At 48.4% G+C, this 64,811-nt stretch overlaps 3 protein-coding genes across 8 annotated transcripts; 1 reads left to right on the top strand and 2 right to left on the bottom strand.

The window, feature by feature from the left end:
- Positions 1 to 2,901: 2,901 nt before the first annotated feature.
- C8g (complement C8 gamma chain) lies at positions 2,902 to 4,817 on the bottom strand. The gene is made up of 7 exons (XM_045136719.1): positions 4,310 to 4,817; positions 4,082 to 4,218; positions 3,833 to 3,903; positions 3,640 to 3,747; positions 3,291 to 3,392; positions 3,167 to 3,205; positions 2,902 to 3,086 (listed from the first exon to the last, which is right to left on the bottom strand). The coding sequence occupies exons 1-7, from the start codon at positions 4,592 to 4,594 to the stop codon at positions 3,073 to 3,075; spliced, it is 756 nt and encodes a 251-aa protein (XP_044992654.1). The 5' UTR covers positions 4,595 to 4,817; the 3' UTR covers positions 2,902 to 3,072.
- Positions 4,818 to 5,020: 203 nt separating this feature from the next.
- Fbxw5 (F-box and WD repeat domain containing 5) lies at positions 5,021 to 9,466 on the top strand. 3 transcript variants are annotated; one of them, XM_045141547.1, is made up of 9 exons: positions 5,021 to 5,059; positions 6,055 to 6,270; positions 6,514 to 6,671; positions 6,924 to 7,098; positions 7,176 to 7,324; positions 7,498 to 7,921; positions 8,246 to 8,393; positions 8,481 to 8,693; positions 8,778 to 9,466. In XM_045141547.1, the coding sequence occupies exons 2-9, from the start codon at positions 6,078 to 6,080 to the stop codon at positions 9,019 to 9,021; spliced, it is 1,704 nt and encodes a 567-aa protein (XP_044997482.1). In that variant the 5' UTR covers positions 5,021 to 5,059; positions 6,055 to 6,077; the 3' UTR covers positions 9,022 to 9,466. The 3 variants fall into 3 exon arrangements, with proteins under 3 accessions (XP_044997482.1, XP_044997483.1, XP_004654160.2); XM_045141548.1 differs by lacking the exon at positions 5,021 to 5,059 and adding an exon at positions 5,066 to 5,590 and having other exon boundaries at positions 8,676 to 8,693; XM_004654103.3 differs by lacking the exon at positions 5,021 to 5,059 and adding an exon at positions 5,067 to 5,590.
- A 14,429-nt stretch (positions 9,467 to 23,895) lies between these two features.
- Positions 23,896 to 60,900, bottom strand: Traf2 (TNF receptor associated factor 2). 4 transcript variants are annotated; one of them, XM_045142253.1, is made up of 11 exons: positions 60,829 to 60,900; positions 47,446 to 47,672; positions 46,222 to 46,300; positions 45,812 to 45,910; positions 39,511 to 39,672; positions 37,747 to 37,821; positions 33,678 to 33,752; positions 30,377 to 30,658; positions 29,807 to 29,984; positions 25,435 to 25,583; positions 23,896 to 24,656 (listed from the first exon to the last, which is right to left on the bottom strand). In XM_045142253.1, the coding sequence occupies exons 2-11, from the start codon at positions 47,640 to 47,642 to the stop codon at positions 24,438 to 24,440; spliced, it is 1,515 nt and encodes a 504-aa protein (XP_044998188.1). In that variant the 5' UTR covers positions 47,643 to 47,672; positions 60,829 to 60,900; the 3' UTR covers positions 23,896 to 24,437. The 4 variants fall into 4 exon arrangements, with proteins under 4 accessions (XP_044998188.1, XP_004654159.1, XP_044998189.1 ...); XM_004654102.3 differs by having other exon boundaries at positions 47,455 to 47,672; XM_045142254.1 differs by lacking the exon at positions 39,511 to 39,672.
- Positions 60,901 to 64,811: the final 3,911 nt, after the last annotated feature.

The raw sequence follows: 64,811 nt of genomic DNA, 5'->3' as shown, positions 1-64,811 counted from the left end.
TGATGTGTACACACATCTGCAGACATGCAAGCCCCCATGTATTTGCGTGTGGGGTCGGAAGGAACGTTGTGTCTTCTAACTGCTCATCTAAGTATTTCTTTCTTTGAGACAGGTTCTCTCCCTCAGCTCAGAGGCAGCTTCCATCAGCAAGCCCCAGGAGTTCCCTGGTCTCCATCCGCCTCCCCCCAACTCCTGCTCTGTGGGCTAGGATTGTCGATGTGTGTGGCCATGCCCAGCTTTTTCACATGGGGTCTGGGGAATGAAGCCTGGTGGTCTCCCACCCAGCCCTGAGAAGCCCTCAAGCTTCGGCAGGTACCTTAACTGCTGAGCCATCTCCCCAGCTACCTAACCAAAGCTTGGTAAGCACTTCCGGAAAACTAACATATGTGTCAATTCTTGAGCTCTGTCTTTGGATCCACGTGGGAACCGAGTGGCTGTGTGGCCCTATGCTCAGCTCACCCAGACCCACAAGGTGACAAAGCAGAGACTCTGAGGGTTAGGTTAGGGTTAGCTGTGAGGGCACTGACACTCAGTGGAGTGACACCCTCACTTTCTGTTTTGGGGGATGTGGGGCAGGCCAAGAGGAGGGTGTCCTGAGACCAGGGCTGTGAGGACAAGGCCAGGCTCTGTGAGACCTGCGTCCCATGGTCTCTAGTTTTCAGGCATAGGGCAGTATCTTAAAACCCTTTCCCTCCAGCTCCTAGCCTTTCACTTTCCCTATTTACTTGACTTCTCAGAATCCAGCTATCGGGCTGGAGAGATGGCTTAGCGGTTTAGGTGCTTGCCTGTGAAGCCTAAGGACCCTGGTTCTAGGCTTGATTCCCCAGGATCCACGTTAGCCAGATGCACAAGGGGGTGCACACCTATGGAGTTCAGTTGCAGTGGCTGGAGGCCCTGGCATGCCCATTCTCTCACCCTCTCTCCATCTGCCTCTTTCTCCCTCTGTCTGTTGTTCTCAAATAAATAAATAAAATAAAGAATCCAGCTGTGCAGAGACGCTGGGAGGTCATAGTAGGACCCCTCACCGTAAGCCACAGAACACTCTCCAGGGAACCTGCGGCCTGCCCCAGCAGCCACTACCCCACCCCTGTGGCCCTCTGTCCTCCAGGCTGGATCAAGAGAAGGCTTCTCCTAACTCTGCACCAGGACTAGACAGCAGTTCCTCCTGTGCTGTGGCTTACAGCTCATTTGGGGTGTCCTGGACTGCTGGAGGGAAGGACACTGAAGGCTGAGGTAGGGGGACCAGCTTCAAGGTACCAGGTCACCCTGCTTCCTTGTGATCAGTTGGTGACTGAGCCTGAACTTTGAGCTCCCAAGAGTAGGGAACCTGCCTATTCCACATCCCCAGGACTTGGGACACAGTTAGGACCTTAAATGTTATGAGAGGGCTAGAGAGATGGCTTAGCAGTTAAGGTGCATGCCTGTGAAGCCTAAGGACTTCAGGTCCCACATAAGCCAGATGCATATGGTGGCACATACATCTGGAGTTCGTTTGCAATGGCTAGAGGCCCTGATGTGCCCATTCTCCCCCACCCTCTGTTTCAAATAAATAAATCTTTTTTTAAAAAAACATGAAATATTGTAAGTGCTGGAATCAGCAGGCCAGAGGCAGCTCTGCAGTGTCTGGTTCAGGAGTAGCTTCAGGTCCAGCCGTGGCTGGACTAATGCTCCATTCCCCAAACCCCAACTCTGGTCTTCGGGACTGGACAGAGCATCCAGGGTCTGGGCGGGCCACCCCTGCTTGGAGAAGAGAACATGTTTTTCTTCCCACCCTTTCCCCTCTTATCTCTTAAGGGGAAAGACACCTTCCTTCCCAGTCCGTGGCTTGTAACCTTGTTAGAACCTTGGTTACGGACTCCCAGGGATTGATCAAGTCTGTCACAGGTCTCTTCCCTGTGTCCAGAGTCCCATGCTCATGCCTAACTGACCCATAAATTAGGCTTCCTGCCCACCCCCAACCAAGCAAAGGAAAGCTCTCCCCAACTTTGAGAGAACAGTTTTCTCTCAAGCTCACCCCTGTATTTCCATGGCTGGGGACCCAGGATCTCAGGCTCTTTAGCTCTCAGGATCAGGGTCAGGAGGGGCCTAGAGGATCTGCCAGCAGGCCTGTGGCCCTCTTTAGAGAAGGCGACCCTGTGGGCACCAAGGCAGCCCAGTGGACGAGCAGGCAACAATGGAAAGCAGGTGTCACAGACTGGGACTCCACTGCAGAAGGGAAACAGGCTCAGGGAGAGTGGGGATCCACTGCTTCTAGGTAGAAGAGCCATTTCCAACCCCACCTCCCTGGAGAAGGGTCCTCAAATGGAAAAGGAGCAAAGGGGGCTGGAGAGATGGCTTAGCGGTTAAGCGCTTGCCTGTGAAGCCTAAGGGCCCCGGTTCGAGGCTCGATTCCCCAGGACCCACGTTAGCCAGATGCAAAAGGGGGCGCACGCATCTGGAATTCGTCTGCAGTGGCTGGAAGCCCTGGTGCACCCATTCTCTCTCTCTCTCTGTCTCTTTCTCGGTCTGTTGCTCTCAAATAAATAAATAAAAATAAACCAAAAAGAAATTTAAAAAATAAAACCAAGAATGGGCTGGAGAGATGGCTTAGCGGTTAAGCGCTTGCCTGTGAAGCCTAAGGACCCCGGTTCGAGGCTCGGTTCCCCAGGTCCCACGTTAGCCAGATGCACAAGGGGGCGCACGCGTCTGGAGTTCGTTTGCAGAGGCTGGAAGCCCTGGCGCGCCCATTCTCTCTCTCTCCCTCTATCTGTCTTTCTCCCTGTGTCTGTCGCTCTCAAATAAATAAATAAAAATTGAACAACAACAACAAAAAAAAAAAACCAAAGAAAAGGAGCAAGGTACCTTCCCTTCCCACCCCAGTAGTCATGTCACCCCATCCTTGTGGACAGAGAGGACCCAGAGCCAAGTCCAATGTTTACTGAGGAGCCCTAGACCATGAGAGCTGGTGGAGAGGCTCTTCTGGGATCATACAGGAGAGAGAGAGAGCAGGTGGATGGTGTGTGCTCAAGGCACTCTGGGCTCACTGAAGAGGGTGGTGTGCATCCACTGTCAGCAGCTGCTTGCCTGCCGGACTCATCTCTGCACCTCTGTAGCAGACATCAGACTCAGAAGAGGCCAAAGGGACCCTCACCTCAGCTGCCACTCCCCTACCCTGTTGCCCACTCACCATCCAGGATGTGAAACTGGTCCACGGTCTCGCAGAAACCTAGGGGCCCAGACGGTGGTCAAGGAGGGCAGGATATTAGCCGGGGATGGGGGAGGGTCCAGGGTACAAGGCTGAAGACACTCACCATACTTGGGGAAAAAGAAAACTTGGTCTTCAGTCAGGTTGGCCTCCCTGACCCGCTGCTCAAACACACTCAGGACAGAGTCACTCACAGGCAGTGAGCGGGCTGTGGGATAAACAGGGTTCCTGGGGTCCCAGAAGAAGTAGAGGTGGGGTACCCAGAGAACAGGGCTCTATCCCCATACTAGCCCACATGCAGCAGCTCCTCCCAAAGTACCCAGTGTATGGAGTATTGGAACAGGAAGGGCATGGGGAGGGTCTGTGTGTCCATCTGGGGTCACCTAGCTCTAGCAGGATGGCCCTTCCAGGATGCAGAGCGTGAGATCCTGTGTGGACGTAAGGCTTCCACATACCATACAGCTTCACAGACAGCCGCTGTGCGCGCTCCAGGAACAGGATGGCGAAGTCCTGGTAGTCAGTCTCCGCAACCACCACATGCACGGGCCACCGGGCCCCGTGGGCTGAGACAGAGCCATGGTGACGGTAAGTCAGCCCCTCACCCTGGCCCTCCAACCCTACCCCTCTTACTCACCGCCCTTGCCTCACCTTGAAGCAGGAAGCGGCCAGGGATCCCAGTGTCTCTGAAGAGCTGGCGCACCTGCCAGCAAATTCCATCCCTGGAGATGTGTGTGGGGAGTGAGTGGTGGGAGGAGGGACTCAGGCTCTGGAGACCCCGGGCCAGATATGTGGAATACACATCCAGGCCGCAGAAGGGACAGAGGACAAGGGACTGGGATTAAGAGGCCAGGGTAAAGTGGGGTCAGGGGTGAGGGTAGAGTCTGCCCTAGGACTCACAGTTTGGTGAAGGTGCTGACATCCAAGGCTGCACCCTGGGGAGCCACCTGCAATTTGGTGGCCTTAGCCTGGTGACTCTGTTCCTGCAGGAAGCGGCAGGCAGAGCCCACAGCCACCAGGAGCCATGTGCCTGCAAACTGAGAGCAGGCCAGGGAGGACTCAGGATTGGGGACAGGACAGCCTAGGAACCTTGCTTCTCTACCACCCTCTACATGCCCCAGTATCTACCCGATGAGTATCAAAATTGGCCTGGGGCCTGATGGTGCTGATGGGAGACGGGGGCTCAGTGGGCTTCCGAGCCCTATGGCTCAGTGAGCCGGCTACCAGGAGCAGCGTGAAGACCAGCACAGCCCCAGGGGACAGCATGGCCAGAAGTGCCAGGGGCTGAGGGCAGCACTGTCCCAGGTCGGAGTCCACTGTCCAGTGCCACCGGAAGCGTGGCCTAGGAAGTCCATGTCTGTCCAACCCCCATCCTGGGTCAGGAACCTGGCCTTGACCGCGACTTGGCATCATGTCATGAGCACAAAGTCCGTGTTGACCATTGCGCCCAGATTTCTAACAGAGTTCAGTGCTCTACTCTCTGCACACCAGCAGCCGATTTATTCCAGAGCCAACAACACTGGGCTCGTAAAATCACTTGCTCAAGGCCCAGCGGCAGTGAGAACCTGTATGGGATCTCGAACCGGCCACGCCGGGCTCAGAGCTCACTACGGCCGCCCTTCCACGTCGCCGGGGATGTTGTTCCACGCGCTAGCCCGAGCGCGCGCAGGCGCATAGGGAAGCACTGGCGGGGAGCCCGGGCCCGAGGCCCAGGCGCAGGCGCAAGAGCGGAGACTGCAGGCTGCCCGCGCGGGGCGGCTATCGATGCCTCGGGGCTCGTGGCATCGAGCCTAGCTCCACCATAGAGACGCGTGGGTGGCGGCTGGAGCGGCTCGGCGGAAGCGGGTCCCGCGCAGCTCAGCCGGCGGAGGCGCCGCGGTGAGTCCGGGTCTCCGTCCCACTGCGCTCGCCGGCGTCACCAGTCCCGCGCCCCGTCACCGGTTTTGTGCCCTGTTTCGGGCCTCGTCCCGCCTTTTGGTGGCCTTTTCCCGGTCACTGGTCCTTTCCTACCTTCACCGGCCTTGTCCCTCATCACGGGCCTTGCCCTGCCTTGTCTCCACCGTCACTGGCCCTTTCCCCCACGGTCACTTGTCTTTCCCCACTTTCTCCGGCCTTGTCACTCACTTTGTCTTGCCTTGTCCACACCTCACCAGCCGTCACTGGCTTGATCTGGCAATCACTGGCCTTGGCTGGCTTTTGCCAAACTTGTCTGCCTGATGGTGCCCCAGTGGGTGAATGAATGAGCTGCTGCCCAGTTTACCCTGCAACAGACTCTAGTCCCTGCTGTCTCCTCTGACACAACCCCCTTCATACTCCTGGCAGTCTCCCCTAAGGCCACAAGACAGGCCACTGGCCAGCAGGAATCTCAGAAGGAAGTCTGTCCTCCCTTGATAGTCCCGGGAGAGCAAGGTCAGAGACGGGAGCTCTGAGTGCTACTGGGTTTTCACGGCTAGGTCAGGCAGCCTAGACTTGCTTGCCTTCCTTGGTACCCAGATGCCTCCCTGGGCCTGTGGCATTGGGAGGTCAAAGGGCGTCATTGGAAGGTGTGAAGAAGTGGGGGACACTTCCTCCTCAGGTTGTACCAGTCCCAGCAGCACTGGCGTGCCTGCTACCTGTTCTAACAAGTCCATGGTGCCCATGGGTTTTGTGGGGTGGTGGAACATGACTTTATGAAGTGTTGGCTCTATGGTGGGGCAGTGTTAGTGGTGCCTTCCCGCACATGCTCAGTGCAGTGGAATTCTCAGCAGGGCAGTTAGTTGTTGGGGCTGGAGGAACAGCCAGGATTGCCATGGCTGGGACCCCAGATCATGGGTTTCTCCTGGGGGGTGCTGAAGGGGAGGTGTGGGTTCAGGGCAGCCACTACTGGATTTCAGGGCCACCTGGGCAGAATGTCACGATGGACGAGGGGAGCACATCCCTGCTCCCCGACAGCCTTGTCTACCAGATCTTCCTGAGCCTGGGTCCTGCAGACGTGCTGGCTGCTGGGCTGGTGTGCCGCCAGTGGCAGGCTGTGTCCCGCGACGAGTTTCTATGGAAGGAGCAGTTCTATCGCTACTACCAAGTGGCCCGAGATGTGCCCCGCCACCCAGGTCAGCTCCTGCACATGTCTGGAAACCCACTAGCTTCACAGGGCTCTGCCTCATGGCCCCGAGCATCTACCTCACATATGGGCCATGCCAGGTGTGGAGGTGCATAAATGGTGCACCCCTGGTTGAGGCCTGATCACTAACTTGTGGGTTCCAAAGCCACCATGGCACGGCTCTAGGTGGCCATGGTTGGCCCGGATTGCTGAGGGAGACTTGAACCCAGGGATGACATTATCTTGCCCACAGCGGCCACATCCTGGTACGAGGAGTTCCAGCGACTCTATGACATGGTACCCTGCGTGGAGGTGCAAACGCTGAAGGAGCACACTGACCAGGTCCTACACCTTAGCTTCTCCCACTCAGGGTACCAGTTTGCCTCTTGCTCCAAGGACTGCACAGTGAAGGTAAGGGTGCCCCTTCTGTGCAGCCCAACTCAGTGGGAAGAGAGGCCAGAAGGGAGAGCAGAGGGCTAGGTAGGATCTGGTGTGGAGGCCTGGCCCAGCCCACATGGGGCACACCAGATCTAAGGACAGACCAGACCTCTTGCTCCATGGATTACCTACATTGGTGGGAGTGGGTGTGTGAAGGGCCAGGACTTCCTGTACCGCCAGCACAACCTGGCCAGGCAGTCACCCTGCAGCCCCTTTGGCATACAGATCTGGAACAATGACCTGACGATCTCGCTGCTGCACAGCGCGGATATGCGGCCCTATAACTGGAGCTACACCCAGTTCTCACAGTTCAATCAGGACGACTCACTGCTGCTGGCTTCAGGGGTGTTCCTGGGGCCACACAACTCTTCGTCGGGTGAGATTGCTGTCATCAGCCTGGGTGAGTATCAGCCTGGGGTCGGGCTGCCCCACTGTGCCTGCTGGCAGCCTGTCCTTACTCCCCCGACACACACCCAGATTCCTTCGCCCTGCTGTCGCGTGTGCGCAATAAGCCCTACGATGTGTTTGGCTGCTGGCTTACGGAAACCAGCCTCATTTCGGGGAACCTGCACCGCATTGGAGACATTACATCCTGTTCGGTGCTCTGGCTCAACAATGCTTTCCAGGTGAGGGTGGGGGCAGGGACAGAGTAGGCAGGGAAAGGTGAAGTGAGGGTAGGGGAGGTGTGGATGGGGATGGACCAGAACAAGGCAGATGGGATATGCAGGTGGGTTGCTCCCCGGGCTTGGCCCACTGGCCATTGCCCACTTGTTTGAGGCCCTGTTTTGTACCCACCCAGGATGTGGAGTCAGAGAACGTTAATGTGGTGAAGCGGCTCTTCAAGATTCAGAACCTCAATGCCAGCACCATCCGCACAGTGATGGTGGCTGATTGCAGCCGCTTTGATAGCCCTGACCTTTTGCTGGATGCTGGTGACCAGGCCACGCTCCCCTGCCGAGTCTTTGACTTGGGTGGGGACAGTGAAGACGAGGAGGCCGAACCAAGTTTGCATGCTCCTGGCCGAGTCAAGGAGGGCTTGCGGCACATGATGGATGGCATATTGGATGGGCATGCACAGCTGTCAGATTGTGCCCTGGAGACCAGGGTGGCTGAGCTGCTGGCCCAAGGCCGCACCAAGCCCCCGGAGCCCAACACTGCTGATGCCAGGAACAAGTACCTCATCTTCACCACTGGCTGCCTCACCTACTCACCACACCAGATAGGTAATTGTAAGCTGGACCAAGCCAGGCCCAGCCTGGGAGGATCTGCCACACCACTCGGGTGTTCACCAAGTCCTCCTCAGTCCCCAGAGCTCTTGGTGGGGCCAGGAAGTTCACAAAGTTAGGGTCATCCATTTGCTCCTGGGATACGGCTTTGGTTTAGTAGCAGTGCTGGAAACAGGCAGGGTCCACAAGTGACCGGGTGGGATCTGTACTGGAGATCTGGAGCCCCAGTGTAGGCATAAACTCCCAAGGATGTTTCTGGAGCAGGGGTACCTTGGTGGTGATGCCTACAGCTCTGAATGGTCCCTCCCCATCTCCTTGCAGGCATCAAGCAGATCCTGCCACACCAGATGACGACGGCAGGGCCCGTGCTGGGTGAGGGCCGGGGCTCAGACGCCTTCTTTGACGCACTGGACCATGTCATTGACGTACATGGACACATCATCGGCATGGGCCTGTCCCCCGACAACAGGTGGGCCCCAGTATTCTGGGTGGGGCACCTGCAGATGGTCCTGCCCCGTAACAGCACGCCCGTACCGAGCGCATGCCCCTTGCTCAGGTACCTGTACGTGAACAGCCGTGCCTGGCCCCCTGGCTCAGTGGTAGCCGACCCCATGCAGCCACCACCCATCGCAGAGGAGATCGATCTGCTGGTATTTGACCTCAAGACCATGCGGGAGGTGAAGCGGGCCCTGCGAGCGCACCGCGCCTACACCCCCAATGACGAGTGCTTCTTCATTTTCTTGGACGTCAGCAGGGACTTCGTGGCTAGGTATGGCTCAGGAGGGCCCCGGAGCTCAGGCAGGGGGAGGGGTGTGGCGAGTGGGCACAGCTCATCCAGATACTGTCCTGGCAGCGGGGCTGAGGACCGGCACGGCTACATCTGGGACCGCCATTACAACATCTGCCTGGCTAAGCTGCGGCATGAGGACGTGGTCAACTCGGTGGTTTTCAGCCCCCAGGAGCAAGAGCTGTTGCTTACGGCCAGCGATGACGCCACCATCAAAGCCTGGCGTTCACCACGCACTGTGCGTGTCCTTCAGGCTCCCCGCCCACGCCCGCGCCCCTTTTTCTCCTGGTTTGCAAGCCATAGACGCTGAGGACACTGGTGACTTGAGCCACTGGGACCCACTGGGGACATTGATGCCCCATGGTTCTTTTCTGCACGGAGACAGAGAAGCTCATAGCAGTAATGCCTTAGGAGGGGGACAGCCTGACCCCCACACACTCACGCACGCAACCTGCTCACTCAGCCGCCAGGCTCAGCTCTAGTGTAGCTGCCGTGAGCAGCATGTGGGCCCCACATCAGCCTCTTGGCCAGCTTGAGGTGCACAGGACACTGAAGGCTCTGCTCCTCACCCACCCCTTCCTCTGGGATGGCGGCTCATATTGCCCTGAGCTGGCTTTTCCTTGGGTACCCACACTGTCGGGGGCCGTGCTGGTGGCCCACGGTGACTTGGTGTACACAGCGGTGCTAGGAGTAGCCAGGGTGCTGCGTGTGCACTCACCACCCGCTCAGGCCTAATAAACACTGGCAGCAGCACAGCCTTCCGTGTGTCTGCAGAGAGGGGCCAGCGTAGCTGGCTGTCATCCTGGCGGTGTCTGCCTCCATTCCCCCAGGAGGCTGAAGGGGACATGCTGGTACAGATGTGCATCCTGCCGACCTTTGGAGTGCTTACAGCCACAGGAAGAAGGGACACAGCCCAGCCTGGTACAACAGGCTGAGCTTGCAAAGGGGGCAGGTGCAGGAAGGGCTTCAGAAGATAGTCCCAGTCCTCAGGAGAGCTCCCCTGAGCTGGCCATAGTGACAAAGCTTTCTAATTCTAGTTCCTTGAAGACTGATGCAGAAGGATGGGGAGTTCAAGGGTCACCAAGCCTACAGAATAAGTTTGGGGTTAGCCTGAGCAACTTAGTGAGACTTTGTCTCAAAAATAAAGATGGAGAGAGAGCTCGGTTGGTAGAGTGCTTCTCATGTAAGCATGGGGACATGAGGTTGACCCCTGGTATACACAAAAAGGAAGAGGGCCACGTACCTATAAGCCCAACACTGGGGAAGTGGAGCCGGAGGCTTCCTGGCCAGTCTAGCCTAATCAGTGAGCCCCAGGCCAGCTCGAGATCCTGCCTTGGGAGAAGGTGGGCAGGGCTGCTGAGCTGCTGTCTGGCTGACACGTGTACACCAGCATGTACATAAGCACACAACCAAGAAATGAGCCAGCTGTGGTGACACATCTTTAATCCCAGCGCTTGGGAGGATGAGGTAGGAGGAACACTGAGAGTTCAAGACCACCCTGAGGCTACATAGTAAATTCTAGGTCAGCCTGGTCTAGAGCAAGACCCTACCTCAAAACAACAAAATGTGGGCTGGGTATATAGCTCAGTGGCAGATTGCTTGCCTGGTGTGCCCTGGGTTCAAGTCTCAGTACCACCAAAACCCTGCCTATGCCCTGGGTGGGAGAAGGGAGGCAAGCAGAGCTCTGAGGACCTAGGCAGGTAGGACCCAGGGTGCAGAAGGGCAGCTCGAGCTGGATCCTTGGACTTTGCCTGGGCTGCGGGATCACCTCATTTTCCTTGTCGCAACTCGGGGTTTACTGTGACTGGCAGCAGGGAAAATGAGAGAGTTCAAGCTTTAGCAGGGTCAGCTTCCAGGGTGAGCAGTGTGCAGAGTGGGCTTGGTGAACAGTCTTGCTGCTCTGGGAGCTCGTGTTCAGCTGACCTTCCAGAAAGAACAGAGAAAAATGACATGTAGGAGATGGGGTGAACAAGGCAAGTCTTTTCCCAGGTCAGAGCTGTCGAAGTAGAGGCTACCAGGTCCTGCTGGTGTGGGAACCACATAGCCAATGATATGGGGCCCGGGAAGCCAGGTCTTGCCTGGGAGCTGCTGCCACCAGAGGGGAAAGACGCAGTGAGCATCCACCAGTCCAGGCTACAGTGCTGCGAAAGTCCCAGGGGCACTTGCAAAACCACGAGACTCGGAGTGGAGTGAGGAAAGGATGACCACACAGCAGCCAGAAACCTCAGTTGCCCCATGGGACTTAGTGGCAGAGCACCTGCCTGACATCCTCAGGGCCTTGGGCTCCAACCCCACATGTCTAAAACATCACCGCAAATTCAACATGTGCAAATAGGCTCCAGAGAAGCTGCAGAACTTGAGCAACTTTTTGGGAAGGACCTAGAATTTGATTTAAAGTTGGACAGGAAACTACCATCAATCCATAAGTCAAAACTGTAGCAACCAGACACACTTTGAGTCCCAGCACTCGGGAGATAGGCAGGATCACTGTGAGTTGGAGGACAGCCTGGAACTACAGAGTGAGAGGTCAGCCTGGGATAGAGTGAGACCCTACCTTAAAAAGAAAAAAAGTGCCTAAATTAAATCAAAATGAGATTAATCACTTAAATAGACCTATAACAAATATGGAGATCCGAACAGTTATCAATAATCTCCCAACTAAAAAAAGCCCAGGCCCAGATGGATTCACTGCTGAATTTTACCAGACCTTTAAGGAAGAGCTAACACCATTGCTTCTTAAGCTTTTCCAGGAAATAGAAAAGGAAGGAATTCTACCAAACTCCTCCTATGAGGCCAGCATCACCCTGATAGCAAAACCAGGCAAAGATAGAACAAAAAAAGAAAATTATAGACCAATCTCCCTCATGAACATAGATGCAAAAATTCTCAACAAAATATTGGCAAACAGAATACAAGAGTATATCGAGAAGATCATTCACCCTGACCAAGTAGGCTTTATCCCAGAGATGCAGGGATGGTTCAATATACACAAATCTATAAATGTAATACACTATGTAAACGGGTTGAAGGACAAAAATCACATGATCATCTCATTAGACGCAGAGAAAGCATTTGACAAAATCCAACAACCCTTCATGATAAAAGTCCTACAGAGACTGGGAATAGAAGGAACATATCTCAATATAATAAAAGCTATTTATGACAAGCCTACAGCCAACATATTACTAAATGGAGAAAAACTGGAAGCTTTTCCACTAAAATCAGGAACAAGACAAGGGTGTCCACTGTCCCCACTTTTATTTAATGTAGTTTTGGAAGTCTTAGCCATAGCAATAAGGCAAGAGACACACATAAAAGGGATACAAATTGGAAAGGAAGAGATCAAATTATCATTATTTGCAGATGACATGCTACTATACATAAAGGACCCTAAAAACTCTACTAGCAAACTGTTAGAGCTGATCAAAACCTACAGCTGTGTAGCAGGATACAAAATAAATACACAGAAATCAGTAGCCTTCATATATGCTAACAACAAAAACACAGAGGATGAAATCAGAGAATCACTCCCATTCACAATTGCATCAAAATAAATAAATAAATAAATAAATAAAGTACCTTGGAATACACCTAACCAAGGAAGTAAAGAATCTCTACAATGAGAACTTTAAAACACTCAAGTGAGAAATTGCAGAAGACACTAGAAAGTGGAGAAACATCCCTTATTCCTGGATTGGAAGAATCAATATTGTGAAAATGGCAATCTTACCTAAAGCAATCTACACATTTAATGCAATCCCTATCAAAATTCCAGAGGCATTCTTCATGGAAATAGAAAAAAAAAATCCAAAAATTCATTTGGAATCACAAAAAACCTCAAATATCTAAAATAATACTGAGCAACAAAAATAAGGCTGGTGGTATCAGCATACCTGATTTTAACCTATACTACAGAGCCATAGTAACAAAAACAGCATGGTACTGGCACAAAAACAGACGTGTAGATCAGTGGAACAGAATAGAGGACCCAGATGTAAGTCCAGGTAGCTATAGCCACCTGATATTTGATAAAAATGCCAAAAATACTCATTGGAGAAAAGATAGCCTCTTCAGCAAATGGTGTTGGGAAAACTGGATATATATCTGCAGGATGAAAATGGATTCTTCTCTCTTGCCATGTACAAGAATTAAGTCCAAATGGGTTAAAGACCTTAACATCAGACCTGAAACTCTGAAACTGCTAGAGGAAAAAGTAGGGAAAACTCTTCAACATATTGGTCTTGGCAAAGACTTTCTGAATACAACCCCAATTGCTCAGGCAATAAAACCACAGATTAATCACTGGGACCTCATGAAATTACAAAGATTTTACACTGCAAAGGGCACAGTGAAAAAAGCAAAGAGGCAATCTACAGAATGGGAAAAAAAATCTTTGCCAGCTATATATCTGATAGAGGATTAATATCTAGGATATACAAAGAACTCAAAAAGTTAAATAATAAGGAATCAAACAAGCCAATCAAAAAATGGGCTATGGAGCTAAATAGAGCATTCTCAAAGGAAGAAATACAAATGGCATATAAGCATCTAAAAAAATGTTCTACGTCACTAGTCATCAGGGAAATGCAGATTAAAACTACATTGAGATTCCATCTCACTCCTGTCAGATTGGCCACCATCATGAAAACAAGTGATCATAAATATTGGCGGGGATGTGGAAGAAGAGGAACCCTTCTACACTGCTGGTGGGAATACAATATGTTCCAGCCATTGTGGAAATCAGTGTGGAGGTTCCTAAAACAGCTAAAGATTGATCTACCATATGACCCAGCTATAGCACTCCTAGGCATATATCTGAAGGAATCATCTCATTTCCTTAGAAGTACATGCTCAACCATGTTTATTGCTGCTCAATTTATAATACCTGGGAAATGGAACCAGCCTAGATGTCCCTCAACTGATGAATGGATAACGAAGATGTGGCACATTTATACAATGGAATTCTACTCAGCGGTAAAGAAAAATAAAGTTATGAAATTTGCAGAAAAATGGATGGACCTGGAAAGGATTATACTAAGTGAGGTAACCCAGGCCCAGAAAGCCAAGCGCCACATGTTCTCTCTCATATGTGGATCCTAGCTACAGATGACTGGGCTTCTGTGTGAGAATGAAAATACTTAGTAGCAGAGGCCAGTAAGTTGAAAAGGAGACATAAAGGGAAGAGAAAGGAAGGAAGGAGGGTTGTTGATATTGTATATATGTAAGTACAATGATTGTGATGGGGAGGTTATATGATGGAGAATGGAATTTCAAAGGGGAAAGTGTGGGGGAGGGAATTAACATGGGATATTTTTTATAAACATGGAAAATGCTAATAAAAATTTTAAAAACAAGTGCAGGGCTGGAGAGATGGCTTAGTGGTTAAGGCATATGCCTGCCTAAGGACCCAGGTTTGATTCTCCAAGTCCCACATAAGCCAGATGCACATGGTGGTGCATGCATCTGGAGTTTGTTTGCAGTGGCTGGAGGCCCTGGCATGCCCATTCTCTCTCAATTGCCCCTCTGTGTCTAATAACTAAAATCTTTTTTTTTTAAAGGAATATCTGAGATGAAGTTATCTGTAATGGACAAATCTGGCTCTCAGTGGAAGAAGCTGGGAGGGAAGTAAAGATCAAGGAAGCCTTTACTGATCATCACTTGGTGGAAGAAACAGAGACACATTTTCTTTGTTTTTTCTAGGTAGGGTTTCACTCTAGCCCAGGCTAATCTGGAATTCACTATGTAGTCTCAGGGTGGCCTTGAACTCACAACAATCTTTTTACCTCTGCCTCTCAAGTGGGATTAAAGCTGTGAGCCAGACAGTTAAAATATTTTTTTAACTTTTAATTTTGTTTGTTCGGTGGGGGGGAGGCAGACAGAGAGAATGGACATGCCAGAGCTGCTGCAAATGAATTCCAGACACATACTCTACTTTGTGCATCTGGCTTACATGAGTCCTGGGGAATCAAACCTGGATCCTTTGGCTTCTCAGGCAAGCACCTTAACAGCTAAGCCATCTCTCCAGTCCAAAAGACACTCTTATAATGGCACCAATCCTACCCTAATCACTCACATCTTAAAACTTACAATGATCATTAAAGAAGTAGGAGGATCACTGTAAGTTTGAGGCCACTCTGAGACTACACAGTGAATTCCAGGTCAGCTTGAGCTAGAGACCCTACCTTGAAAAAAACAAAACAACACCTTGGCAAACTGCAAGGCAAACGGACCTGCTAAACTTGAAAGAGCACCAGTAAAACATCCTACAAGTGACATCACATTCAACAGTGAGAAGGCCAGAACATGGCAAGGATGTCCATCTCACCATCCCTGCTAAATCTCACACTTAAGTTGGAACGATAAGGTGAGCAAAAGAAAGTCAGGCAGGGGAGATGGCTTAGCAGTTACGGAGCTTGCCGGCAAAGCCTAAGGATCCAGGTTTGATTCCCTAGTACCCATGTAAGCCAGATGCACAAGGTAGCACATGCGTCTGGAGTTTGTTTGCAGTGGCTGGAGACCTTGAGGCAGCCATTGTCTCTCTGTCCCTCCTCTCAAATAAATAAATAAAGTAGAACAACTTGAAAGAAAAAGTAAGTGTTCCTTGTCATAGGTGATGAAATTATGTAAATGTAAAATTCTTCAAAATCTACATAAACACATAACCTAACTAGAACCACTAGCTGAGCATATCAGGGAATGGGAAGGAAGGACAGCACACATCTACTAAAGATTCTACAGAAATGTCAATTCTCCACACCTACCAACAAATAAATTGTAGTAAAATGCCTCCCGATCTGGTGTGAGGAAAAGCAAATTCTGGGCCATGACATGGAAAGCAAAATCCACAACCAATCAAATTCTAGCAAGAGTTTTTATAGCTATAGACAAACTAATTCTAAAATTTATATGTAATGGCAAAAGAACAAAAATAGTTCCAACAACTTGGAAAAACAAGAATAAAGTTGGAGAAACGTCCCCCTCCGAGTTAGCATTTCCTATAAACGTGACACTCAAGACAGAGAAGAGGCACACAGCAGGTCACAGGGACACTTACTACAGTACAAAACCAGTCCTCTTGGGGAAGGATAATCTTTCCCTGAAAGGGCAAAAGCCAATCTAGGGCAAGGGAGGCTGCATCTCACATATACCGTGCGGCATGCACCATCCCAACACAGCGCTGGGCAAGCAGCCCATGCAAGTGGCCCAAACTTGCACCCTCTGCACAAAAACCAACCCCGGGGCAGCATGCACCTGACTGAAACATGGAACAATCCAAAATAAACCACAGTAGGGCTGGAGAGAGGCTTTGTGGTTAAGGCATCTGCCTGCTAAGCCTAAGAACTCAGGTTCGATTCCCCAGCACCCATGTAAGCCAGCTACACAAGGTGGTGCATGCATCTGGAATTCACTTACAGTGGCTGGAGGCCCTGGAACACCCATTCTTTTCTCTCTCTTTCTCTCTCTCTCTTAAATAAATACAATGATAAAGTAGCAGATGTTTTATCCAGGTGACAAGAGTTGTAATTTCAAAGTGCTGAGAAAACTTTTTTTAAAAAAGAGAAAAGCTGGGTATGGTGGCACATGCCTAGCACTCAGGAGGCAGAAGTAGGAGGCCATCCTAGACCTCAGTGAATTCTAGGTCAGCCTGGGCGAGAGCAAAACCCTACCTTGACAAACAACAAAACAAAACAAAAAACCATGTGTGTGTGAGAGAAGCAGTTATAAAGAAGTAAAGAGCTGGAGATATGGCTTAGGGGTTAAGGAGCTTGTCTGTCTTGTGAAGTCTAAGGATCAAGATTTGACTCTCCAGAGCCCACATAAGCCAGATGCATAGGTGACTCATGTGCACAAGGTGATGTACACGTCTGGAGTTTGTTTTTAGTGGCTAAGGTCCTAGCATACCGATTCTCTTTCTCTCATAAATTAAAAAAAGGGGGCTGGAGAGATGGCTTAGTGGTTAAGCGCTTGCCTGTGAAACTTAAGGACCCCGGTTCGAGGCTCGGTTCCCCAGGTCCCACGTTAGCCAGATGCACAAGGGGGTGCACGCGTCTGGAGTTTGTTTGCAAAGGCTGGAAGCCCTGGCGTGCCCATTCTCTCTCTCCTTCTACCTGTCTTTCTGTCTGTATCTGTCTCTCTCAAATAAAAATTTTAAAAAAATATTTAAAAAAGGGGGGAGGGGAGATGGGGCTGGAGTTGCTAAGCATGCACAAGCCCCTGGGTCCATCCTTAGCACGGGGCAAAAAGAGGTGTGTATCTGTTAAGTCCCAGCACTCAGGAGGATGAGTCATGAAGATCCCTTGAGGCCTGAGGTTCAAAGACCAGTCTGGCAACACAATTAAACGCTTCTCCCACAACCAAGAAAAGACACCTGAAGATAAAACTTTTAAGTTCAGTATCTTATGGTTCCAGAAAGGTGTCTAGTTAGGTGTTTTTCCTCAACACGAGGGGTGTGGGGACAGGACGGCAGGAACAAGTTTGAGTAAAGAAATACCCAAACACTGGCAGTTTCTATTGGTTATTTTAAAATTATTAATGAGTGTTATAAAATAAATAATTATGAATGAATATGAAATGAATTATGAATATATGATGAGGGACTGGGGCAGTATCTCGTCAGTAGAATGCTTGCCTCACAAGCATGAGGGCTAGTTTTATCCCTGGAACCCGTGTAGAATGCTGGGTGTGGTGTAAGCCTGTAATTCCAGCACTGGGAAGGGAGAGACAGGATCATCTCTGGGGCTCACTAGCCAGACAGTCTAACCTATTTGGTGAGCTCCAGGCCAATGAGACCTTATCTCAAAAGACATGGATAAACCGGGCATGGTGGCACACTTCTTTAATCCCAGTACTCAGCAGAAGAGCATCTCTGTAAATTCGAGGCCACCCTGAGACTACACAGTGAATTCCCAGTCAGTCTGGGCTAGGAGGCCGAGACCTTACCTTGAAAAACCAAAAAAAAAAAAAAAAGGGGGGGGGGCTATTTATCTCATGCACATACATACATGTACACACATTGAAGCCAAAGGATCCAGGTTTAATTCTCCAGGATCCACATTAACTAGATGCACAAGGTGGCACATGCATCTGGAGTTCCTTTGCAGTGGCTGAAGGCCCTAGTACCTGCTTCTCTCTCTTTCTTTCTCTCTCAGATAAATAAAAATAAAGTAAAAAAATAAAAAAAAAATAGCCGGGTGTGGTAGCACATGCCTTTAATCCCAGCACTCGGGAGGCAGACTTAGGAGGATTACTGTGAGTTTGAGGTTACCTTGAGACTACATAGTGAATTCTAGGTCAGCCTGGGCTAGAGCCAGACCCTACTTAAAAAACAACAAAAGTTTAAAATTAAATGATGGGGGCAGGAGAGTTGGCTCAGTTGTTAAAGCACTTGCTGTGCAATCATGAAGACTTGATTTTGGATCCCAGCACTCATACATACTAGAGATAGTAAATACTAGACAGGCAATGGTGGCCCACCTGGAATCCTAGCACTCAGGAGGCAGAGACAGGGAATCTCCAGGGCAAATTGGCTGGCTAGACTAGCCGATTGGTGAACTTTGAGTTCAAGTGAGAGATCATGTATCAATAAGTAAGGTGGAGAGCAACTGAGGGAAACACCTGTCTGGCCCTCACACGTGTGCACACATACCTTTGCCCACATACATGTGAACACACATGTACACCACACACAAAAAATGATAGGTTAGATAGTAGGCAAGAAAGACCAAATAATGGCCTAAATTTAAAATTACTTCCTGTTTGTCAAATGGTGCAACCATATGGGAAGTTGCATCTTAAAAAAAAAAAAAAAAAAAAAAAGCAAAGCTGTGCTGGGTGCGGTGGCACACGTCTTTAATCCCAGCACTCGGGAGGCAGAGATAGGAGGATCATTGAGAGTTCGAGGCCACCCTGAGACTACATAGTGAATTCCAGGTCAGCCTGGGCTAGAGTGAGACCCTACTTCGGAAAACAAAACAAAACCTGGGGCTAGAGGGATGGCTTAGCAGTTAATGCATTTGCCTGCTTAGCCTAAAGACCTAAATTCAATTCCTCAGCACCCACGTAAGCCAGAGGCACAAGGTGGTGCAAGTTTCTAGAGTTCATCTGCATTGGCTAGAAGCCCTGGCAGCCTGTTCTCTCAAACTGCTTCTTTCTCTCAAATAAATAAATGCTTAAAAATTTTATTTAGAAGCCGGGCATGGTGGCGCACTCCTTTAATCCCAGCACTTGGGAGGCAGAGGTAAGAGGATCGCAGAGTTCGAGGCCACCCTGAGACTACATAGTGATTTCCAGGTTAGCCTGGGCTAGAGTGAGACCATACCTTGAAAAACAAAAAACAACAACAACAAAAAAAGTATTTAGAGAATGGGCACACCAGGACCTCTTGTCCCTGCAAACAAACCCCAGACACGTGTCACTTTGTGAGTCTGGCTTTACATGGGTACTGGGAATAGAATCCAGTTTGCTAGGCTTTGCAAGTGCCTTTAACCACTGAGCCATCTCCTCAGCTCTGTTTCTTTAAAAAAAAATGTTTTGTTTTTTTTTTTATTTGCATGTGTGTGTGTGCTTGTGTATGTAGGAAGGGGAATGCCAGGGTCTCTTGCTACTGCAAATGAATGCCCACGTGGCTTTATGTAGTTGGCTGGGGATTTACATTTGGTTTGGCAGGATTTGCAAGCACCTTAAACCACCAAGCCACCTCCCCAGACCCATGTCTCTGTTTCTTCCCTCCCTCCCTCTCCTACCTCAGCTTCTTGAGTGCTGAAACTAAAGAACTATACCACCATGCTATGAATCACCAAGCCACCTCCCCAGACCCATGTCTCCATTTCCTTCCTCCCTCCTTCTACCTCGGCTTCTTGAGTGCTGAAACTAAAGAACTATACCACCATGCCAGGTTTAGCAGTTTCTGAAAAGCTAAGTGTACAACCCAGCAACTCTACTGGACATGAGAGAAATGACATGTTGGCATGAACATGGAAACTATTCACAGCAGTGTTTCCTAGCAGCCAAGTGCAAACAGCCCAGAAATTGATAAGGTACCAATAACCACACATGGTCCACCCACACAACTTTATGTTATCCAACCATCAATTTTTTTTATACATGTTGTAATACAGATGAACCTTGAAAACAACATGCCAAGTGACATAGCCAGACAGTTTCTACTTATGACTGTCCAGAATAGGAGGATCATGTGCTGACTGATAGATGAGAGTGGGGTAAAGTCACAAAGCGTGATGATGACCAAGAAATCCAGGGACTGAGCGGCTGTGCACAGCGGGGCCAGGCCTGCTTGTGGGAAGTTCTTGGACCCTCTTGACATGATCATCACCAGGCAGCAGGTGGGTGCAGAATTCTATCCTCTACCCAGAGCCCAAGTCCCTCATGGTACTGAGGAAGGGGACAATCTTGGGAGTCCCATCGAGGCCAGAAGACACCTGCTTCACTAGACAGCAAAGAATTACACAGGAGTCTGAACAACTCTATCAGCGCCCAGCTTCTCCTCATCTCAGGGACTTAACAGATGAGAGCCAACCTCCTTTAGATATTTCTCAGTGGGCACCTTTCCTTTCATTTCACAGTGTCTGTGTTTATGATTTACTGATTGCTGGGCATGGAAGCCAGGGGAGTGTACACAAGAAGCACATGACCTACCATCAAGCCACACCCTCAGCCCCTCTATTTCTTTTCTTTCCTTTTTCTTTAAAATTCTCTTGAAGACAGGGTCTAGCTATGTAGCACTAGCTGGCCTGGAACTTGCCACTTCCCAGGCTAGCCTCAAACTCACAGTAATCCACCTACCTTTGCCTGCTTAGTACTAGGATTACAGGCACGAGCCGAAACACCTGGCTCTCCATTTCCTTTTAAAGGAAAAGAAAACGACCTCAATAATCTACAAACTTTGGGTTGGGGACTGGCTCAGCTGGCAGAGTGTTTACTTAGCATGCGTGAGGCCCTGGCTTCTATCCCCAGCAATGTAACCAGTTGTGGTAATGCATGTGTGTAATCTCAGCATTTAGGAAATGGAGGAAGGAGGATCAGAAGTTCAAGGACATCCCTGACTACATACTGAGTTTAAGGATGGCCTGGGCCAATGAATGTCTCAAAAATGGGAGGGGCAGCACGCCTTTAGTCCCAGCACTCAGGAAGCAGAGGTAGGAGGATCGCTGTGAGTTCGAGGCCACTGTGAGACTAGAGTGAGTTCCAAGTCAGCCTGGACCAGAGTGAAACCCTACCATGGGAAAAAAAATGGGCGGGGGGGAGAAAGGAGGCTGGAGAGATGTCTCAGCAGTTAAGGTACTTGCTTGCAAAGCCTAAGGACCCCAGTTCAGTCCTCCAATACCCACATAAAGCCAGATGCACAAAGAGGCACATGCATCTGGAGTTCATTTGCAGCATCTGGAGGCCCTGGTGTACCCATTCTCTTTAATCCCAGCATTCGGGAGGCTGAGGTAGGAGGATAATTGTGAATTTGAAGCTAGTCTGAGACTACATAGTGAATTCCATGTCAGCCTGGGCTAGAGCGAGACCCTGCCTCAAAACACCAAACATAAATAGTAAGATTTGTGTGTGTGCATGGTGCACAATGTGGAGCTCAGAGGACAACTGTAAGACCTCTCACTGCCATAGGTGCGCTGGGATCACAGATGCATGAAGCACTGTGCATTGGGCTTTATGTGGATGCTGGGGATTGAAGATGGGCCAGCAGGGTTTGCAATCAAGCACCTTTAATTGCTGAGCCAGCCACCTCCATAGCCCTAAGATTTTTTTTTTCCCGAGGTAGGGTCTCGCTCTAGCCCAAGTGACCTGAAGGTCACTACATAGTCTCAGAGTGGCCTTGAACTCATGGTAATCCTATCTCAGCCTCCCAAGTGCTGGGATTAAGGCATGTGCCACCATACCCGGCCAAGATTAGGAACTCTTAACAAGCAGAAAGAGACTGGGGTGATGGCTCAGTCAGGAAACTGACAGCTATGCAAGCATGAGGACCTGAGTTAAGTCAGGTGTGGGGAGGCTGAGACAGGACAATCCCTGATTTAGATGAATTGGTAAACTCTGGGAGAATTGAGGAAGATGTCCAATGTCAACCTCTGGCCTCCTTAAGCAATACAAATATGTGCATCTGCCACATACACACAAACCACACATGCATGTATGTACATATGTGTATGCGCACACACATTTCAAATCTAGTCTGGGTTAAAACTTTAAAAAAAAAAGAAATGCTGAAACACTCCACAGAAAAAGATAACATAAATTGGTAATCCCGGGCTGGAGGGACGGCTTAGCAGTTAAAGTACTTGCCTGCAAAGCTAAAGGACCCAGGTTCAATTCCCTAGGACCCACGTAAGCCAGATGCACAAGGTAGTGCATGCTTCTGGAGCTCGTTTGCAGCGGCTGAAGGCCCTGGTGCACTCAGTTCTCTCTATCTGCCTCTTTCTCATTTTTTAAGGTAGGGTCCCACTGTAGCTCAGGCTGACCTGGAATTCACTATGTCGTCTCAGGGTGGCCTCGAACTCATAGCGATCCTCCTAGCTCTGCCTCCCAAGTGCTAGGATTAAAACCATGTGCCACCACGCCTGGCTCAAATATAAATTTAAAAAATAAATTGGCAATTCCTATGAGAGTAGCAGTAAGCCACTTGTGGTGGCACCCACCTTTAATCCCAGCACTCGGGAGGCTAAAGTAGGGCTGCTGTGCCTTCAAGGCCATCCTGGGCAAAAGAGTAAGTTTAAAAAAAAAATTGGAAGCCAAGTGTGGTGGTGCACACCTTAATCCCAGCACTTGGGAAGCAGAGGTAGGAGGATCACCGAGAGTTTGAGGCTACCCTGAGACTCCATAGTGAATTCCAGGTCAGCCTGAGCAAGAGTGAGACCCTGCCTCAAAAAAAAAGAAAAACAAAGGGGCGGGGGCTGGAGAGATTGCTTAGTGGTTAAGCCGCTTGCTTGCAAAGCATAAGGACCCAGGTTTGGTTCCCCAGAGCACACATAAGCCATACGCACATGGTGATGCATGTGTCTGGAGTTCATATGTGATGGCTAGAGGTCCTGGTATGCCCATTCTGCCTGTTCTAATAAGTAAACTATATATTATTTTTAAGCAAGTTTCATGCCATTCTAGGCTAGAGAGTATGCTTCATAAAACAAAAAAGGGAGTGGGGATGGAGCAATGAACCTGATAAGAGGTGCCCACCCTGTCCTCAGGGAATACAGCACCCACGTAAAATGCTGCAGGGACAGAGGCCATGGCACACAGCTCCTGCCCACATACTGTAAGGCTCTAGGCACAGCTCTCTGCAGAATAGTGTAATCGCTATCCCAGGCCCACAGGAGACAAGTAGTCCTGTTCCCATTTCAAGAACTCAGAAGTGGGAAGGAGAGATGGCTCAGTGATTAAAGGTGCAAGTGTGCAAAGCCTGCTGGCCTGGGTTTGACTTCCCAGCACCCATGTAAACCCAGGTGCTAAGAAAGACACATACGTCTTGCGTTCTTCTGCAGTGGCAAGAGATCTAAGCCCACCCCTATTTTCTCTGCCTTTCAAAAAATATTTTAAAAATACTCAGGAGAAAAATGGGACATATCTTCTACCAGCAAGCCACAGAGAGAAGAGATGCACCTGGCAAGCCAGTACAGGGAGTTCCAAACAGGAAAGTGAAGGCAGTTGTCTGCCTGTGAAGAGACCCTTATGGTTTCTGTACATTATAAAACACAACACTTGTTTATGGATACAGAAACATATAGGCACAAAGTGAAACAGGGACAAACGGAGCCCCACAGTCTATGAGGAAGATGGGATGGTCCCGAGAGTGACGTCTTCTGCTCAATCATAGCACGCTCAAAGCTGGCCAGGACAGTGACTTCTCCACACATGCTTGACAAGGTTGTGAGGGAAGATAGACTTCCTCCCACTACCTAATAAACATGCCTTGTGCTCCTGCCTGACTCCCTCAATGGGAAAGCAAACCAAGTCAAGACCTTAGGGTGAAGACTTAGCATATGGGCTGGGCTGATGGTTGGCCATTCATCCCAACACAGGCAGGCACAGGAGGAAGTGTTCACATGTGACTCTGGGAGCTTGAAGGGTGTAAGAAGCAGACAGACAACCCATGGGGAGGTAGAAGACTCCTATGGGTCACAACTGCCCAGACTGGGCATGGCAGGTAACTGGAGCCAGATGAACACTATTCACCACAGAGATCTGAACTTTTAATCAATTCTCTTCAACACAGGCCACTGGGCAGGACCAGGTGGCACAGGCAGGCTTCTGTCTAGCCAGTGCCTGGGTATCAGTGTGCCTTCTCTCCAGGGCCACTCTGTGTAGATGGGTGCCCTTCTGTGTAATCCCCTCTCTTTCCCAAGACAGAGTGGGACAAGGCCAACCACCACACTCCTGCTGCTCATGTAGACTAAAGCCCTCTTGAGAGTGGCTCCCTCCTAGCACCCCACCCGGGAACCTCTCCCTTCCCTGTACAAAGGACAGCAAAGGCGGTTCTGCTGGGGAGCAGAGAAGAGCGCTATTTGGTCCCACCAGGCCCAAGGACTGAACCATTCCCTGGGCCCTTGTCAGCTGAGCCAGCTGGTGGCTCCTCCTGCGTGATGGTGCCGGTAGTTACAAGCCGAGGCCCTCCCCAGCACTCGCACCAAGCCTGGCCACCCTGTGTGACAGAGCCTGACCCTGGCCCAGTGTAGTAGCTCCTTACTGAGCCACTATTCCCAGTAGTAGTGGCTAGAGCCCAGTCAGATCCACAATGGCCTTTATGAAGATGGTGTCTTCCCGCACATAGGAGTTTTTGGCTTCCATCTTGGATACAGGGCAGAAGAGGGGGCAGCCGCTGGCAATGTTCATGTCACTGACAGGCCTCTGGAAGGACGATGATGTGACATCAGGCCTGAATGCATCAATCACATGCTCCCGGTTGTTCTGGTCAAGCAGCATCAATGTCACCTGTGAGGAAGCAGCCCAGGGAGGGACCATGTGCCTGTGAGTCTCCTGAACAATCTATATGTAGTCCCCTCCTGTGCTCTGGCTCCCCAGAGTCTAGACACCCAAGATCCCCTGGCAGGTGATGACATACTCTTGCACCAGGACACCTGGGCACACTGGCACCATGCATGTCACACTGTCACTGTTTGTCCATGGACGCTTGGGCTGCTCAGTACTGTCACTCCTGTAGTACTGTAAGCTGCTTCTCACTAGTGCTCATCTCTGACAGATGGTTTCTTGCCACAGATCCTGAAGCCTGCACTACCCCACTTGAAGGAAAGCACTTCTCAACAATAACCTGGGATTGACTGCTGGCCATGGACTGGGAAGGGTCCCTGGGCTTTCTACCCCTCATCTCCTGCTCTGCCTCTTCCAGTCTGCAATCTGGCTGGGCTGTGAGTGATGAAGAGAAGGAATCATCGGCAGCCAACCCTGTCTGTGGAGCTTCAATCTCTCAACCAAGGTAGGCCCTCGTTCTGAATATTCATCACACCCTGACAGGACTCTGTGGCTGTGGTCGCCCCTTGGAGGATGCTCCCTGAAGAGGCCTACACACGCTGGACTTTGGAGGTCATGAAGCCGGGTTGCCTATGTCAAAACCAGCACTCAAATACCATCAAGCATGCTAGAAACCACTAAGCTCTCCCCCACAGAACCACAGCTCAAAATGCCAGGGACATGTCCTAGACAACTTGTTCACTTGGATGCCACACCCAAGATCCCCTGGGGCTAGTCGCACCTTCTGATTGAAAGGCCACCGCAGGAGGGCATCATTGGGGCCTTTCATCACCACAAAGAAGAGAGACAGGTGAGTTCCCCGCCCGGTGCCATCACCATTCAAGTAGACACGCAGACACATTTTGTAGCCGTATTTGCTCGTGTAGAAGGCTGAGGAGGGAGAAAAGGGCCAGTGAGGACAGGGAAGGGTACAGCTCTTTTACATCCAAAGCATGCTCTTGGGAAAACAGAAGCACATGAGCAAACATTCAGCTTCTCGGAGACCCAGAGGGAAGGTTTTCCCCTGAAATACAGTTACTAATGCCAACTAAAGTAACTCCCCCCTGGTTTTTGCTTTATCAGAACAGGACCTTAGCCAGGCATGGTGGTGAATGCCTCCACTTGGGAGGAAGCACTTGGGAGGAAGAGGTAGGAAGATTGCTGTGAGTTCGAGGCCACCCTGAAACTATATTAGTGAATAGTGAATTCCAGGTCAGCCTGAGCTATAGTGAGACTCTACCTAGAAAAACAAAAAACAAAAACAAAAACCCCAAGACCTTGGCATGTGGTCCAGACTAGCCTCAAACTTGAGACTCTCCTGTCTCAGCTCCTCAGAAATAACTAGTAATAATAATCTTTTTTTAATCATTATATTCATTTGAGGTGTGTGTGTGTGGGGGGATATTGATTGGCACATTAGGACCTCCTACTGCTGCAAACTGCAGATGCATGTGTCACTGTGCATCTGGCTTTACATGAGTACTGGGGATTTGAACCTAGGCCAGAAAACTTTGCAATTAAGTGCCTTTAACTGCTGAGCCATCTCCCTAGCCCTCAACAGTAATCTTTTTTTTTTTTTTTGGTTTTTCGAGGTAGGGTCTCACTCTGGTCCAGGCTGACCTGGAATTAACTCTGTCATCTCAGGGTGACCTTGAACTCATGGCAATCCTCCTACCTCTGCCTCCTGAGTGCTGGGATTAAAGGTGTGCGCCACCACGCCCGGCACTCAACAGTAATCTTAACAACTCCCAAATTGGCAATATATGAGACAGTTATAAACTTGGAAGTATGAGGAACAATGGGGTAAAAGCCCAGTAACTAGGCCCTCACCAAAGCTACAAAAGGAGACAGGCCTCAAGGATCCCAAACCTGCCATGGCAGAAATGCCTGATGGGTGGAAACCCAGAAGAATAGTCAAAGACCCTCGTACCCAAGAGGTACACACACAGAACATGGTTGGGGCTGCTTAAGGACACTGATATGAGCTGGCCTGGTGGCACATGCTTGTAATCCCAACACTTATGAGGCTAAGGCAGGAGGATCACAAATTTGAAGTCAGCCTGTGACTTCTGTGTGAGACCCTGTCTCAAAAAATAAAAACATTGGTTGGAGAGATGGCTAAATGGTTAAGGTGTTTGCCTACAAAGCCAAAACAGCCATGTTCAAATCCCTAATAATCATGTAAAGCCAGATGCACAAGATACTGCATGCATCTGGAGTTCGTTTGCAGTGGCTGAAGGCCCTGGTATGCCAATATTTCCTCTCCCACTCTGACTCTTAACAAAACACACACACACATAATATCCTCCTGTGTGCAAATGAACATGTAAAGAGCAAATGTGAAGGCTAATTTCTGTGTCAAGTTGATTACATTAAGGAATACCTAGGGATCTGGTGAAGAACCATCTTTGGGAGTGTTTGCAAGGGTGTTTCCAGGAGACTGACATGGGTATGGTGGATTGAGTGTGGAAAACCCACCCTCAGTGTGGGTAGATCCAATTATCTGAGACTCAAAATAAGTAAGTAAACAAATAAATCAAACAGAGGAAAGTCAAGTTGATCTTCCTTCCCTGAGGCTAGGCCACACTCTTCTCCAGTCCAGAACATCAGACCTCCATGCTCTGCAATCTTTGAACTCCGGAACTTTTACCAGTATCTCCATGTTCTGACTGGGCCTCAATACCATCAACCAGGGTCTCTACCTGAAGAGGGCCTGGATTCAGCCTCAGTAATCACATGAGCCAATCCTTAACTAGCCCTCTCATGAATCTATAAATGCAACTGCTCTAGTACGGATCTGGAATGCAGCCCCTAAACAAAAGCCTGAGTTAAAAGTTAGGCCACCTGCCTGTGGTACTGTTGGGAAGTAGTGGAATATTTTTGAGGTTTGGCCTAAGGGACCATCTTTCAGTCACTGAAGGTGTGCCTTTAAAGGAGTACTGGGACCCTCTTCCTTCTTTGGTTTTTGCTTCCCAACCATGCAGTGAGCAGCTCTGTATCACCACATGCTGCCTGTCATAATGTGCTCCCACAAACCCAAAGCAGAGGCCCATCATGGAGAACCTCCAAAACTGAGGCCAAATAAACCTTCCCTCTTAAAGGAGAGATGTAGCATCCAACTGGTTCTGCCTCCAGGGAGGACCTTGACTACTTACTCCAGTGACTCAAATAATAGCTCAGCTCACAACAGGACTGTCCATGATCCTGCTGACAGGTCAGAGCAGAGTTTCTACAACAGAGTTCCAGGTGCAGAGCTCAGAAACCACCTTCCCTGTTTCCTGTAGCTGTGTAAGTCTGTAACACCCAGAGCAGACCTTTTATACAAACAGGCTCTCTATTATGTAAGTGTGGCCCCATGACATTACTCCAAGGGGGAAGGCTTCCCAATGTTATGAAACTCTTTGAACTGCGCCTGAACCCTGCCAGGCTTCCACCTGCTGAACCAGCCCACATGAAGAAAAGGCACCGCCAACAGAGGCCATCCCAGCCCAGAACGAGCACTATCAGGCTCTTTAGTGTGCCCAGGTGTGTTGGTGAGTTATCACTGAAACGAACTTGTTTTCCTAGCCTCAACCTAGACAGGACATGTGTGTGGTCTCTGTTTACTCCTGGCCCTTGCTGGAGGCACCATGAAGATATGCTATAGAGAATTGGGGAAGGTGCCAAGTTTCCTGCCTCAGTAGATTAAATCAGTAGTGTCAAGGCAAACTCAACCAGGATAGGATACCCAGAACCTATTTAAGTGGCAGTTAAAGTAAGCCCCAAAATAAAGTGTTTTCAGGCCTGTTCTGATAGACTGTGCCTAAGACACAAGCTGCTGAGTGGCCAAAGGAGATTGGGGGTAAAGACAGAGCTCAGGCCAACACATGGTTAGGAGACCTCAAGGGACTCTGAAGAACCCCAAAGGGAGACTACAGTGGCATGGTAAGAAGCATGGTGTGGGCAGAATGAAGGACCTGTTACAGAATCACACTGCACCTACAGTAACACAGACCCTCTACCTCTCCTGAATGGTACCTTCCTGAGGAGCACCAAGTGAGCCTGTCAAGAGGCCCTGAGAGTGGGGGAAGAGGAGTGTGAAGAGTGTAACTCCAAGGCCTGCAAGTGGGGGAAGAGGAGTGTGAAGAGTGTAACTCCAAGGCCTGCAAGTGGGGGAAGAGGAGGAGTGTGAAGAGTGTAACTCCAAGGCCCACGTTTGTAGCAGATGCTAAAGCTCAACCTGGAAAGGGCATGCTAGTGCTGCCTCTAGCCACTGCAAATGAACTTCCGATGCACGTGTCACTTCGTGTTTTGGGCTTTGTGTTGGTACTGGGTAATCACACCTGGGTCCATTAGGCTTTGCAGGCAAGTGCCTTAACCCACTCACTGAGCCATCTCCACAGGCCCTGTACCCAGTTATGTGAGTGCCGGGGGTTGAGATCAGGTCCTCATCTTGCACAATTAGCATTTTCACTGCTGAGCCATCTCTCCAGTCCCCCACTTTTATATGAAAAGCAAGGAAGGGGATGGAGAGAAGATGGCTCACCAATTAAGGTGCTTGCCTGTAAAGCCTGACAGTGTGGGTTTGGTTCCCCAATACCCACATAGAGCCACATGCACATAGTGGCACATACATCTGGAGTTTCTTTGCAGTGGCAAGAGGCCCTGGTATACCCGTTTTGTCTGTCTCCCCCTGTCTGTCTCTTTCTCTCTTTCCTTGTAAATAAATAAGACTTAAAAGCAAGGAAGAATAAGAACCCTTATTTTTTTGAAATGTAGTTGACTTTCAGACAGTGACTGGTTTATCATTGTCATACATATAAGGATAACAGTGATTAAGTCAAGCTGTCACCAGACATCCTAGCTTAGTGCCAATCCAAGAACCACGCCCTCCCTGCACTGTTCTGTCCTCCATCGCCCACCCCAAAGCCACCATGCACCTCTGCTGATCTGCAGGTGACAAGAGACATGCTCTTGTACAGACTCGCAGGGAGCTGCAGACTGAAGCTCTTGGTGTCAGTTAAAGATGTGCCCAGCTTTACCTGGGGAACCATGACATGTAGTCTCTGAAGTGGGGGGACAAAAGAGATGCAAGAAGGTGGCAGTAAGGCAGGTGGAAAGACCCCTAATGGCACCTGGAGAGAAGATAGCAGGTGTACGGCCGGCTACAGCTTCCTGGCGCTTCCGAGCAAAGTCTGAGATCTTCCAGATAAAGACCCCATCATAAGTGGATGCCTCCAATTCTAGCACCTTCTGCTCCAGGTCGGCCATGGCCAGATCCTTGAGGCCGATGCTCCTCTCAAGTTGTTGCACCTGCAGTGGGAAGACCACTTTCATTACAGGAGGGCAGTGACTGGACTGCTCATGCTGTGGACCCTGAATCCCCACCTCCTACAACTGCCAGTCTCTGGGGGACGGACATCCTCTGCTGCTGCTGGGGTTCCCCTGAGGCCAGCTTCTCCAGAGTCTACTTCCTCCCCATGAGCCACCTCCTAGATATGAGGTATGTGCTCCAAGTAAGGTTCAAGGCCTACATACACCATCATGCCACATGACTAAGACTGCACTTCGAAGCCAGAGAGAGGTTTCAGCTACCAGCCCCTTAGAGCATGGGAACCAAAAATACAGCAGGCCAAAGTCCAAGGAGGGATATGCAGAAGAGGTTTAAGCTGTCCTAGCTCTAGCTATTCCCACCAAGCACAGACCTTGTTACTCAGGGCCTCAATCTTGTCCTGGTCAAGCCGGTGCTGCCGGCTACAAGCTTCTGCAGTCACGGCCACCCTCTCTACCTCCCGGTTCAGGACACAGACGATGTTCTCAAAGGTGGCTGTCTTTCGCTCCAGACTCTGGCACCGCTGTAGCAGCTCTGGGCCGGACAAGCTCTGATCCCCCCAGGAAGTCTGGGCCTCCAGGAGTGAGCTCAGCAGCAGAGCCAGGTGCTCCCGTAGCCGTTGTGCCTCATGATCCTGCATCTCCTCAGTCACCACCTGTGAAGACAGGGGAGGCATCTCTTGGCATAGTGTCTACACACTACCAGACTAAACAATGAAGTGCCATGGGCCTCATTTCATTAAGGGAAAGAAGGCCATTGCCACACAGGATGGCTAGGATGTCTGGTGACAGCTTGACTTAATCACTGTTATCCTTATATGTATGACAATGATAAACCAGTCACTGTCTGAAAGTCAACTACGTTTCAAAAAAAATAAGGGTTCTTATTCTTCCTTGCTTTTAAGTTTTATTTATTTACAAGAAGAGAGAGAAAGAGACAGAGAGGGGGAGACAGACAAAACGGGTATACCAGGGCCTCTTGCCACTGCAAAGAAACTCCAGATGTATGTGCCACTATGTGCATGTGGCTCTATGTGGGTATTGGGGAACCAAACCCACACTGTCAGGCTTTACAGGCAAGCACCTTAATTGGTGAGCCATCTTCTCTCCATCCCCTTCCTTGCTTTTCATATAAAAGTGGGGGACTGGAGAGATGGCTCAGCAGTGAAAATGCTAATTGTGCAAGATGAGGACCTGATCTCAACCCCCGGCACTCACATAACTGGGTACAGGTGCTGTGGAGAAGGCTCAGTGAGTGGGTTAAGGCACTTGCCTGCAAAGCCTAATGGACCCAGTTGTGATTACCCAGTACCAACACAAAGCCCAAAACACGAAGTGACACGTGCATCGGAAGTTCATTTGCAGTGGCTAGAGGCAGCACTAGCATGCCCATTATCTTTGTTTCTCTCCTCTCTGTGTGCAAATAAATAAATATTACATTTTTTAAAAGCTGGATATGAAACAGGCATGGTGGTGCACACCTTTCATCCCAGCACTTGGGAGGCAGAGGTAGGAGAACTGCTGTGAGTTCAAGGCAACCTGAAGACTACATAGTGAATTCCAGGTCAGCCTGGGCTACAGTGAGACCCTACCTCAGGGGAAAAAAAAAAAAAAAGAAGCAGCTGGGTGTGGGCACACATGCTTTGCACTCGAGATAGATCACTGGGGTTTGCTGGTCATCTAGTCTAAGCAAACATCAGCAAGTGATGCTATCTCAAGGAAATAAGATGCAAGAACAGTAAGATGACACATGATGCTCTTCTGATCTCTGCACACACGCCACACATATTATACCGAAAAAGAAAAAAAAATACAATAGGGAACCTGGGTGCAGTTACAGGTGCCTGCAGTTCCACCTACTTAGGAAACGAGGCAGGAAGACCACCTTAGCTCAGGAGCCTGATCAACGTGGTAAGACCCTATCTCCAAAATACTGATGAAGATGATGCTAGGCATGGTGCTCATCCCTATAATTCCAGCACTCAGGAGGATGGCCATAAGTTCCAGGCCAGCCTGGGTTAGACTGAGACCCTCCATCAAAAAAATAAAACAAAAATCAGTATCTGCCTTTATCTCTCTCTTTCCAAATAAGTAAAATATATTTTTTTAAAAGTTGCTTTTGGGGAGAAGTGAAAAGATACACTGGAGAGATTGCTCAGTGGTTTGTTTGTTTGTTTTTCAATATATAGTCTCACTCTAGGCCAGGGTGACCTGAAATTCACTATGTAGTCTCAGGGTGGTCTCAAATTCACAGCGATCCTCCTGCCTCTGCCTCCCGAGTGCTGGGATTAAAGGTGTGCGCCACCACACCTGGCCGAATAAAATATTTTTTAAATAAAACCTTAGGGGCTGGAGAGATGGCTTAGTGGTTAATGCACTTGCTAGCAAAGCTAAAGGACCCAGATTTGATTCCCTAGAACCTATGTAAAGCCAGATGCACAGGATGGCATATGTATCTGGAGTTCATTTGCAATGGCTGGAGGCCCTGGCATGCTGCCCATTCTCTCTCGCTATCTGCCTCTGCCTCTCTCTCTCCCTCTCTCAAATAAATAAATAAAATATTTTTTAAAAATCTAAAAAAATCCGGGCATGGTGGCATGCACCTTTAATCTCAGCACTCGGGAGGCAGAGGTAGGACGACTGCCATGAGTTCAAGGCCACCCTGAGACTACATAGTTAATTTCAGGTCAGCCTGGACCAGAGTGAGACCTTATCTCAAAAAATCAAAATAAATAAATAAATAAATATAAATCTAATGGGCTGGAGAGATGGCTTAGAGGTTATGCACTTGCCTATGAAGCCTAAGGACCCCGGTTCGAGGCTCGATTCCTCAGGACCCATGTACACCAGATGCACAAGGGGGCGCACACATCTGGAGTTTGTTTGCAGTGGCTGGAAGCCCTGGCGCACCCATTCTCTCTCTTTCTCTTTCTCTGCCTCCTTCTTTCTGTCAGTCACTCTCAAATAAATAAATAAAAATAAACAAACAAAAACAAATAAAGATCTGGCTGTGGTGACACACACCTTTAATCACAACACTTGGGAGGCAGACGTAGGAGGATTGCCATGACTTCGAAGCCACCCTGAGACTACAGAGTGAATTCCAGGTCAGCCTGGCCTAGAGTGAAATCCTACCTCCAAAAACCAAAAAATAAATAAATAAAATAAATAAAAGATACAAGTTTTCTCAAGGGCCTAATTAACTTTTTTCAAACTTCTGCAAAAAATTATAAAAATATTGAAGATACCCTCAAATTATAAAACCCATTACTTTTTATGTATTTATTTATTTTTTATTGACAGCTTCCATAATTTCATGGTAGTTTCTCAACTATTTGCTCCTTTTTGAAATGGAGATAGCAATGATCCTCACTACACTCCAACACCCTGCCCCCAGACTCCGTGTACTAGGCACACCCTTCTCACCCATCAAGCACACATCCTGTGAGTCCTCTCTAGACCAGCACTCAGTGAGGGCACACAACAGAGTCCAGACCTCAAGGAGCTTCTATTGTACTGAGAAAGAATGGGCAGACAACAGATGTTGCCTGTGATAGGTAAAAACATAAGAGGAGAAGGGTCCATATGGGCAGGACCTGTGGAAGCAGTGAAGTGTTCAGAATGAGGGAAAGGCTGGCCCAGGTCTCCAGTCACCACTGCAGACCCTCAACTCACCATTTCAGAGCAGCCAATGGCATGGAATCTGCAGGGGACCCGGCACTTGCTGCATGTCCTTACATGTTCCTGAAACTGGAGGGGGCACAGAATGAAGTTACAAGAGCTATTGTCAATCCTTAGCATGCCCCCTCTATTTCCTTATGCCCTTACCAGATCAGAATTTACACAAGAGACCACTAGAACCACTCCCATGGGCCTCCTCACTGTCACACAGGGTAAGGCCTGATGACCCAATCACTGGAACATGATAACATTTCAGGGTGGCTGCTGAAAGCAGAACTCATGTTTCTGAGGAGGTCCATGCCACAGAGAAAGCAACCATACCCATCACTGCTGTAAATCCTGAGGATATATAGTGTTGAGATCCCTCTGGGCCTGGGGTGAAATGCGTAAGTTCTCAAGTAAAAAACATATAAGGACAGACCAGCTCCAGTGAGCTCATGAGACCCAAACACAGGCCTCAATACACACAGATGCTGCTTATCCAAAACAGGTGTGGCATCTCAAAGAAGAAAAAGACCACTTTGTTAACCACTGGTGTGAGATGTGTGGTAGAAGAAACTTCACAAACAACCAGACCCAAGCCGGGTGTGGTGGTGCATGCCTTTGATCCCAGCACTCAGGAGGCAAGGGTAGGAGGATTATCGTGAGTGCAAGGCCACCCTGAGACTACATAGTGAATTCCAGGTCAGCCTGAGCTAGAGTGAGACCCTACCTCGAAAAACCAAAACCAAAAACAAAAACAAAAACAAAAACCACCCAGTCCCAGATGGTATTCTAAAACAGTTTCTATTGTACAAGCTTCACCAGGGAGACAGCATGACCCTGAGTCTCCCCCTTATCTATGCAGCTGCACCCCTGCCTGCATGTTATCTGGTTAATGCTGCCATAGGCACAAATACCCCTGAACACACAGCTTTCTGATCTACATTTGTGTTTCCTTTTTTTTCTTTTGGTTTAATTAATTAATTTAGGAGAGAAAAGCAGAGAGAGAGAGAGAGAGAGAGAGAAAATGGGCATACCACAGCCTCTAGCCACTGCAAATGAACTCCTGATGCATGAACCACCTGTTTATCTGGCTTATGTGGGTACTGGGGAATCAAACCTTGGTCCTTAGGCTTCCCAGGCAAGCATAACCATTAAGCTTTCTCTCCAGGCCCTTCCTTTTTTTTTCTTTTATTGAGGTAGGTCACACTCTAGTCCAGGTTGACCTGGAACTCACTCTATATTTCCAGGCTGACCTTGAACTCCTATCAACTCTCCTACCTCTGCCACCCAAGTGCTGGAATTACAGGCATGCACCACCACGCTCAGATATACTCTTCTTTCTTTCTTTCTGTCATTCATTCATTCATTTGAGAGATAGAGGACGAGAGAGAGAATGGATGTACCAGGGCCTCTAGCCATTGCAAATGAACTCCAGAAGCATGCACCACATTGTACATCTGGCTTTTCATGGCCACTAGGGAATCAAACCTGAGCTGTTTGACTTTGCAAGCAAGTGCCTTAACCTGCTAAGCCATCTCTCCAGCCCTTTATTTTCTTGTCACTGACTGATTTCTAACTAATATAGCTAAGTAATGATAAGTAAGTGCCCCAAAATTATGTAACCTTAGAAATTTGTAACCCATCAATAGTATAAAGAATTCAAGATGATGTCAGACTCCTGCCATTCTGTCTATAAAACCTCTGAGCTATAAGAGCTCAGTACTCAGGCTTTGGAAGTTATTCCCCTGAGTTCATGTCAACATGAATAAATTTTATAATTCTCCACTGTATCTCTGGTGCTATTTCTGTGTGAATCAGTTTCCCATAACAGGTAAGCAAGCAATTCTTCTCTCCTCTACCCACCAGGCCAGGAAACAAGCAGGCCAGGCTTGCCCTGAGAAGATTAACTTACAAATATCCAGGAGAAACATACACAATAAACAAATAAACCAACTTACACCTATGTTAGAGAACCTTTAAGGCTAAATGACCAACTAAAGCTTTGTTATTGGGCTGGAGAGATGGCTTAACAGTTAAGGTGCTTGCCTACAAAGCCTAAGGACCCAGGTTCGATTCCCCAGTACCCACATAAAGCCAGATGCACAAAGTGTCACATGCATCTGGAGTTCATTTGCAATGGCTGAAGGCCTTAGCACATTGATTGCCCCTCCCTCCCTCTCTCTGTTTTTTTCCTCTCTCTAATAAATGAATAAATAAAATACCTTTAAAAAACTTTGTGACTGTGAAGAGATGAAATATTATAGATCCAGAGCCAAATCACCTTTAAGTTCCCTGAAAGCCATTCCCTGCCCACTCATGTCTGACCTCACATCCCTGAGGTTATCAGGTAACCCTAATGGGATGTATTAACTTAGCAGACCACTAGCTCCCACCAACCCAAAAGCTAAAGATGTTCTCAGATAGCATCTAAAACCTAGAGATTTTCCTACTTTGCTGTAATCCATCTAACCTAATATTCCCACATATGTATTTTTCAATGCCTTAATTTAGGACTTTCTTTTGTTCTTTAACTATAAAAACTTATTAAAACCATTTCCATGGCCAAGTGTGGTGGTGCATGCCTTTAATCCCAGAACTTGGGATGCAGAGGAAGATTGTTCTAAGTTGGAAGCCAGCCTAGGACTTACAGAGTGAATTCTATATCAATCTGAGCTACAGTGAGACCCTACCTCAAAAAAACAAAACAGAACAAAACAAAAAACTGTTTCCATGTTAAAATATGTTATTTGGGGCAACCTAAATCTATATTCCCTCTGTGCCTGGAATGAGAATGGATCTTAACTATACACCAAAATTCATGAGCAGTAACAGAAAAGCCAGGGCAAATAGAGTATCAGGACACCATTAAGCCATAAGAACAAACAAGTATTTGGGACTGGAGAAATGGATGGCTCAGCAGTTAAAGGCAGTGGACTGCAAAGCCTAATGGTCCGGGTTCAATTCCCCAGTACCCATGTAAAGCCAGATGCACAAAGTGGTACATGCATCTGGAGGCCAAAGCTCCTGGAGGACCCTTGTCACAACTGGATCAGAGAAGAAGGGAAATTATCCAGTCCCACCCAGTTTCAGGACTGTGACTTGTTTCTAAATAGAAGCAAATCAGCCATGTAGACATAAGCAGAAGGGCCATGAGGGTAGATGGGCTCAGCCAGCCTGAAGTCCCTCAATGCTGCTGCCAGGCACCGACCAGTAACTGCTTGCATCACCCTGACCTTTGACATTTAACTCCTGCTGCTTCAATCTCTGGGGAGATACCTCCCCAGGCCCCACCCACCAAAGGGAAAAGCCTAGGAAAAGGACACTTCCACAGGTATTCTCCACAGTTTTACATGAGGAGTCATCATGAGCATGAGCTCTTCAAAGGGCAAGAGAAGGAGGTGAGAGGGTGAAATGCCAAATGCTAAGGTACCAAGTACTTAATGCTACCAAAGCAGCCAACCAAGTTCCCCTGCACATCCAAATTGCCTGCCACAAACAGTAACCTTAAGGTCAGAACCAACATGAGGCTGGGCATAGTGACTAATGCACTCCAGAGGCTGAGGATGGAGGATTACTGTGTGCTCGAAACCTTCCTCAACTACAGTGGTACTTTGGCTCAAAAAGTGTTTGGAGCATAATGACAATTTAACATTTAATTTTCAGAACAATGAAGATGTGATTAGGCTGAGCATGTAAAATGCTTTCCTACCAAGCACAAGGCTCTGGATTTCATTCCAATACCACACACCACCAAAAGGGGATTTGCCCAAAGTAACAATATAAACTGGGCATGTTAACACACACATATCATCTCAGCACTCTGAGGTGGAGACAAGAGGATCAGAAGTCAAGGTCATTCTCACCTACACAGTGAGACTGAGCCAGCTTGGGCTACATGAGTCCATGTCACAAACAAGCAAATGTAATGACCTATGTCAGATGACAAAGTACCAGTTAGCCCAGGAGTGTGGCTAATATTTCCAAGTGTACAACACCCAACCTGGGACCCAGTGGCAAGTAAGCCTTACTCTGCTACTTGGTACCCATTGTCTTACAATGATACAAGGAAGCACGATACCTTCTCCCGAGAAATCTTCTTCTTTCCACAGCCATCACAGGTCAAGGGAAACTTAGGGCATACCTCATAGTGAGCCTTAAAGAGAAACAGTCAGGAGCATTAGATGAGCCACTCCAACACCAGAACAGGGTAGCAAGGGAAGAGGAGACACATGTAGTACTCAGATAGCAGCCAGTGCCCAAGAAGGGGATACTGATATACTTGTGCCCCCCTGACTCTCCCTGAAGACTACTCCACAGTGAGTGACACCCTGCAGGACTCCAGAGACTTTAGGACTTTCTTCTACCTCTGCGGTCTCCAGAAAGCACAAGAAACTAAAGCCAGTGCTAAGACTGGAAAAGGGAGTATCATCACTTTGTACAAGGGGTCCATGTAGAGATGGAAAATGGCTGTTTGCCACAACGAGCAAGCCTGGCTAGACTGTGACAGTTACACTGGACTGTCCTTACACAGCCACTAGGGGCAGCCAAATAAGAGAGACCCTGCCATTCTACTATAGTGTGCCTGGCACCTTAGGACCAGCTTTGGTCAGGCCTGAACACACAATGAGGAGCACACTGCCAATACCTGGGGTAGAGGCAGCAAATGCAACAGGCAGGAATCCTGAGAACCAAGGGCCTAGAAAAAGAGATGCCCATGACCCAGACTTCAACAGGTAAGTATGAATAAAGGACAGTTCAGATAGTGGGAATGAAGACAGCACGTGACATGAGTGATTACTGTTCAAATTTAAACGTATGTGCTCGGGTTCACAAGTGCCCCCAAAGATCCACATGTTGAAGGCTCAGTCCCTAACATGGTGGAGTGATGCAATCCAAGATGTGGGATCAAATGGGAGGTCTTTAGGTTGCTGGAGCCATGCCCTCAAAGGGGTTAATGGGATCTCAGCCTTTCCTCTTCCTCTCTCATTTCCCCATCATGTACTCCAGAGCCAAGATAAACCTTTTCTCTTTGGAAAGTGATTATCTAAGATGCTTGTTACAGTAATACAGAGCTGCTAATGCAATGAAGCTCTGTGCCTTCTACAGTAAGATAGTGAACTCCTAGATGAAACAACATGTAGTTGGTTCTGTTCCCTCACAGTCTGAGGGATGACACACAGCCTGGTGGATCACAGTGCCACCCTTTCTACCTGCTACCTTACCTTTTCCTCTTCTTTTTTTTTCTTTCAATTTTATTTATTTATTTGCAAGCAGAAAAAGAGAGGGACAGAAGAGAGAGAGGGAGAGAGAGACAGAATGGGTATGCCAGGGCTTCTAGCCACTGCAAATGAACTCCAGATACATGGACCCCTTGTGCATCTAGCTAACGTGGGTCCTGGGGAATCAAACCTGGGTCCTTTGGCTTTGCAGGCAAACACCTTAACCACTAAGCCATCTCTCCATCCCCTACCTTATGTCTCTAAAATAAAACAATTGGTTTTTGAAACAGGGTCTCATCCTATAGCCCAAGTTGGCCTAGAACTATATAGCCCAGGTTGGCCTCAACCATCCAATAATCTTTCCTGCCTCAGCCTCCTAAGTTCTGGAATTACAGGCACTGAGTCACCATGTCTAGTTTATAAAACATTCTTTAAACTGATCCCAAGCTAACTTCATACCCATACCCAGCTACACCAAGAACCTTCTACCCTTAGGGTTCCCAGAAAGGACTGACACCATGGAAACATGTGAATAAGTCAAGTCAGCTCCAACCATGGGCAGCAAACCAGAGCTCAGTGCCTGTAGTGTCGCCACTGTCCCAGGCCACATCCGCCCAGCACACCTCCAGGTCCATATGGCTACAGGATTCCTGGCAGTGCTGGCAGCTCAGGCTCCTCTTGGGGCATTCCTGCTCAGTGTGGTGCTCCTTCTCACCCAGGCGAACCAGACCTTTGCATGCAGGACACTCAGTCAGCAGAAATGGGCACAGTCCTTCATGACAGCTCTGGTAACAAAAGAGGTATTTGAAGACATCACACAGAATGTAGGCAGCCATGGCAAACACACATAGCTTTGGTGTCCCATGCCATCTTACCCACCCATCCTAGGCCACTCTCAAAAACAAACAAACAAACAAACAAAAAACAGATCAAGAATGAAGAGATGGCTTAGTGGTTAAGGTGCTTGCCTGCAAAGTCTAAGGACCCATGTTTGAGTGTCCAGGTCCCACATAAACCAGATGCACAAGGTGGCACATGTGTCTGGAGTTCATTTGCAGTAGCTAGAGGCCCTGGCATGCCCATTCTCTCCTCCTCCTCTCTCTCTCTCCCTCCCTCTTTTTGTCTCAAATAAAAATAAATTAAAAAAAAAAAAGTCCCTATCAGTGTATCCTCTTTCCACTATTCACCCTGACTGTCTTAGACTGAACAGAGGAGCTGCACCATTGGAACTTGTCTTTTCTGTGTAGGTACTTCTCTCTAGAATCCCCCACTACTGAACTGCACATCCAATGTTAGTGCAGAACCCCCCCCCCATGTCATCTCCCAACTGAGAACATAGGTTGTGCTTCAGCATAAAAACAAATACAGCAGGGCCCTGCTTGGGATCTTACCAGTCCTGACCCATCACTGTTACAGTGGAGGTAGGAGGCAGAAGACACATACAAGAGAGACATGGAGATGGTGGGGAAGTGGCTACCCAGCTCCCAATACAGGAGACAAAGACACGGTCACTCAACAAAGGCCCAAGGTACAAGACCAGGCAGAGAAGGGTGTCAGAAGCCAGCCTGGAACAGGCTGTTCTAACTGCATAAGCTGTGCAACTGGTATCTATGCTGTGAGGGGAGCAAGCCAAGTGACCAGAATGAGATGCAAAGACCACTCACTCAATCAATAGAGTGGACTAGGAATGAGGCAAGACTGTGAACATAAACTATTTCATCTCAGAATATGGAAAACTAGCACGAGTGAGCCCATGATGGCAGATGCACTGCTAAACATCTGGGCAATAAGCACTAACACTGCGACATCTGATCCAACAAGCCAGGAGAGACAGGGCAATGAACAGAGGCGAGGCTAGGAGAGGTACTCCTGAGATATGGTTTAGGAAAGGCAGGAATCCCAAGAAAAGCAGAAAAGCAGACTGGAGTTCATGGAGAACAAGTGAGAGAGCCTGGAAGACAGGCCTTGGACCTGAGGCAGTCTTGGGCAGGACCTCACAGACTGTCCCAAGGACTATCTTACTATGAGGACCCTGGATAAACAGGCAACAACCCTGACTGAGCCCTTCAGGGCCTACCTGGCTACTGTGCTATATACAGACTGGAAAGAAGGATGGGAAGCCATCACAGTAATTGACAAAGAAAGGGGTGTTGGCCACTAGGAAGGGAGCAACAGAGCTGAGTTCTGAATGTGTTTGGAGAACCAAATGGACCCGTGTAGCTTAGATTAGAAAGAAGCCAGGCAGGACCCAGGCATTCTGGCTCCAATCACAGGAGGGATGAGGTAAGCACCCAGCGGCCAGGCAAGTACAAGAATGGGTGTGGTACACTGCAGTGGTGAGGAGCAAGAAGGTGAGTCGTCAAAGGAGAATGGGTTGGCACAGGTTTGTTGGCTGAGTTGCCTTTCTGTGTTGTTACTTTGAGACAGACTCTCATGCATCCCAGCCTGGCCTCAAACTCAGTATAGAGTCAAAGATCCTGATCCTCCCGCCCTGACCTCCCAAGGGTTGAGATTAAAGATGTCTACCACCATGCTGGCTCCTAAACTTCTTAAATTGTTGTCAAAATACAGGTAAAATGCCCAACTCTCCAAGTGCTAAGAGCACAGATCGGGGCATTAAAACATGCCCAGTGCTATGCACCCTACTATAAATCCACATAGCTTTCTTCCAAACACATGACACAGGAGCGTGCTGAGGGCTGAGGGGCACACCTGCAGAGGGGAGAAACTGCCAGAGGAGAACAAGTTTCTGACGCTGAGAGAGGGTCCAGAGTGGGGCAGAGACAGCGCAACAGCCAGGCCCTGGGTGGTGACTCAGAAGCACCATGAGTGTTAGGGCTGTAACTCAGAGTGCTCTGGAAGGTTCTGGGGAAGGTTGCTCCAAGATGACAAGGGAACCTCATTTAAAACCTAAACATTAATCCCAGCCCTTCGGAGGCAGTGGTAGGAGGATCGCCATGAGTACTCTAAGGAAACATAATTATCATAACTGGTTTTCTTCAAAACCGTATGAGGAGGTCAGGCATGGCAGCACACTTGCTCCCTACTGCTGTATGCTCCTCAATGCCTGCCTGCAAGCCCTGGGCACCCAAGCACACATACTCTCAACTCTGCCTAGGGTCACTGTGGAACCCTTCCCGCCAGAAGCTCTGTAGCAGGTGATCTACAGATAGAGTAGATTACAATGGGGCTTTAAAACCACCCCATTCTCAGAAAGAAGGCTACGCAGGACTTTCTCAGTCTTTCCAAACTTTTCAGATGACCATTTAAAAAAAAAAAAAAAAAAAAAAAAGCTTTTGTCTCAGTCTTGATCTTCAGTGACAGCCAAGGACTGGCTATGTAAGACCTCTACAGAGGTGGTGCCAATTGCACAGAGTATGCCATTTCTGTCCCACCTGTGACATTTACCAGTGGGAAGTTTTTATCAATAAAATCAGCTGTGTACGAGCTGTGCCTGCCTTCCCACGTGACCATACCCGACTCCTTTCAGGGACTTTCCAGAGCTCTCAAAGGGTGCAGCCAGGGACTTTCCACCCTGCATGCCTACAGAGCCATATGGCACCAAGCCCATGGTCTGGCTGCAGTCCCTGGCCCTCAGCTGGAGACTCACACAGCCACTGACCTCCTCTACCACAGGCCTAGAGGTAACAGAGACCCCAGAGGAATCCAGAGCCTAGCAGAGAGCTGGGAATTGCTATTCCACATGCCCCAGGGGTCACTCAGATCAAGGGCAGCAGGTCATACAGAGCCACCACTGCGTATACCCACACTGCCCTTACACCTAATCAACATCATTGTCCTCCCAGGCAAAATCCTGATTATCATGTTCCGCGGAGCCATCCCTCTCACAGATAGCTTGGGCAAGTGTTTCACTCTAGGAACACTCTCTGGGTGTGGCTCTTAACCAAGCCCTGATCCCATGCTACAAGAGGATACAGCTCCTTGTTCACCCAGGCACAGCCAATGCTGCTCTCCTAGCAAAATGAAACCCAGAGCCGGAGACCATAAAGTGGAGTTAGTCAACAGGTCAAGGAAGTGTGGCCAGACATACATGCCAGAGAGCAGAAAAGGACATCTAGGCTTCACAAGGCCCACCATACCCAGGGTTGCTTGAGAGGGAGACTCCCAAGCCCACTGCTTAGATACAAAGATGTTTCCATGAGCTCTGGCCTGGGAGCTCTGTGAAACATAGGAAAGCAGGATTCTGAGCAAACAGTGCTTTATAGCTTCAAGGTTATGGCTGTTTGGGATAGCATCAAGGTAACCCCCTGCTGAGAGAATCCCAACTTGTGTATATCTACCAGTCATGGACACCCACCATTCTACTATCTGTCTGTATGCATTTCACAACTCTGAGGACCTCATATGAGTGGGATCCTACAGGACTTGCCTGCTGTGACTGGCTTATGCACTCAGCTCAGATGTCATCAATGTCCACCCTGTCATGGCAGGTGGCAGGTTTTCCTTCCTTTTCTTATTTTAACTTTTGATTTTTTTCAAACTTTAGTTTTATTTATTTATTTGAGAGAGAGAAAGAGGTAGAGATAGGGAAAGAGAATGGGCGCACCAGGGCCCCTAGCCACTGCAAACAAAGTCCAGACACACATGCGCCCCTTGTATATCTGGCTTACGTGGGTCCTGGGGAATTGAACTGGGGTCCTTTGGTTTTGCAGGCAACTGCCTTAACTGCTAAGCCATCTATCCAGCCCTGAATATTTCTGTATTTGCAAGTAGAGTAGAGAGAGAAAGAATGGACAGACATAAAGAGAGAGAGAATATGGGCACACCAGGGCCTCTAGCCATGCAAATGTACTCAAGATGCATGAGCACTTTATACATCAGGCTTTATGTGGGTACTGGGGAATTGAATCTAGGTTGACAGGCAAGCATCTTAACTATTAAGCCATCTCTCCAGCCCTTCTTTTTTAAGGCTATGTGACACTTCAAGTATGGAGGGCTCATGTACTTTACCTGTCACACATCAATAGACACCTAGGTTGTTGCCACCTTTCCATGCATCTGCTGTAAGCATTCCTTTATTAATTATGTTTGAGATGAAACTTAAAAAAAAACAAAAACTATCTTGAAGCCGGGTGTGGTGATGCACGCCTTTAATCCCAGCACTAGGGAGGCAGAGGTAGGAAGATTGCTGTGAGTCTGAGGCCTGCCTGAGACTACACAGTGAGTTCCTGGTCAGCCTGGGCTAGAGTGAGACCCTGTTTTGATCTAATTAGGTCTCACAATATATCATGATGGCCTTAAACTCGTGATCTTTCTACCTCAGCCTCCCAAAAGCTGGGTTTACAGATGTGTGTCAGTATGCCCATCTCAGACAAACTTTTTTTAAAAAAAAAATTATCATTTAAGAGAGAGACATACAGACAGAATGGGCACACCAGGGCTTCAAGCCATTGCAAACAAACTTCAGATGCATGTGCCACTTTGTGCATCTGGCTTTACATGATACTGGAATTGAACCTGAGCTGGCAGGATTTGCAAGCATGTTCCTTTAACCACTGAGGCATCTCCCCAGCTTAAGACCTAAACATTTTTTTGGTGGTGGGTAGGTGAGGTAGGGTCTTGCTCTAGCCCAGGTTGGCCTGGAGTTCACTATGTAGTCTCAGGCTGGCCTCAAACTTACAGCAGTCCTCCTACCTCTGACTCCTGAGTGCTGGACACAAACTTTTTGAATGTCATTCACTGAGACAAATGAATTAAGTGGCCTGGCCTCCTGGCATCTGTGTTGCAGATTAACTACAGACACCTAAAGGTGACTATACAATGGCACAGAGGCAGAGCACACAAGCAGACGCCATCTATGCACCACCTCTGCTACTGGCCAGAAGCCTTTCTAGGACCACAGAGCAAATGTACCATTACTTGGGTGATTACCCATGTCAATACAATTCACATTTAAATAAAAATGGCTGGAGGGATGGCTTAGCAGTTAAGACACTTGCCTGCAAAGCCAAAGGACCCACGTTAGCCAGATGGACAAGAGGGCACACGCATCTGGAGTTTGTTTGCAGTGGCTAGAGGTCCTGGTGCACCCATTCTTTCTCTCCTTCCCTCCCTCCCTTTTTCTCTGTTAAATAAATAAAATAAAATAAAAGCCCTTGTGGAACGAGACTGGACATAGTGATCTGTCCTCTGCTGTTGAGGCAAACAGGGTGCTCCCAAGGCCAGCACAGGGCTAGGTCCTCATACAAGAAACCTCTAAGATGGGTGGGGTAGTGCATGCCTTTAATCCCAGAACTTGGGAGACAGACGTAGGAGGACCACTGTGAGTTCAAGGCCACCCCGAGACTACACAGTGAATTCTAGGTCAGCCTAGGCTAGACTGAGAGCCTAGCTCAAAGAACAAGGAAAGAAAGAAGGGAGGGAGGGAGGGAGGGAGGGAGGGAGGGAGGGAGGGAAGGAAGGAAGGAAGAAAGAAAAGAAAGAAGAGGAGGGGAGGGGAGGGGAGGGGAGGAGAGAGAAGAGAAGGGGAGAGAAGAAGAGAGGAGAGAAGAGAGGAGAGGAGAGGGGAGGGGAGGGGAGAGCAGAGCAGAGCACAGCAGAGCAGAGAGAAAAAGAAACCTCCAATTCTCACCACATTCCTAGGGACAGGCTAGGAAACAGGCAGAGATAGGAAGTTTTAAGCTCTGTTGTACAAGCTGTCATACTATTTAGGTTTCTAAAAGGATGTATGTTTTTGAGACAAGGTCTCCCTAGGTAGCTCAGTCTGACCTTATTCATGCTTCTCCTGCCTCAGTTTCTAAAGTGCTAGAATTATAGGACTGTGACATCACAAGAAATACTTTCTAGGGAGCAGGTACCTCTTTCTCCACACATATCAGTCAGGCCAGTGCCAGCAAGAGTAGAGCACATCTCCCATTTAGAGTAGTTTTGCAGAGTGGGCCAGTGCAGAGATGCCTGTCTTACCTCATATTCTTTCAAGGTTCCCTTCCAGGTACATCCATCATTGGGACAGATGGCCGGCAGGCTCTCTACCTCCCTGCGGGCAGCATTATCTGGAAAAGCCTGGAAACAAGAATATCCCTGAGTTATACTATACTTCCCCCCAGCATCCCACTGCCCATGAAGCAGATACAAAAGCACAGAGTCTGTCCAAACCAACCTGCACAGTCTTCCTAGACCAGCTCATGAAGCAGAAAATGAGTCTAAGAACTACTCACTTCTGCATACCAACCACTCCAAACCCTGAACATTCCCATTTGCTTAGGGACAATTTTTAGCTTCTAAAGTCTCACTCTGCCACTAACGTTACTAAAGGAAATTCCCAAATATTTTCTGCTCATTTTGACATGGTTAGCTCAAGATGTAGTACTTACCGAACTGCTTTCTAAAATAGAAATGCCTTCTTCATATATGCCTTCATGGACACAGGCAGCACAGTTCTGAGGCCCAGAGCTAGTGAAGACAGAGGAAAATCCCACTGTAAAACCTGCTATGGAGAATGGCTGAGCACCACCTGCTCAGCCCAGAAACCACACACACATTCTTAAACTTCTGCATCTCTGATGAAATGAACAACCACATCATTGTACAATACTGAAAATAATTTAAACAAATGAGAAGATCCAAATACAGAAAGAGCATGAGGGGCTTGAACTTGTAAAGCCTCTATTCTTTTCACTTGTGAACAAGGCACTGGCTCTCTGAAAACCATGCCACCCAAGACATGTGCCAGAAACACTTCCTCGTGTGCTGCTGCCCTTTCAGAACATGGCACAGTGACACTCACCAGCCAGCCACTCACACAGTGCTCCCCTTGCCCATCCAGAGCAGCCTAGTGCCCATATACCAACAATGACATATTGCACTTAATTCTTCATGTTCAAAAGTTATATTCCAATACATAATTAGTGTTCATATTGTTTAATGAGACAGGGTCTCATGAAGCATTTTCTAAAGGTTTTTGTTTTCACTTTCATTATTATTTATTTATTTTCAAGCAGAGACAGAAATAGAAGGAGAGAATGGGCATGCTAGAGCCTCTAGCCACTGAAAATGAACTCCAGATGCATGTATCACTTTGTACATCTCTGGCTTTTCATGGATACTGGGGAAGTGAACTCAGGTCAGGTCATTAGGCTTTGCAGGCAAGTGCCTTAACCACAGAGCCATCCCTCTAGCCCCTTCATGTAGCCTTTTCAAAAAAAATTTTTTTTGGTTTTTTGAGGTAGGGTTTCATACTAGCCCAGGCTGACCTGAAACTCACTATGTAGTCTCAGGGTGGCCTCAAGCTTATGGTGATCCTCCTACCTCTGCCTCCCTAGTGCTGGGATTAAGCCCTTAATTAAGTCCTTAATCCCAGCACTAGGATGCATGCGCCACTTCGTGCATCTGGCTTTATGTGGGTCCTGGGGAATCAAACCTAGGTCCTTAGGCTTTGCAGACAAGCACCTTAACTGCTGAGCCATCTCTCCGGCCCACAATCAATGTTGTTAAATAGCTGATTTGTACTAAGCCTCCAGAATCCAGGGAGTATATACTGGGCAGCACAACTCTAACTCTAGTACCAACCACTTGTTCCACCCACCCAGGCAGCTCACCATGCACACCTGAGGATGCTGGTCAGGCAGAAGGAGCAGTAGCGGTGGCCACACTGGGCCTGGAAGGGCCTCCGCAGGACGTTTCTACAGGCTGAGCACAGGTACTTGGTCTCTAGCTTGGTCCCCAGGAGTGTCTTGGAGAAGCCAGGCTGCAGCAGTTCTAGGGAGCCAGGGGGCGTCACGCTGGCTGTAGCCATGTGAGCTATAACCCCACACACCAGAAAGTCCTAAGGAGAAACAGACCATATCACACTTCAACTTAGAACAGTTCTCCGGAAGGAAAATGTGGTGATGTGGAAAAAGGTGACAGCTTCCAACAGCAGGCACATGGTGAAAGGCCTGAGCCACTATAATGACCTTGACAGAAGAGCTGAGAAATAAGATTTTAGAGCTCTGGGGAGACCTGGATATAGGGTAGTCAAATCTCCTTACAAATGTGAAAAGAGGTACAGAATGGGTGACAGAGATTTGCTGGCTCCCACAATGACCACCAAATTGTGTCTTGTCTGGGAATACTTCCTGCTCATACTAATGGTCAGTATCCGCCATCCTGTGCTCACAGTCCCTACAATGAATATGTATTAGGATAGTGGATAGCTTCTAAAACACCATAATATGCTGTCAGGGTAGAAAGTGCCCACCTACCAGTCCCATGGGTACCACACAGCACCTTGGAGAGGCAATGTGGTACTGACCACTATGCTCCCTATTTGCTATCAGTTCCCCAGACACTCCACACTAAGCATACAGCATGTAGAACATCAGTTCATGTCATCTCCACCGAGATGGTTCACTCAGAATCACCTGGGGCCCATCTCTTGCCTCTGCTGAGCATTACCTTTCCTAGCTGCAGCCATCTCTGTCCAGCCCTGCCCTGCTTTCCTCTTCTGACTGTGGCTCCTCCTCAGCCCAGGTTCCCCTCATCCTCTAGCACAGCAGTCTCCACTGGGCTCCGTCTTCTCCAGCAGTGTTAGAGGAGCCTTCACAGTCAGGAGCCCAGGAATGGAGAGGCCCACTCAGGTTGAGGAGTAAGGAAGCTAAGACCCACTGATCAGGCAGAGAAGGAAAGCAGGCAGCCACCAAGCATGCTAAGCACTCTCCTCAAAGATGCTAACCCTGCCTTAAATCCAGCAGCAACATTCATTAGGGTTTTGAGTCAGGAGTCCTCCACTGGAGACAAGGCAGATAAAAAGGACAACCAGCTACAAATCCCCAAACCACAGCTTTGGCCTCTCTGTGTACTCATCCATATTTGAGGTCAGATCTCAGAGCTCTTGGCTGAGTAAAGTTGGGGCACAGGAACTCCATGTCAACCATGTCATGATGGCAGCATGGGTGTGGGGAGACCTGAATGCCCCAAGTTGCAGCATGACGCCTCCAAGGAGACAAGCAGCCTGATGCCCATGGCCTCACACATCATACTGAGATCAGGCTGTACCCTGTAGCACACCACCTCCTTGCCATGTTCCCATCCCCCAAGCAGCCTAATGGCTGGGATTGGACTACTAACTGTGTTCTGTCTCCAGCCAGAGCTTCACTGAACCTGAAGAACAGGACGTGGAAATAGGTAGGCTTCTTCTAGTAAGGTCCAGGGGTGGGAAGTAGGAGGCTTCTCATTGTCAAGGAGAGGCTCAGTCCCAGAAGCTGATCTCAAGGGAGAGGTGGGGTATGTGGCCTGGGTCGTGGATTAGGAACAAATGCCTAGTGCCTAAGAAGATGCTCTGAAGAAAAAGGGAACAGCAGCCTCCCAGAGTCTTCTCTCCCCAGCCAAGCCCCTGGATGTATTATAATTAACAAATCACCTCTCAGATCTGCTCCCACGCCAGGTATGGTGGCGCACACCTTTAATCCCAGCATTTGGGAGGTAGGAGGTAGGAGGATGGAGGATTGCCATGAATTTGAGGGCCCCCTGGACTAGAGTGAAATCTTACCTTAAAAAAAATAACAAGACCTGTTGCCACATTTCAGTGTCAGATGAGATCCCCTGCAGCAGGAATGACAGCGGCACTAAATGCCCCGGGTCTGAACAACAACCCAGGGGGCCTCACTGGCTCCACTATCATACCTGCCCTACTGTTTTCTCGATATCCAGGGCTGCAAAAGATTGTTCTGGTGGTCCTCAAAGCCTCTGGGGCACTCAAGTTCTGGCATGAGCAAAGCCCTGTCAAGCAGCCTGAGCACTGGCGGAAGCGGTGGTAAGAAAATCCGAGTGCTGTGGTGTGGCCAGACATGGCAGTGTGGGTTATTTGGTCCCAGGACTGCTTGTCTGTTCCAACAGCCGGCCCAGTGACTAGCCAGTCTGCCTTCCTCCTCCCTGTTCTACACCCTGGATACTCTCCTAGAGAGTGAGTTCCCCATCTCAGGGCCACTTGCTGCTCACCAGGGACTCATCAAACCCAGAAGGCTGTGAGTTTACTCCTTGCCCAACCCCTGACCAACCCTGCCAGCTCTGTCTCCCATAAGCAGCACGAGCATTTGTTCACAGAGATCTTACCCTTTATTCTTCTTCATGCCCATCACTCTGACTGCACCCTGACCCCACTGCTTCTCTTTGCTCCTGAACACCCCAGCAGAGCCTTGGGCCCTTCCTTCACTCATCTGCCTCCTCTGGCACCCTCAAGTACTAGCAGCCCCTGGAGATAACTTAGTGACCCAGTCACCAACAGGACGTGTCTGGACACACACCAGGGCAGCCTTTCAAAGCAAAGTTACTGATTATAAAAATGGTTATCTGATTTATGAGAAGCTTACTAGTCTTTTGAGGGCACCTCAAAAATTCTGATTACATATATCAAAACAATCCCACACCATTTAACATGCACCAGAGACAGCTGTCACCTGTCATCATCTGTCCATTCAACAAATGCTGCTGGATGTGAGGCGCCAGTGTGGCTGGTCCCTGTGAACGAAGCCCTTAATGACTCTGAGAATAGTGAGTCTAGGATCAAGAGTCCCATAAGGACAAAGCCTAGCATCCTACAGACAGCTCATACCAAACTCCTCTGCAATGCCCATACATTTCAAGGAGGGAAGTTTACGTGTACATTTGGAAAAGGGGCAACAACCAGGCAGCCTGAGGAAGGAAGCACTTTAAGTCAGAATCCTGAGGCCCAGCACAAGCACCTACAACACTACCTTTCTGCCTGCCGGTGGAAACAAAGTACAGGGCTGCTTCCCACATACCCACGGGTCAATCCCCTCTGTAAGAGGCACAGTGACTTCTAAGCCGTTAAATTATGAATCCCAAAGGAGACCTGCACAAGGCAGTAACTGAGAGCTACTCTCCTATTATCTAGGCTGGTCTGACACTACAGAGCCATGACAAAGTCCTTAAGTTGTCCTAAGACAGACTGCAATGCCCACATTCACTCAATGTTTCTGAATTTGCAATTTAATAACTCATTCCTACATCTGATTTCACAAAGCACATGCATAACTTGCATCTACCCTCCTAAACTCCCAACAGAGCAGATGGCAGGGCTCTGCTTGCCAAGACCCCTGAGGTGGATGCACATCACATCACATCACATCACAGATGTGTACCTGTTCCGGCTGGAAGCAGAGGTATATAAAATTTCTGCAGAGGTTGAGCACAGCGGCCCATGTCTAGTGCCTCCAATATTGGGAAGCTGAGGAAGGTGGCTTGCTCAAGTCAAGGAGCTTGAGGGTAGCCTGATCAATACACGGAGACCCCATTTCAAAACCCAAAACAGCAAGGCGTAGTGGCGCACGCCTTTAATTCCAGTACTTGGGAGGCAGAGGTAGGAGGATCGCCATGAGTTCAAGGCAACCCTGAGACTACACAGTGAATTCCAGGTCAGCCTGAGCTAGATTGAGATCCTACCTCGAAAAAGAAAACAAAACAAACAATAAAAATCCAGGTATGTGTGGTGGTACATGCCTGTAATCCCAGCACTTAGGAGGCTAAGGCAGGAGGGTCATGAGTTTGAGGCCAGCACAAGCTTCACAGTAAGAGCATGTCTCAAAAAAGAAAAAAATAAAGGGCTGGGAAGATATCTCAGTGGATATAGATAGTGAGGACCTGTTTGATCCCTAGAACTCACATAAAAAAAATGAGGCATGGGCCTGGAGAGATGGCTTTGTGGTTAAGGTGCTTGCCTGCAAAGTCTAAGGACCCAGGTTCAACTTCCTAGAACCCACATACGCCAGATGCAAGAGGTGACACATGTGTACAAGATGGCTCAGGTGTCTGGAGTTCATTTGCAGTGGCTAAGGCATTGGTGTGCCAACTCACTCTCTCTCATAAATGAATATAAATAAATAAATAAACAATGTGAGGAACGGTGGTACATACATATAACCCCCACAGGGGAGGCAGAAACAAGGTGATCCCTGGAGCTTACTGGCCAGCCAATATAGCTTTAATCAGTGACCTCCAGTTCAATGAGAAACCCTGTCACAAAGGAGGCGTGTGATGGTTTGATTCAGGTGTCCGCCATAAACTTAGGTGTTCTGAATGCTAGGTTCCCGGATGATAGAGATTTGAGAATTAACGCCTCCAAGAGAGAGTGTATTGTTGGGGGCAGGCTTATGGGTATTATAGTCAGTTTTCCCATGCCAGTGTTGGGCACACTCTCCTGTTGCTATGGTCCACCTTCTGTTGGCCAGGGGGTGATGCCCACCCTCTGCTCATGTCGTCGTTTTCCCTGTCATCATGAAGCTTCCCCCTTGAGCCTGTAAGCCAAAATAAACCTCTTTTTTCCACAAGCTGTTCTTAGTCAGGTGATTTTTACCAGCAATGTGAACCTGACTGCAACAAGGTGTTTCCAAGGATGACACTCAAGGTTGTCATCTGGTCTCTACATGCATGCACACACATCCCTGTGCATTCACATTTTAAAAAAAAGGCTGGCCAGTAAGTTAAAAAGGAGACAGAAAGGGAAGAGAAAGGAAGGGAGGAGGGTACTTAATAGGTTGATATTGTATATATGTAAGTACAATGATTGAGATGGGGAAGTAATATGATGGAGAATGGAATTTCAAAGGGGAAAGTGGGGGAGGGAATTACCATGGGATTTTTTTTAATAATCATGGAAAATGCTAATAAAAAATTTAAAAAATAAATAAATAAATAAATAAATAAGGCTGGAAAGATTGCTTAATGGTTAAGGCACTTGCCTGCAAAGCCAAAGTACCCAGGTCCGATTCCCCAGCACTCACGTAAAGCCAGATGCATAGGGTGGCGCATACATCTAGAGTGACTAAAGGCCTGGTGCAGCCATTCTGTCTGTCTGTCTCTCTCTCATAAATAAATAAATAAATAAATAAATAAATAAATAAATAAATAAATAAAGCCAGGCACAGTGGTGCATATATCTACATTAGCTTAAAAATTTTTTTTCAAGGCAAAGAAACCTTTTTTTTAAATTTCATTTTATTTTTGAGACAGAGAGAGGGAGGAGGAGGCAGAGACAGTGGAAGAATAGGCACACCAGGACTTTTCAGATGTGTGTGTTCCCTTGAGCACATGTGCGACACTGCATGCTTGTGTCACTTTTGTGTCTGGCTATACATAGGACCTGGAGATTCGAACAATCATTCTTAGGCTTCACAGGCAAGCACCTTAAGTCCTAAGCCATCTCTCCAGCCCTACATGTTAGCTTTTTTTGTTTTTATTTTCTTTTTAAAAACATATTTTATTTATTTATTTGAGAGAGAAAGAGAGATTGAATGGGCACTCCAGGGTCTCTAGCCACTGCAAATGAACTTCAAACACATGTGCCACCTTATGCATCTGGCTTTATATGGGTACTGGGGAATCGAACTCAGATCCTTAAGTTTTGTAGGCAAGTGCCTTAACCACTAAGACATCTCCTCGGCCCAGTTTTTGGTTTCTTTTGAGGTAGGGTTTCACTCTAGCCCAGGCTGACCTGGATCTTACTCTGTAGTCCCAGACTGGCATTGAACTCATAGCAATCTTCCTACCTCTGCTTCCTGAGTGCTGGGATTAAAGGCATGCACTCCCACACACAAGTTACATGTTAGCTTTTAAGGACTGTCATGAAGACTCAGAGTACTGTGTAAACAGAACATCACCGTGCCCCAAGCAGATGCAGAGGCCTAACATTCTGTTAGCTGAGGAGCCCACACCACACCTAGCTCCGGCCTATCTGGTCCACCACACAAGGACCAGCCCAAGCAGGAAGGACCCACCAACTGGCCACCATGGCCACCAATTCCAAACATACAGATATATGTAAGTACCAAGTGACCTGGGCTGCTCCCACCTTTCACATACACACAATGGGATGAGATGCCAGATGTACTTAGCATCCAATCTGGAGCCACAGTGCACTTTTCCAGATAAAAATCTTGACTCAAAACCAGGTGTGGTGGCACACACCTTTAATCCCAGTAGTTAAGAAGCTATGGTAGCAGGATCAACATGAGTTTAAGATCAGCACGGGCTACCAAGTGAGTTCCAGGTCAGCCTAGAGAGCAAGATCCTACCTCAAGGGGGAAAAAAAAATCCTGACTCTACCAAGTTAGTTAGGAATAAAATCAACAGCCACTCACAGTAATGTATCTGGGTTTGAGTATATATTCTCAGCCACCCTGACTTCATTTGTTCCTTGTGTGAACTTCTTGCCAATACCAGACCCAAAACCATATTTAGGGAACAATTCCAATTATACAGAATTCAAGGACAAACAGAAGGAACCTGCAAGGACAAAATTGAACAACAGCCTTTGAAAGGGACAAGAGCAGGCCTTCCAGGGTACACAAAACAATTCATAAACAAAGACACATCTGGCTGTACAATTAATGCTTATATAGAAACACAAAGTAGTTTTTAGTCCTAAGAACTTAAAAAAGGCAAACCTCATAATTAGGGCTGGATAAAGAGGGCTCAAAGACTACAGGTACTTGCTTGCAAACCCTGATGGTCTGGGTTTGATTCCCCATGTAAAGCCAGATGCAAAATGCTCTGGCATTTGTTTAAAGCAGCAAGAGACCTTAATGTGCCCATACATACACACATGTGCAAGTGTGAATAAATAAAAATTTCTTTTAAACCATGATTACAATATACCCATGGCTAGCTCTCCAAAGTAGTCCAGTCTTCTAACATGAAAAAACTTAACAGAAGGGCTGGGAAGATGGCTTAGCGGCTAAGGTGCTTGCCTATGAAGCCTAAGGACCCCAGTTTGATTCTCCAGGTCCCATGTAAGCCAGATGCACACGGTGGTGCAAGTGTCTGGAGTGGCTAGAGGCCCTGACGTGTCCATTCTCTCTATATATAATAAATAAATAAAAATAAAATTTTAAATTACTTAAAAAAATAACAGAAGTCAGGCACAGTAGTGCACGCCTTTAATCTCAGTACTCAGGAGGAAGAGGTAGGAGGATCATCATGAGTTCAAGACCACCCTGAGAATACATAGTGAATTCTAGCTTGCATGCATCCTGGGGAATTGAACCTGGGCCCTTTGACTTCAGAGGCAAATGCTGTAACCACTAAGCCATTTCCCAGTTTCCTACATAGTAAATTCTAGATCAGCCTGAACTAGAGCAAGATCATATTTAAAAAACAGAACAGAAAACTTACATATAAGTTTTCTATTTAGACAGGATCTCACTATGTAGCCCATACTGGCTGGCTTCAAACTTATGATTCTCCTGCCTCAGCCTTCCACCATGCCTACTAATACCAGGTTTAGATCTATGAGAACTGCACACACACTGGAGAATGTGGGGCATGAGTGCCTCACTGCTGCTTTACTCCTTGTTTTCTCTGTAGTAGGAATCCAGTTGCACATTCCCTTCATGAGGCCAGCTCCAGCCTGGGGACACTGTCTAGGGGGAAATGGAGATGTCTCTGAGAGCACTGAGCCTCTGACTAGCTAGACTCACCTGCTAAAATGTAACATCCCAAATCTGGTATATAAACATGGTTTAGTGACATCACTAACTAACTCTCAAAAAGGCAGGCTGAATGTTATCAGAATCCATCACTGCTCAAAACATAAGTCAGACATGATACAACATGGTGGGGAAGGGGAGTGAATCTGCGGCAGGCACTGGGGGTCTAGCTAAGGATTCAAGCCCCACGATTTCATGGTTTTTACTTTCAGGGCCCCAGTCACTCTAAACTACCTAACAAAGCTACCTCACTCCCTCTCAAGCCTACAACTATTCTATACAACACTAGGATTCCACATACGAAACCATTTGGTTGTACTCAGTTCTAACCCACATCTAATAAGTCCATTTAAGTAACAGGAAAGGACTTTAATTGATATAGTCACAAGTATGAGGCAACCCAAGTACTGAAAATTTACTTCAAAAATTCAACTTTTGGGCTGGAGAGATGGCTTAATAGTTAAGGCACTTGCCTGTAAAACCAAAGGACCCACATAAGCCATATTCCCCAGGACCCACATAAGCCATATGCCCAAGATGGCACATGCGTCTGGAATTCGTTTGCAGTGGCCAGAGGCCCTGATGTGTGTGTGCACGCACAAGTGCGTGCTTGCTCTCTCTTTCTCTCAAATAAATAAATAATTTCAAAGTATAACTTTCTACTTTAGCCCATCCTTTTTCAGGCTGAACATAATATCAAACAGAAACTTACACCAACTTGAACACCTGATAACTATTTCTATGAACTTACAGAAAAGCAAACACTGCAGGGGAAAGGACCATTCTAAACTTAAAGCTTGCTGATGTTTATCCAGATAATCAACAGACTTGGTTTCTCTTATTGAAAACTAGGGTTAAACTTTAATCCTGTGCCTTCAATATACATGGCTACATAGTAAGTCCATTCTCAGCTGACACTGGCTAAAAAGACTCCACCCCATGACCTCTGCATATGGAGTGCCAGGGCTTCATCAGGACCTCAACACCCAAATGTGACAAATGGACAGTTCCAGCTGTCACTTTGCATAGTTTCTCTGCTACCACCTTGACCACCAGCCCCATGCTCTCAGCAGCCAGAGGAACCTTTAATATAGCACACACACTGGGCCTCTCCTGAGCTTAGAACCTCAATGGCTTCCCAGTTCTCAGCATGACTGGTAAAGCTGCCCCAAGTCCACCAGTTTACCCCTAAGTCCCACACATTGGGTCTTCTAAGCAGGGCTTCCTTCCCACACATCCCTTCATAGCCCTGCAACATCCCTCTCCCACCACAGAATTCATCCTCCAGGACTAGGCTGTGAGGAGGCAGTTAGTCCAGAGGTACAAATTTAGGTATTAGACCTCTGACCTCACCCTGTCTAGCTGCTCCTAGGACAGCAAGTTCCCTCACTGACCACTGCAATCACATCAATCTCAGGACAGCCCAACACTCAGCTGGCCATGACAGTCCCCTCTCACCACACGAATGGTCCAGCCTGTCCCATCCGCATCTCTCCCAACCCCCGTAGTCTGCTCCAAAGCAGAGCCCTCAAACCCTGGAACATGCACAAGCTGTCCCAACTCCAAGCCCTAGATTTTCTTGTGTTTGATTCCTCAGTTTCCACCACCTTGGGGACTATGGCCATCTCAGCTATATGTATTCACCTAAATCACGGCCTGTCCCAAATGCCAACTCTACTGACCACCTTGACCTTAGACCCTGAGCGCAGCATCCATGTGCCTCCTCCTCCTCTCTATCGACAGGAGTAGGAGCAAAGAATGATGACAATGATGACGAACCACCCCACAGAATCCAGGCTGAACCCTCACATGGTCTGTGTCCAGCAGCCTTAACATTGCACCCCTATTCTTGGCATAATCTGTGAGGCCTGTGGACAACTTTTTGTAGTTTTCTTCTCTGAACCATCCTGCCCACAGAAGCACAAGCTTAGGACTTCTTGCCATAGAACTCACTTGCAGCCACACTCAGAATTTCAGGTACCAACCGCATGAGGTGTTGGGGGATGGGCAATCCCATAGTTAGCCTCAAACCAACCCAGAACACAGCAGTGAGACAAATGGACAGCACTTTCCTCCTGGAAGGCTTCCCCCAATGACCTCTGCATGCCCACTCCTGGGCTCCAGTCACAGTATTATAGCTGTTGGAGAGCAGTTCCTCCAGGGGTGCAAGAGGAACCATGTGAGTGTACAGTCCAACCACTCCCAGGAGAGAGGCTCTGTCTGAAAGCACCCAGCCCAGGAGCAGCTCGCAGCCAGTGGGCCGAGTGAGCCTGCACCTGCACGTGTCCCTCACTCACACCTTTACAGACTCCTGCCAGGCATCGAGTGTGCAGGGGGTGGAGGTGCGCCCCTGAACAAACCTTGCCCTGTCCCAGGCTGGCAAGCAGGCCAAGATGACAGGTACCAAACAGCCTACAGTGGCAGAGGTCAATGATAGAGCAAGAGGCATAGACTGGGGGTCCTAGGAAAGGAAGAGCAAGTGCAGTGCTCCTCGCCCCTTACAGACCTCCCCTGTAGCCAGCGAGCCACCTGCTCAAACTGAAAAGATACCGTTGCTTACAGCACTCAGCCTTCCTGCTATTCAAAAAAGGCCTGTGAAGAGCAACCTTTAGACTTTTATTTAAAACTCAAAGCATACTGGTGCATGCCTTTTATAACAGCGTTTGAGTGGCAGAGGTAGAAGGATCACCATGAGTTCAAGGCTGCCTAGGATTACACAGTGAATTCCGGGTCAGACTGGGCTAGAGTGAGACTCTTAGCTCAAAAATAAATAAATAGGGGGCTGGAGAGATGGCTTAGCGGTTAAGTGCTTGCCTGTGAAGCCTAAGGACCCCGGCTTGAGGCTCGATTCCCCAGGACCCACATAAGCCAGATGCACAAGGTGGCACATGCATCTGGAGTTTGTTTGCAGTGGCTGGAGGCCCTGGTGTGCCCATTCTCTCTCTCTCTCTCTCTCTGCCTCTTTCTGTCTGTCACTCTCAAATGAGTAAATAAATAAATATAAACAAAAAAATAAAAATAAGTAAATAGGCCAGGCGTGATAATCACGTCTTTAGTCCCAGCACTTGGGAGGTAGAGGTAGGCAGATCACCATGACTTTGAAGCTACCCTAAGACTACATAGTGAATTCCAGGTTAGCCAGGGCTAAAGAGAGACCCTAAAATAATAGAGGGTTGGGGATTTAGCTCAATGTGCTTGACTATCAAGTGCAAGGTCCTGGGTTCATTCCTTAGCACCAAAATAATAATAATAACAACAACAACAACAAATAGTTTTTGGATGGACATAGTGGTACACGGCTTTAAACTCAGCACTGGGAAGGGAGAGGCAAAAGGATAGCTATGAGTTCCAGGTCAGCCTAGGTTAGAGTGAGACCTTACCTTGTAAAAAACGAAAATGAATAAATACATACATATATATGTAAATAAAAACTTAAGCAAGCTAACAAACTATTATTATTTGGTTTTTCGAGGTAGGGTCTCACTCTAGTCCAGGCTGATCTGGAATTCACTACGTAATCTCAGGGTGGCCTTGAACTCATGGTGATCCTCCTACCTTTGCCTACCAAGTGTTGGAATTAAGGGCATGCGCCACCATGCCTGGCACAAAAATTACTTTTAAGGAAGCTGGGAGATGGCTCAGTGGTTAAAGGTGTTTGCTTGCAAAGCCTACTACTTTCGGTTCGATTCTCCAGTACCCATGTAAAGCCAGATGCACAATGTGGCAAGCATCTAGAGTTCATTTGCAGCAGCAAGAGACCCTGGTGCACACATTCTCTCTCCTTTCAGAAAATAAATTAAAAAAAACAAACCCTTAAACAACAGCATGTTATAAAGCTTTTTCGTTTTGTTTAGTTTCTTGAGGTAGGGTCTCGCTCAAGCCCGGGTTGCTGTGTACACCATCACACTGAGGCTCACAAAGCTATTTTAAAAAGAGCTGGGTGCAGTGGCACATGCTTTTAATCCCAGCACTCAGGAGGCAGAGGTAGGAGGATCACCATGAGTTTGAGGCCAGCCTGAGACTACATAGTGAATTCCAGGTCCTGAACTAGAGTGAAACCCTTAAAAAAAAAAAAAGTAAAACCCGCAGGCTGGAGAGATGGCTTAGCAGTTAAGGGACTTGCCTTCAAAGCCTAAGGACTGAAGTTCAATTCCCCAGTACCCACATAAGCCAAATACACAAGGTGGCACAAGCATCTGCGGTTCCTTTGCGGTGGCTGGAGGCCCTGGCGCTTCCATTCTTTCTAGTAAGTAAATACTTAAAAAATGAATGTTGTCAAAAAGTAAAACCCAAGCAACACTTTGGGCATGATTGAAGCCTTCACCTAAAAACAGTAACTTGGGGGTGGGGGGTCACTAAATACCACCATTCTCACAGGTGAGATGTGGTTGAGTCACGTGGGCAGGGAGGACCACTGCAGGGAGATCTCTCTAGGGGGGCTTGGTAGCCAAGAACAGAAAACTTCCAGCTAGTGAGCTGCACACCAGCCAACAAGGACCAGGCGCCTGTTTCTAAGGGGCCAGGAGTTTTGAGTCCCTCAACTCTGAGCTTATCCCTCCAAACAGCTGCCTCCTACCATTCTGGGGCTCCCTGGGGTTGGGCGCTTGCCTTAGCCTCCACCAAACAGAGAGGCCCTGGGTTCAGACCCCATATAGACACTTATGCACCCAATTAAAACAGCTTCCACAGCCGGGTGTAGTGGTGCACACCTTTAATCCCAGCACTGAGGAGGCAGAGGTTGGAGAATCGCCGTGAGTTCGAGACCAGCCTGAGACTATATAGTGTATTCCAGGTCAGCCTGAGCTAAAGTGAGACCCTACCTCGAAAAGCCAAATATAAGTAAGTAAGTAAATAAATAAATAAATAAGAAAGACAGCTTCCAGGGAAACAGCTGGAAAGGGGGAAGGGTGTGAAGGGAGGCTTGAGACCTGGATGAGTAAAGGACGATGGCACAGGTGAGTGACCAATGGGAACTTGTGTGCAGTTGTATCAGTTGCAAAAAAGACGACCCCTGAGTCCTGGGAATGGGAGATAACCACCTCTGACTTCACCGGTCCCTGCAGGGCAGAGGAGGGTTGCAGAAGTGGCCTGAGGGACACCAAGTGTCCGCACGAGAAACCTCCCACGCGAGGTCAGCGCGGGTCAGCAAGGCACGGATGGGGGGGGCTCGTGGATCCCCACAGCCGTGACCCCGGGGCCGTGAGCCAGGCCACGTGTGGAGCGAGATCCGAGAGAACCGGCGCTGGCGATCCAGGGCCACCGAGCCCCGGGCCCGCGAGACGCGCACCGCCACGAGCGTCGCCAACTTTCCCGCCCCCCTCCCCCAGACTTTCAGTTTCCGGCCCCGCCGCTCCGCGAAATTCCCTCCGACGGCGGCGGCGGCCCCGCGCCTGCACACCCGCACGCACCCGCAGCCCTGACCCCGTAGCCGACCCCGCGGCAACCCGTGCGTGACGCGACCCCTCCACCCCCACCCCGCCCTGACCCGCGAAGTCTCACCCAACGGTCTCAGCGCGCCCGGAACTCAGCGCCCACCGGGCCACCGCCCCCAAGGCCACCGCCCGCCCGAGCCCGCCTGATGGACAGACGCCGTAGCCCATCACAAGCTCACAGGGAGCCGCAGCGGGTGGTGATTGGTCAGACTTGCTTACCCTTGGGCCCGCCTCCTGACAGACGGTGGTTTAAGCCTATCTGGAGCGAGCAGGGAGCCGCAGCGGGCGGCGATTGGTTGGCACTGCGCGGCGTGGGTACTAAACTTGTTCCCCAGGGTTCGGAGCCGAGTCTGTGCGGGCACGTGAGCGCTGTCATTTCAGAGCTAGCAGCGGGGTTGTCGCGCACCCTGGGACGGATTGAGACTCTCGCGGAGGTGTCATCAAGTCGTAGGTGGGGGGGACTTGGGTCTCCTTTTAGGGCAGTGAAACGTCTGAAACTGACAGGGTTGTACACTGCGAAGGTTTGAAGTGTTTTGTTTTTAAAGGAGAGAGGCTGTTCTTTTGATTCGTTTTTAAGGCAGGGTCTCAGTAGCTCAGGATGACCTTGAATTTACAATATAGCCCAGGCTGGCTTTGAACTTGGGTAGTCTTGCCATTACGCTGGGTTTCAAATGGTGATTTAAGAAAAAATAACAAATTTGCGGAAGGAGGGGTTCCAGGTAGGGTCTCACTCAAGCCCAGGCTGACCTGGAATTCACTATGAAGTCTTAGGCTGGCCTCGAATTTATAGCAACCCTTCTACTTCGGATTTTTTTGTTTTGTTTTGTTTTGGAGGTAGGTCAGCCTGACCTGTAATTCACTGTGTAGTCTCAGGTTGGCCTCAAACTCTCAGCAATCCTACCTCTGTCTCCCAAGTGTTGGGATTAAAGGCATGTACTACCATGCCCCGCCTACCTCGGATATTTTAAAAATATTTGGGCGGGGGGGGGGAACTGGAGAGATGGTTCAGTGGTTAAGGCTCTTGCCTGTAAAGCCTAATTACCTGTGTTTGATTCCCAATACTTACTAAAATCCAGATGCACAAAGTGGCACATGCATCTGGAATTCATTTGCAATAGCTGGATGTCCCAGAACCCCCCATGTTCTCCCTTTTTCCTTCCCTTCCTCCCTCCCTCCCTTCCTCCCTCTCCTCTCTCCTGTCTTGTCAGGAAGGTGTGAAGCACTGCAGAGGGACTATCAGGCTGGAATAAGAGTGGAAGGAGTTCTTTTCAGGACCCAGGCTTTGCGAAATATTCTGGAGTCCTACATGAGTTCCACAGTGAAGGAAATAACAGCTCAGAGTAAAGTCCCTGGGAATCCCACTCCAGGGGATTAGGTAACAGTGGAAAATAGCAGGTTTGAAAGTCCTGGAGGAAGACTTGCTCCCTCAATCTCAGGTCCCACTTCCTGTGACCCTGGTACTACTAATTTTGCAAGTGAAAAACAGTGATGGGTAAAGGAAGGGGAAATTCCCTTCCACCTTAATATTTAAAATACCATATGAAATGGAGGGAGGTGGAGGTAACAGGGTTTTCTTGAGATTCATTAAGGGAAGGCTATTTCCTCCTAATACAGCATGGCTATTCTTTTTTATTTTTTTAATTAATTAATTAATTTTTTTTTTGAGGTAGGGTCTCACTCTAGCTCAGGGTGACCTGGAATTAACTATGTAGTCTCAGGATGGCCTTGACTTCATGAAGATCCTCCTACCTCTGCTTCCCAAAGTGCTAGGATTAAAGGTGTGCACCACCTCACCCGGCAGCTTTTTTTTTTTTTAAATGAGAGAGAGTGAGAGAGAATTGGTGTGCCAGGGCCTCCAGCCTCTGCAGTCGGACTCAAGACACCTGTGACATCTAGTGTGCATGTGCAACCTTGCACTTGTGTGTCACCTTCTGCATCTGGCTTACATGGGATCTAGACAGTTGAACATGGGTCCTTAGGCTTTGCAGGCAAGCACCTTAACTACTAAGCCATGTCTCCAGCCCCACAGCATGGCTATTTTTATAAATTTTTTTCTTTAATTCTCTTTAATTCACTCTACCATGATTTTTTTTTTTTTGGTAGGGTTTCTTTCTAGCCCAGGCTGACCTGGATTTACTGTGTAGTCCCAGGCTGGCTTTGAACTCACAGCAATCCTACCACTGCCTCCCAAGTGCTGGAATTAAAGGTATACATCACCATGCCCAGCCTATACCATTTTTGGTCAAAAGAATGGGATCTGGAACTGGAGAGTTGGACCCATGTAAGCCAGATGAACAAAGCATGCATCTGGAGTTCATTTGCAGCAGCTGAAGGCCCTGGTGTGGTGCCCATTTTCACTCGCGCTCTCTCTCTGTCAAATAAATAAAAATAAAATGTTTTTTTTAAAAGAATGGAATCTAGGCCAGGCATGGTGGCACACACCTTAAATCCCAGCACTCGGGAGGCAGAGGTAGGAGGATCACCATGAGTTCGAGGCCACCCTGAGACTACATAGTGAATTCCAGGTCAGCTTGAGCTACAGTGAAACGCTATCTTGAAAAACCAAAAAAAAAAAAAAAAAAAAAAAGAATGGGATCTGAGATGGAGAGATGGCTTAGCAGTTAAGTGCTTGCCTGTGGAGTCTAAGGACCCCAGTTTGTGGCTCGATTCCCCAGGACCCATGTAAGCCAGATGCACAAGGGGGAGCAAGCGTCTGGAGTTCGTTTGCAGTGGCTGGAGGCCCTGGCACACCCATTCTCTCTCTCTCTCTGTCTGTCTCTCTCAAATAAATAAGTAAATAAAAGAATGGGCTCTGAGTTGCATCTCTGATCTTGAGTGGAGATCTTTCCTCTCAAGAACAGACATGCCATTGTCCCCTCCCTTAAAAGTTAATTTAGGGCTGGAGAGATGGCTTAGCGGTTAAGCGCTTGCCTGTGAAGCCTAAGGACCCCAGTTCGAGGCTCGGTTCCCCAGGTCCCACGTTAGCCAGACGCACAAGGGGGCGCATGCGTCTGGAGTTCGTTTGCAGAGGCTGGAAGCCCTGGCACACCCATTCTCTCTCTTTCCCTCTATCTGTCTTTCTCTCTGTGTCTGTCGCTCTCAAATAAATAAATAAATAATTAAAAAAAAAAAAGTTAATTTAGAACCTGTCAAGCCGAGCATGGTGGTGCATGATTTTTAATCCCAGCACAGGGGAGGTAGGAGGATTGCCATGAGTTCTGAGTTCAAGACTACCTGAGACTACACAGTGAGTTCCAGGTCAGCCTGAGCTAGAGTGAGACCCTACCTCGAAAAACCAAAACAATGGTAAATCACCCAGACAGGAAAATGCCCCTCAGGACAGAAAAGCCATGTGTTCCAGAAACTTCAGTATGTAGCCATCCTAAACATGTAAGTTGGCACATTGGTCTCTGGCTATTTTCCACTCTCATCCCTAAAAAGTTTCATGTTATTCTGTAAACAAACCTCATCTAAACTGGGCGTGGTGTCACACGTCTTTAATCCCAACACTTGGGAAGCAGAGGTAGGAGCGCCATGAGTTCGAAGCCACCCTTAGACTATACAGTGAATTCCAGGTCAGCCTGAACTAGAGCAGGACACTACCTCAAACAACAAGAAAAACTCATCGGGGCTGGAAAGATGGCCTAGCAGTTAAGGCACTTGCCTGCAAAGCCTAAGGACCCAAGTTCAATTCCCAAGTGCCCATGTAAGTCAGATGCACAAGGTGGCACATGAGTTTGGAGTTCATTTGCAGTGGCTAGAGGGCCAGGCTTGCCCATTCTCTATCAAATAAATAATATTTTTTTAAAAACCTCATCTGTCTTCTGTACTGCACTGTGTCTAAGAAATTACAAGGACTGGGGAGCTGAAGAGAGTTTAGAGTGAGATCTCTGTAACAAGGAGACCCCCCTCCCCCCGCCGAAGCCATGGAAACTACTCCAGAATGCAGACTATTTAAAGTCTGGGCTATTGATCAAATCACGCCAACTGCACTGTTCTGTGGTTGGAAGTTGGAATTCCCCTTCCTGGAATATGACAGCAAGGCCTCCT

Source organism: Jaculus jaculus, chromosome 1, assembly GCF_020740685.1.
Source record: "Jaculus jaculus isolate mJacJac1 chromosome 1, mJacJac1.mat.Y.cur, whole genome shotgun sequence".
NCBI classification, from domain to species: Eukaryota; Metazoa; Chordata; class Mammalia; order Rodentia; family Dipodidae; genus Jaculus; species Jaculus jaculus.
Note: the sequence above shows the minus strand (reverse complement) of the source record. Positions and strands in the feature narration are given on the sequence as shown.

Bases quoted from the DNA above. Each gene is read 5' to 3' on its own strand.
- C8g (XM_045136719.1), bottom strand. From the start codon at position 4,594: ATGATGCCAAGTCGCGGTCAAGGCCAGGTTCCTGACCCAGGATGGGGG. The intron at 4,219-4,309 runs GTAGATACTGGG...GCCTGCTCTCAG, and splicing joins CCAATTTTGATACTCATCGG to TTTGCAGGCACATGGCTCCT. The intron at 3,393-3,639 runs GTATGTGGAAGC...TTTATCCCACAG, and splicing joins GCTGTCTGTGAAGCTGTATG to CCCGCTCACTGCCTGTGAGT.
- Fbxw5 (XM_045141547.1), top strand. From the start codon at position 6,078: ATGGACGAGGGGAGCACATCCCTGCTCCCCGACAGCCTTGTCTACCAG. The intron at 6,271-6,513 runs GTCAGCTCCTGC...TCTTGCCCACAG, and splicing joins AGATGTGCCCCGCCACCCAG to CGGCCACATCCTGGTACGAG. The intron at 7,325-7,497 runs GTGAGGGTGGGG...GTACCCACCCAG, and splicing joins GGCTCAACAATGCTTTCCAG to GATGTGGAGTCAGAGAACGT.
- Traf2 (XM_045142253.1), bottom strand. From the start codon at position 47,642: ATGGCTACAGCCAGCGTGACGCCCCCTGGCTCCCTAGAACTGCTGCAG. The intron at 45,911-46,221 runs GTAAGTACTACA...TCTTGTTTCCAG, and splicing joins CTATTTTAGAAAGCAGTTCG to GCTTTTCCAGATAATGCTGC. The intron at 30,659-33,677 runs GTGAGTTGAGGG...CTGTCTTCACAG, and splicing joins CCATTGGCTGCTCTGAAATG to GTGGTGACTGAGGAGATGCA.